We start from the raw sequence: 72,089 nt of genomic DNA, 5'->3' as shown, positions 1-72,089 counted from the left end.
ACAAGATATGGAGTCCTACGGTTCAAATCCACCACAAGCACACTCCAATGGCACTCTCCTGGTGCTACCAGGTTGCCACATGATCAAACAATCAAATACAAGAGGGGTGGTGCATGGAATCACACCACACCATCAACAATGCCCACACAAGCTTCAAAACAACTAAAACATGCAATCTGTTTTTAATAGCATCATAGCAGTTTGTCTACAACATTCAAACACACACCCAAGTGCACATGCACTCCAAACACACACATACATCACTAACACATACACTCACACACAATGTGTACCCAGCTTTAAGGCTCTAGTGCAAACACACACACTGATGCAACAAAAAAATATCAAAGCTACTTGCTGCACAAGAAAAAGGAATACAACAAAGAAAAAGAAAATAGTAAGGGAAACAAAAATATAGGGGGAGGCGCCTGGTTTCGAACCCACGGCCTCCTGGCTGCAAAACCAGCCTACTACCACTCTGCTACGCTTCGGTTACTTCCATAGGAGGGGGAGACAGCCAGGTGATGCCTCTCCGCACAAGCATCTACTAGCGAAAAACTCTGAAATAACAAAAAAGGGGGGCGCTGGGGCTTGAACCCGAGACTTGCCTGATGCACAAGAAACAACAAACCACTGCTCTACACGAATCAGAGTCTAACAAAGAGGGGGACGTTGCCCTTTTGAGCAGTCCCCATGACCTACCGCGCACGCACTGCCGGTACAGGGTCTACTCCGTTGAGCTTGTCCGATCTACACGAGGACGGCGACATGAACACATGGGAGAATAAGAGGGGGAAGAGGGACGCTCACCCTGGAGCCCTCGATGGAGCAGATCTCGCGGGAAGAGGAAGAAGAAGGGGTTGCTGCAGGGGTTCGGGTTCGCCGGGTGCTCGTTGGAGACGAGGTCATGGCCGTCGATGAAGACGTGCTCCGGCCTCACCAGCGATGGGAATGGAACGCGGGGAGACCCCCGAGTTCACGGACATCCTCGCCGGCGCCGGAGACGAAGGACGTGCGAAGAAGACGGCGGCGCTCTTCTCTGTTGCCCTGCACTCTCTCTCTCTCTCTCTGAACCTCTGTGAAACTCACCTGCAGAGGGGGAGGAAGAGGGAGATGGAGGAAGGAGAAGGAGGTGGCGGCGCGAGGAGGAACCCTAGACGGGTTCGGACGTCGAGGGGGGATAAATTGAGGGCGGGGGGACTCCTCGACGTCCGTGAAGCCACGGCATCGCCCCTCTCTCTCTCTCTCTATCGCACTGACGGAAAGCAGGCACGGGGGAAACGGCGTCACGAGGTGGAAGAAATAAAAACGAGCGGGCCTGGCGCTGGGAAAGAAGGAGGAGGGAGGAGGTCGGCACACCTGGACTCACTTAAGCCAGCTGAAACAGAAGAAAGAAAAGGTTTTTCCTTTTTTTAAAACAACACCACAACACAAAATGCCCAGAGCCAAACATGCCTTATAAAAACAAAATAAAATCACCGTGGGCATTAGGGAATTATGACCCAATTAAATAAAATACAAAGATGATTTTTGGAGCAAATAAATTAATTACAAACAGAATTATTTTAATCTGTTTTGTAGATAAAACCCCATTTAAGCAAAGTTTTGAAAATCCCTAGTCACATCTCCACATCCACAAGAAAAGGCACTAAATGATCTACATTTTTAAATCAGGTTTAAAACAACTCAAACATGAGCTCACAAAAATAGGGAGAAGGGCTTTTTTTGAAATCAAGTTTGAAAACACCCAAGTTTGAAACCAAGCTTTGCAAACACCACATCATCACACCACATACCACATGCACTCATGAAGGATGAAGCAACAACATCAACACAACACAAGGAGAAGACATGATGCAATGAATGGCATGATGCGAAGGTGATGACACCACATGAGAACACATGAAATGATAACTCTCATATAGCATGACCACATGGATCCAAACATGAAAGGTCTCCAAATATGGCAAGGTTACATCTGGGGCATTACACTGAGCTTCCTTCATCCACCGGAACTTGCTTTGTCTCCGCCCGGTCCTGGGAGAAAAACTTCTTCTTCTTCACGGGCGCGATGTCGTGGACGTCCCCCGGGTCCTCCGCGGCACGTGCCTCGCCCCTGAGGTTGGCATGCGCCACGACCGCGGCCTTGTGGGAGAGCTTGAGCACCCGTCACGCGTCCTTGATGTCCCCAACGACGGTGAGCACGCTGCCGCTCCCGGGCGTCTTGATGACGTTGTAGCCCGGGTGCGTCGCCACCATGAACTGCGCGAGGGCGGGGTAGCCGAGTATTGCATTGTACGATAGGTGGATGTGGGCGACGTCGAAGTTGGAGCGAGTGCCGAATGTGATGGGAAGGCGAATCCGTCCCACGGGGGTGACGGATCCTGCCACCACCCCAGAGAAGGGCTTTGAAGGCGCAAGCCGCTCTCGGGGGTAACCGCAACGCATCGAAAGCCTCTACTAAGATGACATTGAGGCCCGCTCCACCATCGATGAGGATTTTGGAGACGGCCACGCTGGATATGGTCGGCGTGCACAACATGGCAGGCGTCCCGGCGGCCGTCGTGGCCTTGGGGTGATCGTCGGGGCCGAAGGTCATGTTGACCGCTGGCCACACGCGGCGTTCCGGGGGCTCGAGCCTTGGGTGAGCCGCCCCCGCACTACAGGAAACGCTTGACGTGACGACCAGAAGGTGGTGCCTGCTATTCACCGAGAATGCAGGCGACCGCTGGGGCGGCCTTGCTCGCTCGAATGTCGTCCACTGCGGTGGACCGGCGGCCGTTGGTGGTTGCACTTGCCATGGAGTCGCCGAGTCGAGATCTCGCTCTTGTTGTTGGCGTGGAGGGTCTAACACACGCCCCCTACCTGGCGCGCAAAATATCAGATTTCGGGCTTCGCAAAACCCTAGATTCGAACTCAGGGGCGCGTGTGGAGACCACTTAACAGCTTTGGTTTACCTAACTCGCTACTCGATGGGCAAAGCAAAGAACTCACTCGATGGTGAGGCAGACACAGAACACGGCAGTTTACCCAGGTTCGGGCCGCTCAGAAGCGTAAAACCCTACTCCTGCTTTGATGGATTGCCTCTCGTAGAGGTTGGTGGATGAACTAGTACAGTGCTTGGGAACCTCTGGAGGTCAGGTGGCTTTGCACGGTGCTATTGGGTGAATGAATGGCTCGGATCGGGGTCCCGCTCTACGAAGCAACCTATCCTCTATATATAGTGGCGGCCCGGTCCTCTTCCCTTATCCCTTCGACGGGAAGGGATCCCACAGCGGCCAATTTTAAAAGTGGGACAAGGGAACATGCTCCCCCTGTATGAAAGGTGGTCTTCGCCTGCAAAGTGGCTGCCCGCGTTGCAGGGGTGGGATTAGGGATGACGTCGGCCCTGCTGGTGGGAGGCGACAGTCTGGTTGCACCTAAGTGGAAACCTTTAGAAGACGCCTTCAAGTCTCGCGTACGTCCTTGCCCCCTTTGCACCAAAGGGGAAACTACACTGCTATGTCGTCTGCGGTTCACCCGTCCTTCCTCTGCGTCATCCTTGACTCTGGAGGTCGGGCCTTGCCTCGGAATATCCGTTGTTCCGGAGGGGTCCTGAGGAGGCCCCCTGCGGGTCTTGATGTCGTTCCTCCTTGTGAGGCTTGGCCCCTCGCGAGGGCCTTGTCTTGAGTGATGTCGAGCCTGCGGGTGTTTGGTTGATGAAGTGGGCCAGCCCTGGGCCACAGGCAGGCAGGTCTGGGTACCCCCATTCCCAGAATGCCGACAGTCATGTTGTAAGAGGTTTAGACCCACTATTCGACCCTTTTTGCATTAGGGAAATGAGGTGTTCTTGAATATCAGTCAGATCAAGAAACTCAAAAATATTGTTAAGTTAAAGAAACTAGCTATGAAGAACAACAAGATGTTTGTCTGCACAATAAAGAAGACATCAGTCAACTATAGGATGGTACCATCTCTTTCACCTCGTCCTTTCCCCTTTGCGCCATTTTAAATTTTAGAAAACATGTTTATGCATATGTTTGTTTTTAGTCTTTTTCAAGGCAGTTCATCGATGATAACGTTTCAAACCACCTGTATGGTCAAGAGGCGAGGAAGGTATTCATAAAGCACCCATGTTATAATCTTGAAGTCTTCCTCAAGAGGACAATGGATGGGCATGCAATCATCCACATGCACTGTCCTAAGGTTGCGACGACCTTCAGCATCACTCAAGGCTCAGTATACGCCTTTCGCTTCAACAATTTTCTAGACGATACTCATTTGTCTATTTACCGTCTATGATGATATTTGATTTCCAAAGGTTTTAGATGTTGCATTTGAAACTTTGTCATGTTGTGCAATTAGGTAGCTAGGTAGTATATGCCTATATGATGTTGTACCCTGATGTAATTCAATTATGAAATCACGTTGCCGTAATATGAATAAGAAATATACTATGTGCTTGATATGAAATGATAATTTTATTACTAAATGGCTTATAAATAATTAAGCAATTAGGCTGATAATTGTGGTTTCGATTGCAGACAGTTCCTAAGACATCACCATGGGCGATGACCTCAACAAACCCACACGGTTTCTAGAAAGCTAGCGTGTTGGATCACTAAACAATCACACACGACTTTTGGTCGACAACTGTGTGTGTTAGGCCACCCTATCAGAGATGTTTTCACATAACAAGTGTGTGTGATGGACAACCCGATGCCAAACAGTTTCTTCTAGGAACCACGGGTGATGTATTGAATAACACAATCGACAGAATTATGACTACCGTGTGTGATGACCAGCCCTATCACAAACGATATGATGCAAAAAAATGTGTGCGATGTGCAATACAAACAGAGACGTATCTTTGGGATTCCCTGTGAGGGATGCAAAGCACATCTCACACGACTTCTTTAATATGTCTGTTTGTGATGGTCCTCCCAATCGAACACGCCCTATTTTTGCCTGGCGTGTGTGACCGGACGGAGGCATCACCGATGATTTATCTATGTTTTGTGAGATAGCCCCCCTATCACCCACATATGCAAGGTGACGGTTTAGAACTACATCGCAAAAAGGGGTTAAAAACCGTTTGTATAGCACTTGGCTGCACTAATGTGTGTTCTCTATCCAAGAGTCTCCACAGTAGTTTGAAACATTAAAAGGATGTGCCCGAACCTGCGAAGTGAGTGAACGTCCCAACCAGTACCGGCTTGGGGACCTGCACACAAGCTTCATACCATGTTGAAAACTTCGCCCCGACATCCAGTGTAGGTCCCCACTCAAATAGGCTACTTCCTTGTAGAGTCGTTGTGAGCTAGCGGTCTTGGTAATGTCCTCGCCCATATCCGCTTGATGGACTCCATCCCAAGACTATAACCGACAGATTATGTGTGTAGACGTACACCCCCGTAGGGTTGAAACCTATTCATATAGTCGTGCCCGTGATTATGGACTACTTGGGACTTATCATTGATCATAGACAACTTTAAAAGTTACACTTATACCACCATTTTGGTTCACATGTGAAAGAGTTTCGAAAGGCACCGACTTCTAGTGACAAGGTTGTGGGAGAGAAATACAAGTGTTATGCTACTAAGTCAAGCGGTTGCCTTGAAGTTATTTTCAAGTACAAGAAAATGATTTTCTAGAGCCAAAGATCATAGTTCTCGAGCGAGCACTAGAAAAGATTTTGGAGGATCCTCATGATGAAGTATGTTTTCCCCTAGATTGTATCCTAGATAAGTGTGAGTGCTTTGGATTAATTCCTCGTGGGGAAGTCGAGGAAGGATCCATAATGGTGTATTGATTTGTTGACTAGAAAAATAATGGACTCATGTTGCTATGTTATCTTGACCAAACTATTGGTAAGTCAGAGTTCAGGTTAGACAAAGGTCAAAGTTGGCATTTTTTCTTAATAGTCCACAACCCCTTTACTAACACCTCATGTATGATTACATAGTTCTAATATAAGTTTTGTTAAGTGCCTTTGTACTCATCATTGCTTAAATAAACTTTTTGCAGAGGAGACCACTAAACCCAATGGTGGTTTATACATGGAGTTGGACGTTGACATCACCGAGTAGCTTCGAGATCCCAGATGGCAATCTGTGTTGGAAATATGCCCTAGAGGCAATAATAAATTAGTTATTATTATATTTCTTTGTTCATGATAATCGTTTATTATCCATGCTATAATTGTATTGAATGAAAACATAGATACATGTGTGGATACATAGACAAAACAATGTCCCTAGCAAGCCTCTAGTTGGCTAGCCAGTTGATCAAGGATAGTCAAGGTTTTCTGGCTATGTGCAAGTGTTGTCACTTGATAACTGGATCACATCATTAGGAGAATCATGTGATGGACTAGACCCAAACTATGAACGTAACATATTGATCGTGTCATTTTATTGCTATTGTTTTCTGCGTGTCAAGTATTTATTCCTATGACCATGAGATCATATAACTCACTGGCACCGGAGGAATATCTTGTGTGTATCAAACGTCGCACCGTAATTGGGTGACTATAAAGGTACTCTACAGGTATCTCCGAAGGTGTCCGTTGAGTTACGATGGATCAAGACTGGGATTTGTCACTCCGTGTGACGGAGAGGTATCTGGGGCCCATTCGGTAATACAACATCAAACACAAGCCTTGCAAGCAATGTGACTAAGTGTAAGTCACGGGATCTTGTATTACGAAACGAGTAAAGAGACTTGTCGGTAACAAGATTGAAATAGGTATGCGGATACCGACGATCGAATCTCGGGCAAGTAACATACCGAAGGACAAAGGGAATGACATACGGGATTATATGAAACCTTGGCACTCAGGTTCAACCGATAAGATCTTCGAAGAATATGTAGGATCCAATATGGGCATCCAGGTCCCGCTATTGGATATTGACCGAGGAGTGCCTCGGGGCATGTCTACATAGTTCTCAAACCCGCAGGGTCTGCACACTTAAGGCTCGATGATGTTTTAGTATAGTTGAGTTATATGTGTGGTTACTGAATGTTGTTCAGAGTCCTGGATGAGATCATGGACGTCACGAGGGTTTCTAGAATGGTCCGGAAATGAAGTTTGATATATAGGATGGTTTCATTTGGTCACCGGAAAGTTTCGGGCAATTCCGGTAGTGTACCGGGAGTGACGAATGGGTACCGGGAGTTCACCGGGAGGGGCGCACCCACCCGGGAGTGAGCCCAAGGCACTAGGGTGGCGCCACAAGTCCTTAGTGGGCTGGTGGAGTCAGCCCAAGGGGCCCATGGCACAATATAAGAAAATACCAAAAGAAAATAAAAGAAAAAGGGAAAGAGGGAGGTGGGAAGGAAGAGGAGGACTCCTCCTTCCCAAACCGAATTGGAGGAGGAGTCATCCTCCTCCCTTGGCCGGCGCACCCTTGAGGCCTTGTGCCTCAAGGCTAGCCCTCCCCTACCTCCTATATATATTGGTGGTTTAGGGCATATTTGAGACACAACTTTGCCACGTGCAACTCAAACCTATACCACGTACATTTACCTCTAGATCGGATTTCTGCGGAGCTCGGGCGGAGCCCTGCAGGAGTAGATCATCACCACTACCGGAGCGCCGTCATGCTACCGGAGAACTCATATACTTCTCTGTCTTGCTTGCTGGATCAAGAAGGCCGAGATCATCATCGCGTTGTACGTGTGCTGAATGCGGAGGTGCCGTCCGTTCGGTGCTAGATCGGAATGGATTGTGGGACGGATCGCGGGACGGTTCGAGGGACGTGAAGACGTTCCACTACATCAACTGCGTTTCTTAACTCTTCCTGTTGTGCGATCTACAAGGGTACATAGATCCAAATCTCCACTCGTAGATGGACATCACCATGATAGGTCTTCGTGTGTGTAGGAAAATTATTGTTTCCCATGCAACGTTCCCCAAAAGTGGCATCATGAGCTAGGTTCATGCGTAGATGTTATCTCGAGTAGAACACAAAAAGTTTTGTGGGCGTTGATGTTTGATTTGCTGCCCTCCATAGTCTTTTCTCGATTCAGCGATATTGTTGGATTGAAGCGGCCCGGACCGACATTACTCGTACGCTTACGAGAGACTGGTTTCATCGACTAACATCCAACTCGTTGCATAAAGATGACTGATGGGTGCCTGTTTCTTCAACTTTAGTTGAATTGGTTTTGACCGAGGCGGTCCTTGGAGAGAGGTTAAATAGCAATTTGCACATCTCCATTGTGGTTTTTACGTAAGTAAGATGCGATCATACTAGATACCCATAGCAGCCACGTAAAACATGCAACAACAAATTAGAGGACGTCTAACTTGTTTTTGCAGGGTATGCTTGTGATATGATATGGCCAATGACGTGATTTGATATATTGGATGTATGAGATGATCATGTTGTAATAGTTAATATCGACTTGCACGTCGATGCTACGACAACCGGCAGGAGCCATAGGGTTGTCTTTAAACTAACGTTTGTGTTTGCAGATGTGTTTACTATATTGCTAGGTCATAGCTTTAGTAGTAACAACATAGATAGCAGGACAACCTCGATGGTGGCATGATGATGGAGATCATGGTGTGGCGCCGGTGACAAGAAGATCATGTCGGTGCTTTGGTGATGGAGATCAAGAAGCACAAGATGATGACCATATCATGTCACTTATGAATTGCATGTGATGTTAATACTTTTGTGCACCTTATTTTGCTTAGAACGACGGTAGCATTATAAGGTGATCTCTCACTAAAATTTCAAGATGAAATTGTGTTCTCCCCGACTGTGCACCGTTCCGACAGTTCGTCGTTTTGAGACACCACGTGATGATCGGGTGTGATAGACTCAACGTTCACATACAAAGGGTGCAAAACAGTTGCACACGCGGAACACTCGGGTTAAACTTGACGAGCCTAGCATGTGCAGACATGGCCTCTGAACACATGAGACCAAAAGGTCGAGCATGAATCGTATAGTTGATATGATTAGCATAGAGATGCTTACCACTGAAACTTTTCTCAACTCACGTGATGATCGGACTTGAGTTAGTGGATTTGGATCATGTACCACTCAAATGACTAGAGAGATGTACTTTTTGAGTGGGAGTTTGTTAAGTAATTTGATTAGTTAAACTCTAATTATCATGAACATAGTCAAAAGGTCTTTGCGAATTATGATGTAGCTTGCGCTATAGCTCTACTCTTTTTTATATGTTCCTAGAGAAAATTTAGTTGAAAGATAATAGTAGCAACTTTGCGGACTGAGTCCATAAAACCGAGGAATGTCCTCATTGCTGCGCAGAAGGCTTATGTCCTTAATGCACCACTCGGTGTGCCGCACCTCGAGCGTCGTCTGTGGATGTTGCGAACATCTGACATACACGTTTTTGATGACTACTTGATAGTTCAGTGCGTAATACTTAATGGCTTAGAAGCAAGGCGTCGAAGACGTTTTGAAACATCATGGAACATAAGATATGTTCTAAGAGATGAAATTGAGATTTCATGCTCGTGCCCTTGTTAAGAGGTATGAGACCTCCGACAAGATTCTTTGTCTACAAAGTAAAGGAGAAAAGCTCAATCGTTGAGCATGTGCTCAGATTGTCTAAGTACAACAATCGCTTGAATCAAGTGGGAGTTAATCTTCCAGATGAGATAGTGCTGGTTCTCCAAAGTCACTGCCACCAAGCTGCTAGAGCTTAGTGATGAACTATAACATATCAAGGATAGATATGATGATCCTTGAGCGATTCACAATGTTTGACACTGCGAAAGTAGAAATCAAGAAGGAGCATCAATTGTTGATGGTTAGTAAAACCACTAGTTTCAAAAAGGGAAAGGGCTAGAAGGGATACTTCATGAAACGACAAACCAGTTGATGCTCTAATGAAGAAACCTAAGATTGAACCCAAACCCGAGACTAAGTGCTTCTGTTATAAGGGGAACGGTCACTGAGGCGGAGCTACCCTAGATACTTGGTAGATGAGAAGGCTGGCAAAGTCGACAGAAGTATATTTGATATACATGATATTGATGTGTACTTTACTAGTACTCCTAGTAGCACGGGGGTATTAGATACCGGTTCGGTTGCTAATGATTAGTAACTCAAAATGAAGCTACGGAATAAACGGAGACTAGCTAAAGGCGAGGTGACGATAAGTGTTGGAAGTGTTTCCAAGGTTGATGTGATCAAACATCGCACGCTCCCTCTACCATTGGGATTGGTGTTAAACCTAAATAATTGTTATTTGGTGTTTGCGTTGAGCATGAACATGATTGGATTGTGTTTATTGCAATACGATTATTCATTTAAAGAGAATAATGGATATTCTATTTGCTTGAATAATTACCTTCAATGGTTTATTGAATCTCGATCGTAGTGTTACACATGTTCATAATATTGATGGCAAAAGATACAAAGTAGTAATGATAGTACCACTTACTTGTGGCACTGCCGCTTGAGTCATGTCGGTATAAAGTGCATGAAGAAGCTCCATAGTGATGGATCTTTGTACTCACTCATTTTTGAAACATCTGAGACCTGCAAACCATACCTATTGGTATAAACGCATGAAGAAACTCCATGCAGATGGATCGTTTGGACTCACTTGATTTTGAATCACTTGAGACATGCAAATCATACCACATGAAACAAGAAAGTAACTTGTTGGAAGTAATATATTTTTTGATGTGTGCAATCCAATGAGTGCTGAGGCACGCAGTAGATATCATTATGTTCTTACTTCGCTGACGATTTCAGTAGATACATGAGTATTTACTTGATGAATCACAAGTATGAAATGTTGAAAAGTTCAAAGCTATTTCAGAGTGAAGATCATCGTGACAAGAGGATAAACTATCTACGATATGATCATAGAGATGAATATCTGAGTTGCGAGTTTTTGGTACACAGTTAAGACAATGTGGAAATTGTTTCACAATTCATGCCACCTAGAACACCACATTGTGATGATGTGTCCGAACGTCATAGCCACACCCTATTTGATATGGTGCATACTATGATGTCTCTTATCGAATTGCCACTATCGTTTATGGGTTATGCATTAGAGACAACCGCATTCACTTTAAATAGGGCACCGTGTATTTCCGTTGAGATGACACAGTATAGATTATGGTTTGGAGAAACCTAAACTGTCGTTTCTTGAAAGTTTGGGGTTGCGACGCTTATGTGAAAAAGTTTGAGTCTAATAAGCTCGAACCCAAAGCGGATGAATGCATCTTCATAGGATATCCAAAATAGTTGGATACATCTCCTATCTCAGATCCGGAAGCAAAGTGTTTGTTTCTCAAAACGGGTCCTTTCTCGAGGAAAGGTTTCTCTTGAAAGAATTGAGTGGGAGGGTGGTGGCACTTGATGAGGTTAGTGAACCATCACTTCAACCAGTGTGTAGCAGGGCGCATGAAGATGTTCCTGTGGCGCCTACACCAATTGAAGTGGAAACTGATGATGGTGATCATTGAGCTTCGGATCAAGTTACTACAAACCTCGTAGGTCGACAAGGTCGCGTACTACTACAGAGTGGTACGGTAACCTTGTCTTGGAGGTCATGTTGTTGAACAACAATGAACCTACGAGCTATGGAGAAGCGATGGTGGGCCCGGATTCCGACAAATGGCTGGAGGCCATGAAATCAGAGAGAGGATCCATGTAGACTTTGGAAGAATTACTTGATGGTCATAGGACTATTGAGTAAATATGGATCTTTAAATATGTGATGGTGAAAAGTCACCATTAAGAAAAGCTCGACTTGTCGCAAAGATGTTTCCGACAAGATCAAAGAGTTGACTATGATGAGACTTTCTCACTCATAGCGATGCTAGAAGTCTGTTGGAATTATGTTAGCAGTTGCTGCACTATTTATGAAATATTGCACATAGGATGTCAAACCATTGTTTCCTCGACGGTTTCCTTGAGGAAAAGGTTGTATGTGATACAACGAGAAGGTTTTGTCGATCCTAAAGATGCTAACAAGTATGCAAGCGGTGCAAGCATCTCGGAGTTGGAATATACGCTTTGATGAGATGATCAAAGCTTTTGGGTTTATACAAGGTTTATGAGAAACTTGTATTTCCAAAGAAGTGAGTGGGAGCACTATAGAATTTCTGATAAGTATATGTGGTTGACATATTGTTGATCGGAAGTAATGTAGAAGTTCTGTAAAGCATTAAGGGTTTTTTTGAAAGGAGTTTTTCAAAGGAATACCTGGGTAGAGCTGCTTGAACATTGAGCATCAAGATCTATGGAGATAGATCAAAATGCTAAACAAAACTTTCAAATGAAATTCATGCCTTGACAAGTTTTGAGGGAGTTCAAAATAGATCAGCAAAGAAGGAGTTCTTGGCTGTGTTGTAAGGTGTGAATTTGAGTAAAGACTCAAAGCCGGACCACAACAGAAGAAAGAGAAAGGACGAAGGTCGTCTCCTATGCCTTAGCCATAGACTCTAAAAGTATGCCATGCTGTGTGCCACACCTGATGTGTGCCTTGCCATAAGTCTATTAAGAGGTACAAAGAGTGATACAGGATTGAATCACTAAACAACGGTCAAAGTTATCCTTAGTAACTAATGGACTAAGGAATTTTTCTCGATTATGGAGGTGGTTAAAGAGTTCGTCGTAAAGGGTTACGTTGATGCAAGCTTTAACACTAATCCAAATAACTCTGAGTAGTGAAACGGATTCATATAGTAGAGTAGATATTTGGAGTATTTCCGAATAGCATGTAGTAGCAGCATCTATAAGGTGACATAAAGATTTGTAAAACACACACGGATCTGAAAGGTTCAGAACCATTGACTAAAACCTCTCTCACGAGCAAGACGTGATCAAACCCCAGAATTATATGGGTGTTGGATTCGTTAAAATCACATGGTGATGTGAACTAGATTATTGACTCTAGTGCAAGTGGGAGACTGTTGGAAATATGCCCTAGAGGCAATAATAAATTAGTTATTATTATATTTCTTTGTTCATGATAATCGTTTATTACCCATGCTATAATTGTATTGAATGAAAACATAGATACATGTGTGGATACATAGACAAAACAATGTCCCTAGCAAGCCTCTAGTTGGCTAGCCAGTTGATCAAGGATAGTCAAGGTTTTCTGGCTATGTGCAAGTGTTGTCACTTGATAACTGGATCACATCATTAGGAGAATCATGTGATGGACTAGACCCAAACTATGAACGTAGCATATTGATCGTGTCATTTTATTGCTATTGTTTTCTGCGTATCAAGTATTTATTCCTATGACCATGAGATCATATAACTCTCTGGCACCGGAGGAATACCTTATGTGTATCAAACATCACAACGTAACTGGGTGACTATAAAGGTATTCTACAGGTATCTCCAAAGGTGTCCGTTGAGTTAGGATGGATCAAGACTAGGATTTGTCACTCCGTGTGACGGAGAAGTATCTCGGGGCCCACTCGGTAATACAACATCACACACAAGCCTTGCAAGCAATGTGACTAAGTGTAAGTCACGGGATCTTGTATTACGAAACGAGTAAAGAGACTTGTCGGTAACAAGATTGAAATAGGTATGCGGATACCGACGATCGAATCTCGGGCAAGTAACATACCGAAGGACAAAGGGAATGACATACGGGATTATATGAAACCTTGGCACTCAGGTTCAACCGATAAGATCTTCGAAGAATATGTAGGATCCAATATGGGCATCCAGGTCCCGCTATTGGATATTGACCGAGGAGTGCCTCGGGGCATGTCTACATAGTTCTCGAACCCGCATGGTCTGCACACTTAAGGTTCGACGATGTTTTAGTATAGTTGAGTTATATGTGTGGTTACAGAATGTTGTTCGGAGTCCCGGATGAGATCACGGACGTCACAAGGGTTTCCGTAATGGTCCGAAAACGAAGATTGATATATAGGATGGTTTCATTTGGTCACCGGAAAGTTTCGGGCAATTCCGGTAGTGTACCGGGAGTGACGAATGGGTTCTAGGAGTTCACCGGGAGGGGCCCACCCACCCGGGAGTGAGCCCAATGCACTAGGGTGACACCACAAGTCCTTAGTGGGCTGGTGGAGTCAGCCCAATGGGCCCATGGCGCCACATAAGAAAATACCAAAAGAAAATAAAAGAAAAAGGGAAAGAGGGAGGTGGGAAGGAAGAGGAGGACTCCTCCTTCCCAAACCGAATTGGAGGAGGAGTCCTCCTCCTCCCTTGGCCGGCGCACCCTTGAGGCCTTGTCCCTCAAGGCTAGCCCTCCTCCTCCCTTATATATATTGGTGGTTTAGGGCTGATTTGAGACACAACTTTGCCACGTGCAACTCAAACCTACACCACATAGTTTTACCTCTAGACCGGATTTCCGCAGAGCTCGGGCGGAGCCCTGCACGAGTAGATCATCACCACCACCGGAGCGTCGTCACGCTGCCGGAGAACTCATCTACTTCTCCGTCTTGCTTGCTGGATCAAGAAGGCCGAGATCATCGTCGAGCTGTACGTGTGGTGAACGCGGAGGTGCCGTCCGTTCGGCGCTAGATCGGAACGAATCGTGAGATGGATCGCGGGACGGTTCATGGCACGGTTCAAGGGACGTGAAGACGTTCCACCACATCAATCGTGTTTCTTAACGCTTCCTGCTGTGCGAGCTACAAGGGTACGTAGATCCAAATCTCCACTCGTAGATGGACATCACCATGATAGGTCTTCGTGTGCGTAGGAATTTTTTTGTTTCCCATGCAACGTTCCCCAACAATCTGGTGCCTCAAAAGGGTCATTTATTAAACTTGTTCTTTAATAAGACATAAATTACTTTCATTGTTGCTTGTAGTTTGCGTGTTGGGTCACCTGATCCCTGCCTATAATAATTGTGCTATATTTTGGTCAATAGAGCCTTTGAATATTTGTTTTGAGTCATAGAGTTTGTGTGTGATGCATGTTGTTTCACAGCATGGCGTGCATGATGAATGTATGATTATAAAGTGCATGTCGTGTGTGGGGTTCGACTTATTAGCTGTTAACCCACTAACAATCTCTCTTATAAAGGAATGTCTGAGTGTGTTCTCGAAGCTTGTGAATTTATCACACCCGTCACGTGCTGACGCTTCGACACAAAACACAATATTTGAGCGACACACATTGCAACTGCATTTCGTGAAGCATTATACAATTGGGCCGTTCGAGTTATATGACTAAAAATGTCGACCTCAGAATTTTGTTGTGTGATTACTATCAGTGATCGAGTATAGTCCCAAGATAATATTAATGGACCAACACAAATAAGATGGCATATGTTGCTCCGGCGTGAGTCTTGTACTCTTATATGACCCACTATAACTAGAATTATTGTTGTTTTTTTGGACATGGTACACACACAAACACTCATATATACGAGCATACACTCATTCTATGAACTCACACACACCCCTTACCCCTATGAGCACCTTTGAAAAATTGAGCTGTCATATCGTCTTGAGATTACTAAGTTACCGTAGGCGGCTCGTTGATGGAAACATAACTAGAAGTAATGTTTATACCCAGGACAATATGTTTTTTTCGGAGGTGATTTTTTTTCATAAGAACCCGGTACAATAGTTAAGTAAGGATTTTGTTTTCGGGATAAAAAAATTGTAAAGCTTATTGGATCGGCCCATATAGCAGCCTTGTGTGGTGTAGGTAGTAGAATTTATCGATTCGGGCCATCCCAAGCTTTCTCATCAAAATCTTCCTTTGCGGCTCCTCTCCATCCGTCGCCTCCCATCATCGCCGCCCCTCCGACATCGCCGTCCTCGACTCCTACTCCGGTAATAACACATCGTCTTCTTCCCTCCCGTTAAAACAAAACAAAACACACACACACATCGTCTTCCTCCCAGATCCGATTTCACCAGAAATTAACCTAATCCCCTGTAATCGACCCGTCTTTACCAAATTCGTTTCATTGGAAGCTAATCGTCCTCGGTTTCTGCAGTTGGAAGCGGGATAGTTCTTGGGTCATCGGAAGCGTCACGCATGTGAGTAATCCGATCCAACCGATTATATTGCCGTATTATCTCGCTGATCTGTAGCGCAGGCGTCGCGCGTGGGCTGAGCAGGTCGCTGCATTGGGGTGGGTGGGGATCCGTATGCTGCTGATCGTGTGATTCTGTTGCCGTGCTCGAATTAAACATTGATTGTAGGACATTTAGATTTGCGAATGTCTGCCTATGTTCAGTCTGTTCTGGGGCACGATGCTTGTTACGATTTTGTTGCAATTCAACCGCTGATGGATAGGCGTCCGTACTCAGGCATCAGTTCATATGGCCAGCCTTTATTGTCAGAATCTGAAAGATAAGGCCTGGAGCAATCAAACAAGTGAGTGGTTGAGGTCCATTGCTGCTTGTTTAATCAGGGCCGGTTGTGACATGTTGGCCCTAGGGCAAGACATCGATGAGGGTAAGATATTTTTTTTTCGAAATAAAGGTTCTTTTCTTGTGGGGAACGATGCACAATTTTTTTGGAATCCAGAGAATTTCGCAAAAAAATAGTACAAGAGAAAATGCAGATCACATTACAGCGAAACCTAATGATACACGAGCTCAAAAGATTTTTTTTTCTGTGGGATTACAAAAATATCATTTAGTCGCAACAAATAGGCACATAATGTATGAATGCGTCGTTACCCGACAAAGCCATGCACCTAGTAGGCTAGTACAAATTAATAATCATGAGCTAGTATTAGTAGTATGTAATGGAGTAAATAACCAAATAAATAAGTAGTACAACCAGGTATGCAATGATCACCTATATACAAGAGTTTCTGAGGTTGTTTGCACATAATAGCTAGGCAGATGTGCCATCGTGATGCATCAAGATGGGGCCCCTCCGTACCTGGGGCCCTGGCTGGTCAACCCTTTCGCCATGCCTCAGAGCCGGGCCTGTGTTTAACTGATTTCTGATGTTCGTATTTATGTGATTGTTCTCTGCCGTAGGCATCAAGCTGTGCAGGTTCTAGCTGTACTGCACTTGTCTCAGATTCTTGTGTTAGCGTGTGTTGAGGTGCACTCGAGGGTTACTTATGCAAATTTCTTCCCAAAACTTAGTTTGTGGAAGAAAGCCTGCGCATATACGAAGCGATAGCATCCTCTTCAACAACTGAAGTTTAGGTGTTTTTCTCACTTGATGTGTCATAGACATAGTTAAGATGAAAGTTGGTTATTGGCTGGTTCTAATGTCCGTGACCTTCCTCATTCCGCGCAAGTATGTGAGCCACTATAAGTATAACCAATATTGATAAATGAATCGACGTTAAACATTTTCATTTTGTATCTTTGGTGGGGGAGGTTGACAAGGCGTGCAGACCAGGCTTTTTTGGGGAGCAAAAGACAGTAGACAGGGCCCCCACCGTTGCTCTGATTTTCATTAAAATATGGAACTGTGCAAACAGAAGTAGAGGGGGTCAGAAGGAGTTAGAGAGAAAAAGAAATAAATTACAATAAATCGAACCAGGTGAAGTTTGTCTTGGTTAGCATTTTTCTAGTGTTGAGCCTGTTCTGTATGAGCAGCCAGAAGATAAACTTCTGTTTTGACAAGCAGTATGATTGCCATATCCATTTGAATGATGCATAGGCAGGGGGAGGATTGCCAATAAGCTCAATAAATATTCTCGTAGTTGAATATTTAGTGCCATCCCATACAAACTTTCACTGATCTATGTCCTCAGTAGCATCCAGAGTAATAACCAATTCTTGGCATTGTTGCACATCAATACTATACATGGGCAGGGAAATATTCCATGGCCTGAACAGATATGTCTTTGTGCTTGGCAAATGAATCGCCACGTGGATACAATGTATGTAGTTTGGTATCCATTCATCATAGCACAAAAGAGTAGTAATACCATTCTTAACATTAATACGGAGTATTAGTCATCTTTTTGCGGTGATAGTGCCTGTTCCTACTGCGGTGAACCAAAGTCCAATTTTGGCCACCAGATCCCCAAAGATGGAAATGGCACTTAAACATATTGCAATATAGAGCTTTTTCTTGACAATAAAGTATCCCACTGCCTTGGAATGAACCGAGAAACGGTAGACAGACCCCTTGATATGGATAACATTGAATGGATCATAAGAGACTACTAAACAAGCCGAGAGAGCCAAACTAACATTGTGTTCATCCAACAGAAAGCATGACCGTGCAAAAAGTGGCCACAAGATGGAAGGGGTGGGAAGGGGGTGGGGGTGGGGTTGCACCGGAGTAGAGAAAAGTTCACAAACCTTGTCCTGGATCATATGCCTCGGGGAGACCCAGGGAGTGGGCATTGGAGGGGGGATCTCCATAGTGATCCATTGATGTAGATACCTAGATCAATCTTCAGTGGAGAACTCATGGGTGGAGGTAGTGCAGACCAGCTAGGGACTGTAGATTGTGGTCCAATGTATGAGAATATATTGCTGTTGAGTTCTGTTGAGGTGTCTGTATTAAAAGAAGTTCCTGGTAATTTCACTTTGGAACGTGTAGTGTTTCTATTGAACTGGGAGGTACTCACCTCCAGCCTCTCCTTCTATGGCACTGGCGGCTGGGTTGTGGTTTGTGACTTACGCTCACACTCACTCGAGCAGCCCCTCTCCTCTCTTTTAGGTTTGCACATAGGCTGGGCCTTATGGGCTAAGTGGAGATGGGCCAGACCCATACCGGTTCAACGTCCCCCCTCAAGATGGGTGGTAGATTGCTATCAACCCCATCTTGTTACATGCCAAGTTACAATCCTTGGTTCGCAGTCCCTTTGTCAAGCAATTTACAATCCTCCCCAGAGCTGACATGAGTAAGGTTGATGCATCATCAAGTTTCTCCTTAATGAAGAAACCAATCAATTTCCACATGTTTTGTCCTATCGTGTCGAACTGGGTTATTGGCAATGCTTATGGTTATGGGCAGTGCTTATGGCTAATTGGTAGTCACACCATCTCAAGGGTTCCTTCCTCAAATGTTTCAACTCGCCCAGTAGGTTCTTCACACAGATCATCTCACTCAACCTTTTAGATAATGCTCTATATACCCAGTTTCTGCCGTTGATCTAGGCACAATGGTCCGTTTCTTGCTTCTCCTTGACACCAAATTTCTCCCCACAAACACATAATTGCCTGAAGTTGATCTTCTACCATCTTGACAACTCGCCCGATCAGAATCACTATAGCCATCCACCTCAAGATTTCTAGTCTTCACAAACACAACCCTTTTCTCACGGTGCCATTAGGAATCTGTGTACTATATCAAGATGCCCACTGCTTGGTTCACGCATGTATCTGCTCACCACACCCATGACATAAGCAATGTCAGGCCTGGCATTACACAAGTACAATAACCTCCCAACCAGTCACTGATAATCTACCTTTTCACTAGCTCACCTAATTGTGCTGTCACTTGATGATTTTGTTCAATCGGAGTAGGGGATGCATGACATCCTATCATGCCCACGTCATTCAAGAGATGCAAGGTGTATTTTCGTGGCACAAGGATATTCTCTTCTTTGTCCGGGCCACTTATGCCAAGGAAGTAGTTTAGGTTGCCCAAATCCTTTACCTCAAATTCCTTGCCCAGACATCCCTTCAATGTCCCTATTTCCTCCTTATCATCTCCAGTGATGATAATATCATCCACATAAACTGCAAGAATGGCGATCTTTTGATCAGAATGTCTGTAGAACACCATGTGGTCATCGTTACATTGACCATATCCCATACCATAAACAACACGTCTGGACCTATCAAACCATGCCTTCAGAGATTGCTTCAGTCCATACAAGGATTTCTTTAGCCTGCATACCTTCCCCGTGGTCTCTGAAGAATCAAAACCTGGTGGCATCTCCATGTACACTTCTTCCAGCTCATCGTGTAAGAAGGCATTCTTGACATCTAATTGATGCAACTTCGGCCCAAAGTTTTCAGCATAGGAAACCAATATCCTTATCGTGCTCATCTTCGGTGCTGGAGCAAATGTCTCATCATAGTCAATTCCATAAGTTTGACTATATCCTCCGGCAACCAATTTGGCCTTATACCATTCCGCCAATCCTTCCAGGATTCTGCTTCACCGTATAGATTCACTTACAACTCACTGCTTTCTTTTCTCCCCGTCAATGTGGTTAGCACCCACTTGTTTTTCTTCAGTGCTTTCAAGTACTCTATCGTCGCTTCATGCCACTTCAGATCTTACTTTGTGGCCTTCCAATCCTTTGGGATTGACACTGTTTATAGAGAGGCAACAAACGCCCTACAGGAAGGAGACAAGGCCTCGAAAGGCACAAAATTGCAAATGTCATGGTCGTCAAAACCATCTTGTGGTAGAGACTTTCTTGCCACTTCACCCTTCCTTGCCGCTTCAGGTGTCCCCTTTTGCAACACAATAAGAAGTTCGATTGTGTCAGATGAGTTTGCATCACTTCCTTGCTGCTCCCCTTGCACTTGTGGATGCCATCGATTCTCAACAGGAAGCTGGAGAGTACCAATTTGAATTGTACCTACTGTTGGCCTGAACCCGCACATCATCATTAGTGAACCAATCTGAATTGTACCTACTGTTGGCCTGAACCTGCACATCATCATTAGTGAAAGTACCGACCGGGGTTATACCCACTATGGGCTAATCCTGAACCTGCACATCGTCATTAGTGTTAGTGTCCACATAATCACCTTGGGTATGAGACACAACCTTCTCCCCCTCTTGACCATCCTTCATAGAGTGTAAGTGGTCAAGCTCTTCAAACAATAGAGATATTATGGCTCACCATAGAAGGGCTCAGACTCCCTGAAGGTGACATCCATACTGACAAACCTGCGTTTCTTAGAGGTACACCAACATTTATACTCACTGACTAGAAGAATAGCCTAGAAATACACGCTTCACTACACGTAGATCTAGCTTCCCATTTGAAGGCCGGTGATCTCGAACAAAACAGGTACTGCGAAACAACTTCAGGAGAACAACAAACTTAGTTTCTCCAAACAACAACTAACACGGAGATTTTGTGCGTAGTATTCGTGAAGGTGTCTGGTTGATTAGGTATGTGTCTGTCATAGCTGCTCCACTCCACAAGACCTTGGGCACATTCATCGTGTACATCAACGATCGAGCAACCTTAAGAATATGTCGATTCTTCCTTTTTGTCACTCCATTCTTTGGTGTGTGTGTGTGTGTGTGTGTAGTTTGATGAAGAATACCTTGGTTAGAAAAGAAGGCCCCAAAGGTGTTGTTCACGTACTCTATGCCATTGTCAGTCCTGATGACCCACAACTGATACTTCACAAAGGCATGGAATTTTTGAAAACAGCTAAACACCTCATCCTTGCGACGCCTCAAATAAATTCAAGTCATACGAGAATACAACAACAAAGCCTTTAGTCCCAAACAAGTTGGGGTAGTCTATGTTAGAGTACAATATATAGTCATGTAGCCTTTTGTATTTACCCCATTGTATAAGGGGTCTTCTGCATATTTCCTGCACTTGTACATGTATATATACTGGCCTATGGCCTCATGGGAATACAAGTTGCATATTTCCTAACATGGTATTAGAGCCTTAGGGTTTTCTTTTCGCACACGCAACTCGTGCTCTCTGATCCAATCTCATCTCACACGCTGCTGCCTTCTCCCACTGACCGTCGCTGTCTACCCCGACTTCTTTTGACATTATCAGCACACTTTAGCCGTCCGCTATGTACCGGAGCTTCTGGAGGCCTGTGTTGAATATGCCCAAACCATCTCAGACGATATTGGACAAGCTTCTCTTCAATCGGTGTTACCCCAACTCTACCTCATATATCATCATCCTGGACTCGGTCGATAAAGGTAAGGAAATACTTCATTTCATTCATTGACACCGCTTGACGCCATTGGGAAGTCCATACATCCGAATGAATAAGTATAAAAGAGGAGATATGCTTCTAAGCCCCTTACTCACATAAGATGCTCTTGTGTGTTTTGCATATCCGCAAGCATCACATGTCAACTTGCCCTTGCCTATTCCCACATAACATACAAAAATATTCTACTCATCTTATCAAAATGTACATGCCCCATCCTACAGTGATGGATCATCGCCTGCTACTCCTTTTCCTCCTGGTTGCAACACACACCAAGTTTGTCTACATCCCCTTGGTCCACATACGAGAGCCCCCGATGCCTAGTGTCAGTCCCAACCGCCTGCCTCGCCCGTCGTTCCTGAATCAAGCAACAAAACTTGTCAAAAGTCACGCGACAGTATGTTTGATCAATTAGAGCACTTACAGAGACCAAATTGATAGGAAACGCTGGTACACATGACAAAGAAATGGTTGAAGTGCACTTTATTATGCCAACCCCTTCGACAGGTTTTGTACCATCGGCAGTTTGAATAGTGCCCTTGTGAGTAGGAGGAAGCTTATTGTAAGACTCAAACACACTGCGTTTACTCGCAACATGCTTAGATGTACCAGTCTAGAACCCACTCGTGTTCACCATGTGAGCCACCCTTGCCCGCGCAACATCAATGGACGCTTTGGCCTTTGGCAGAGGGCAGACATGCACACAGCACAACTTCCTTCTTGATGGCGGCGAGCAGGGCATCCTTCGAGTCTTTACTTGTTGAGGCAGGCAGCCCCCAACGCCTGCACCCAGCTACATCTCCGCTTCCTCTGAGCACTTCATCTCCTACGTGCCTTCCTCTTCCTTCCTCTGTGTCACATGAATCTGGCCGCACTGAATCCATGACCTGGTCTCCTCCTCTAAGGCGTTGAACATATCCACAGCCTCACCACCTGCCATCCTCCTCCCAGGCAGCAATAAGCAGCAGCTAGCCTCCCTTTCTCCCCTCTGACGAGCAGCTACACGCAGCAGCAATCACTTCGAGCAGAAGTAGCAGCAATCCAGCCCTCAGCAGTTCCAGCTGCCTCCTCTTCCCTTTCTAATCAACAGCAGCAGCAGAAGCAGAAGCACAGCCACACAGCACCAGGAGACAAAACAGTAGCACATGCAGTAGCAGCTCCTCCTTCCTCTCCAAGCAGCAGCAGCAAACTCAGCAGTACCGCACCCAGCAGCTTCCTCTTTTTCCTCCCGTGCAGCAACTCCAGCAGCCGCATTTCCTCTTCTTCCTCCCGCTCTGCAACAGCAGCTGCAGCTCGCGCAGAGCCAGTGCACGAGCGAGCTGCCGCCGCGGCGGCAGCCTGGAATCGCCTTGCCACCCCAAGGACTCGCCGTCGCTTTCCCGCCAAGCTCGCCGTCGCTGGCCTCTGATACCATATTGAACTGGGAGAAACTGGGTTCAACAGCTTTGAATTGTTCTGTGTTTAAAGCATTGCTATTTGTGCTAGTTACGATTGTAATTCCAAGTCGTTTTGTTCTTAATCTATGATGTCGTATTGTATTTCAGGGCGGATGAGGAGGTATCTGACCCAAAGGCACTCCTAGAGGATCGTACGAAGCCTAAGTGTGTCTACCTGTGGTATGAATATCAGGTAATAAGCTGTTCGATTTGTTGTATATGCACAAAAATGTTATTATGCCTCCTATAAATTCTCTATGCAAATGCCAAAGTTCAAAAAAGCACTGGGCGTTGATAATGCGTCCGGTCACCTACTTGCGCTTTTCTAGCTTAGGCGTGATTAGGCGCAATTATGCGTTTCCTACACAATTGTATGAATACGGGCAACAAAGAACAGTTTGCCATAAAAAATAATGCTAGAATGTAAACTGGAGGTATAATTATAAGTTTATAACCTTGTTCTCTCTCCAATATGTTGCCCCTCCCTCTTTGTGTGTTGTCCCCTGATCCTCCTCTCCCTGCAATGCATCGAGTAGCAGCTACATGCTTGATACATCATAGAGAAGATTTTAGTAGCAGGAAGCAAAACATTATATATGTAAAGTAAATTGTAAACTGAAGCTTATCTCATAGGCTATGAGCTTCTCCCTTTACTAGCTTCTCCAAACTGAATGAGCAATCAAATCAAACTAGCAAACACGCAATGCAATAGGCAGATCATATCACAACCTCACAAGCAATCATGCATATTACATAACAAATAAAAATCTTAAAACTTGCTTAGTTCTACCAAACCAAAGTACCACGAGTCCACGACGGCGACCATGATCCACAATAGTCTCACCACACCATAGTCTTACACATAACAAATAAGAAACAAAAGACAAATGCATGATGACTTGATCACTTGATGGTATGATGCCAACCAACATGCAATGATCACTTGCTTAATGCCTCTCAATCATCCTCATACATGTCTTCATCATCCACGATCTCATCATCACCATCAGATTCAGACTCCTCCTCAAGGTCTCTCACTCTTGCACTCCTACGAAGTTGGAGTTGCTCTTGTGCTCCCATTGCTTCACCAAGTATATCCCATGATATCCCCGTACCCGGATGGACATCCCCATCCTCCTCATCAAGATAAACAACATTTGCATGATCATCCCCTCCTTCAAATAGAAATCCTTGAGCTTCAGTAGCATCGGTGTTGATGAGCACATCCCATTTCTTCTCCAAGAGCTTTTGTTTCCTAGACAACATTCTATTATTGAACCTTATGAAGACCAAGTTGTTGCATTGCTCCGTTGTGAGCCTATTTCTTCTCTTGGTATGTATCTACATATTAAACATCACATGAGCATATTAGAAAAAAAAAATGAGAGTAGACAAATGAGAGGAGACAAAAATGAGGAGAGGTATACCGATCCAAATGCACTCCAGTTTCCTTCACAGCCAGAAGAACTAGAGGTCAGGGAGAGGATTCTCATAGCCATTTCTTTCAAATTTGGTGTTTCTCCTCCATAATGCTTCCACCAACCAACTAGAAATTGGACAGTAGCAGCAGAAAGTTATCATCATCATCATCGTCATCATCATCATCATCATCATCGTCGTCGTCGTCATCATCATCATCATCATCATCATCATCATCATCATCATCATCATCAGCAGCAGCATCAGCAGCAGCATCAGCAGCAGCATCAGCATCAGCATCAGCATCAGCATCAGCATCAAGGTAACAGTAACATAGCAGCAGCATGGTAGCAGTAGCATAGCAGCAGCAAGGTAGCAGTGGCGTAGCAGCAGCAAGGCAGCAAGCAACATCAAGTAGGGGGCAGGAGTTAGCATGTATACCCGGGCTGTAGCTTTCATTTTCACATGCTTTTGCAAGCCTCTTTCCAAAAGGTTCTTCTTTGTTTTCATACTTCAGAACCTCATCATTGACAAGCAACATGCAAGTATCAAGATCGTTTGGAAAGTATTTTTCAGCACACTCCTGGAATCCTTCATTTGCAGTGGTAAAGATGGAGCTATCCACATAACTGTAGTGTGGGTTCAACACATATGTGGCCATGTGCAGTGGAGAATCAAGCCTTCCATTCATCTTCTTGTCAACAATGGCCATAGTATCTTTGTAGTTCCTCTCCAAGTTGTTAAATTCCTCCTTCATCTTCCTCTTTGCATTCACCAACTCTCCATACAGCCAAGCCATCGATGGCTTGATATCCCCATCAACCAAACGAAGAACTCTCACTAATGGCTCGAACACCTTTATGCATAGAGCACACCTTTCCAAAAGTTAGCATCAGTCACCATTGCCGTTGCATCCTTGCCTTCCTTTGTTTTCACATGACTCGTATCTTCCCAAGCTCTTTCAACCACCATACAGCTTAAAGCATCTTTCTTCTCCAACAAACTTTGCTAACTGAGAAAAGCGGAAGCAAATCTGTCACCCCCGGCCTTATGATATCTCTTCTTTTTGTAGAAATCCTCATCAATGCCAAAGTCTTGTGATGCGCATAGATGAAGATGGTGAGGTTCTTTGCTTGATCAATTATTGTCTTGAATCTTTTGAGGTTGCCAATTCCTTGGAGCATCAAGTTGATAGTGTGAGTTGCATAAGAGCTCCAAAAGATCTTTGGCCTCTTCTCAAACAACATTTTCTTGGCTCCCATGTTATTGGAAGCATTGTCCGTCGCCACTTGCATCACATGCTCCACCCCTGCCTCCTCAATTGCATTGTCCACTAGCTGAAAGATCACCTCACTTGTATGTGACACACATTCGATGTTTCCTTTGATTTGAGAAAACCTGTCTCCCCACTACAATGCATGCACAAACTCTTGGTCCTTGCATATTCATCACTCAATAACTTCTCCCTAAGCTCATATTGAGTAGGAGGCTCATATCCAGGACCAAATTTGCCTATGGCCTCACACGTTTAACAAAACTCATCGTTGTCAAGAGCATTAAATGGAGTATGCCTACAAGCAAAGCAACAAAACAATGCAAAGCAATAAAACAATACACCCATCTAGCAATGCAAAGCAATGCAAAGCAACAAAACAATACACCCATCTAGCAACATATGGTGAACATTGAGCTATTCTTCTGTCCTTGAATAGCGCTTCATTCATACTTAGCTGCCTCAAGGCTTCCTCTTTGCTTGATTTACCATCAATAGGACACACAAACTTGTCCATTGGTCCTAATTTGTTGGGCTCCGATGATTTGCTTCCAACACAAACAGATTCTCTAACCTCCCTTGCTTCATTTAGGGTTGTAACATGCACATCAACCCTCACTTCTGCCTTATGTTTTTTCTTCGCCACCTTCCTTGCCTCATATGCATCAAGAGCTCTCTAGCATATTGCTTTAGCCTTGAACTTAAATATGAAATAACGTTTGAGGTGGTGCCTGTGACATGTAGCTTGAAATGGTTAATTTGTGCAAAGCAGCCCAGGTGTCCCGTAATTACGTGCAGATCCAGGGACCTTGACCATGACCAACGGCCCAGCTTCCCGGGAAGCACTGGAGCATGTGATTTCCGGAGCACCTGATATTTTGCAATTAGACTGTAGCAATTGGCCAAGCTTAAGGCTGTACCTAGTGTCTACAGTTTAAAGGCGTCATAACTTATGAATCCACACATGTTTGTGCATCCCTGCATCGTCTCATCGTCAGCCGTTCGATGGAAATCGCGTGCCCACTCTGCATCGGTCCACTTTTTTGCAGGAAAATGCCCGCCTCCACCCTAGGTTAGGCTGTGAATTTTTCAAACACCCCCCTCCCCAAGTAGAGGGCAGCTCCTCTAATCCCTGACCTCGCCGAATCTCTGGGGTGGTCATGACGGAATGCACATGTACACGTCCGGTTGCGATGACGAGGACTGCAGTCTACAACTAATATCAGTGATAGGCCGTGTGGCCGTAGCAACGGCAGCCTCGGATGGACATCGATTTAGATTATCGCCGCATCGGCAGACTCGGACGGAGATCCATGTCGATGGCGGTCGCATCGGCAGCGTGCGACGGGGCACACGGCGGAGGTCCGCGTAGGGGGCGGCCACGACCTGTGATGGATACAACAATAGGTGATCAGCACACTCGTATTATGGCCATGACCATCAGCACTGGACAGTCAGAAAAAAGATAAAGGCAAAGGGGCGGAGATTGTGCATGAGATGAACTAAATGGTGTTCCATGATGGCCCTCGTGATTTTTTAGATGAACTGAAATATTGTAAACTGTCTTTCTCTTATTTTCCTTGATCTATTGCATGTTGAATGTATTATACCAAGTAGCTAATTATATTCTCATAACCCTGGACATGATCTGCGGCTTAGTAGTAAAAGTAGCATGTACCGGATGCAAAAGTGTGCTGGCAGCATATGGGACTTGTTAAACAAACTGCAGTATGGATCACGCAAAGAACAAATAAACTTATTAATCCACATCAACCTCAACAATGCCATTCAACCAAAGACAGTAAATACTATTTCTTGAGAGTAAGCAAGAGTTTTGATTCAATCACAGCAAACACGTTTACATTGTCATTTTCAGCACAACATCATGAACTTGGGGTGTAGGCCTAGCCAAGATTCGCTTCTCCTGTGAGTTTTAGCAAGGTAGCCAGCACATGTGCTGCCCAGTTGCTGTCTTTCCTAAATTTCTGAAAAACAATTCCAAAGAAATGAAATTAACATTTTCTGAATTTTGCCACATCCAAACGACATCAACTGATATTGCAATTGGCGGGAGGAGTTAAATCTAATTAGAAGTAGCTACATGGTTGCAGTGTGGTCATGTCGCCGCCTTTGTCGGCATGTGGTAGTCGTGGCCGTAGTCGGAGTGTGGTGGTTGACTACAGTTGTCTCCATCACAAGCTGTAGCCGTCAGGATGCGGCCGACCCCTACGCAGACCTCCGTCGTGTGCTCCATCACAGGTCTTGGCAGGATGTCGTCTCCATCACAGGTCGTGGCCGCCGCCTACGCGAACCTCCGCCGTGTGCTCCATCGCAGGCTGCCGATGCGACAACCATCGACATGGATCTCTGTCCGAGGCTGCCGATGCGGCGACCATCTACAACGATCTTTCGTCCGAGGTTGCCTTTGCGACGGCCACACACACGGCCTATCATTGATATTGGTTGGAGACTGCTGTCCTCGTCGTCGCAATCGGCCATGTAGATGCGCATTCCGTCGTGGCCGCCGCGGAGTTTAGGCAGGATTGGGAATTAGAGGAGGTGCCCTCTGCTCGGGGGGAGGGGGTGATTGGAAAATTCACAGCCTAACTTAGGATGGAGGCGGGCGTTTTCCTGCAAAAAGAGAACTGATGCACAGTAGGCACAAGATTTTGATCGGACGACTGACGATGACAGGATGCAGGGATGCACAAACATGTGTGGATTCATAGGATTCATAGGATATGACGCCCAGTTTAAATACCAAACAGTTATTCAGCAACTGTTCGGGGTGTTCCTTTTTTATATTTGAACTTCACAATCCAAGTGCTTTGTATGGGCTATCTAATTGTCAGTTGATCTGAGCATTTATGATAAACTTTTCTTGACTGTTGTAGACTATTCTTTTCCTGAATACCTTTTGTTTTGTTACCACTGGAACATGATCTTATGTCACCTATGCTATGTAAAGAAATGCGTCAAGAGAATTGAAGGTGATGAGACCGGGCAAAAGCATTGCACTGGCCAGTACTTCGATTACTGGAAATGCATCGACAAGCATGTGAGTGCTCTCTTCCTGGTTTTACTCAAATTTATTTGTGTTCCTTGCAGATCCAAGAAGCCAACTGTTCCTGTGTTCTTTTGTTCGTTGCAGTTCTTGAACTGATCTAACTTGTTTATGCTTATTACTTCTATCCTACAGGTTGCTGAGAAACTCTTTGATAGCTTAAAATGAAAAGGGAATTGTTCTCTCTAGCTACTTTTTGCTCAACAGTGGCAATAATCATATCACTTGCACTCCTTATTGACAATTCAGGTGCTTATCGTATATGTAAAAGAAGGTTTTGCCTGTCGAGTAACACGACAGTTTTTCTGCAGCCAGTTTACATTTTGTTGCTGTCAGAGATGTTGCTGGCTCATGATATAATTTTGTTCTGAATTGAGATATTCCCAGGACTGTGACTGAGTACTAGATGTTGCAATTTTTTCCTATTGCATTTTGGTGCAATTTTGTGTGTGCATAATTGTCGGAATTTGTGAATTAGATGGAAACTGAATCGCCAATCTCAACTGCCACTAGCCGCGCCAGTAGCAACATCTTGATCAGAAGACTAATCTGAGCATGTGATTTCCTTGAAGGAAATTCCATAGACAACAACTATCGGTCAGTTTTGCAGGCTATCTATTCCAGGGGGTGAGAACACCACGTATTGGTGTAATCCGTTGCAGTTAGCTGCAAACCATTATTTAGCTCAGTTATATCATGATTTCTGACAGGTGGTGCATATGTGGGAGAAAAAAAAGCGGCCACATTAGAAAGTTCTATTCAATTTCAAATATTTGGTTCAAAATTCATTTCTATATCAAATAAATCATACATGCATCTAGTACTGATCTGGAAAATTTCAGCTCATTTGGACGGACCATAGGTTTTGGACTGAATGCCTTTTTACTTGGTTTTTGGTTCAGGATTCAGAAATTTCAAAAATGTACTTTGTCTGGAAATACTTGTCTTAAAAATGGATAAATGTAGACTTATTTTAGTTATAGATATATTTTATTTATTTATTTTTAGGACAAGTATTTCTGGACAGAGGGAGTAAAAATTACAAAGAAGATAAAAATCATGTCAGCCGAGCTAAATGATGTAGAGCTACCTGCAACTGGTTACACCAATACTACGATAAACACATGTTACCTCTGCCCCCAAATTACTTGTCTTGGAATTTTTTAGATACAGTTGTATTTAAGACTGAAACGTGTCTAGATACTCCCTTCGGGAAGGGGAATTTTTGGAACCTGGGCCTATAAGCCAAAAAAAAAGTAATTTAACAAAAAGTAAAAAAAACCTGAAAATATTTTTGAAATAAACTTGACCATTTAATGTACTTGTAAGAAAAATTTCATAAAAAGAAATTATACTTTGACTTCTTTTCAGAAAAGATATTTTTTTGGTTAGAATAGTGTGAATAGTGACCTACTTCCTCAGTTCGAGAATAAGTGTACATCTAGCTTTTGTTCTAAGTTAAAATTATAAAATTTTGACCGACTTTATAGAAAAAAGTAGCAGCATTTATGACACTAAATTAGTATTACAATATTGGTTTTGAAATGTAGTTTCATAATGTATCAATTTGATCTTATATATACTACTCTTCTTTTCTAGAAAATGGGTCAAAATTTTAAAACTTTAACTTTCAACAAAAGCTAGATGTACACTTATTCACGGACTGAGTGAGTATAATAGCAAATAAATTGTCTTTTTTGTCTAGAAGTTGATGTTGACTTTTTTCATGAAAATTTATATACTAGTGTTGTGGGGACCCCGACTTACTAGTCGAGAATCGCCATGCTCAGTGATCCCAGAGATCAATGCTCACCGAACACAGATACTGAAGAAAGAGTCTTACATCTAAGTACGGATTATTACAACACGTGACCGAAGGGTCAAGTTCGCAAGTTCACAAGGCAGGGCCTAAGGCCAAATCACACGAGTACACTAATAGCGGAAAACAAAGGGGCTAAGCGGTGCCCACGCCATCAAGCCTACACCGACAGACATTCTGACTCGGAAGCGTCTTAGTTCACAGGGGTGTCTTCGAAGACGTACTCATCTCCAAACTCTGATCCTTCCAGATCTGGTCAATAACATAACCAGTGGCAAGCCAATGAGTACTTTGAATGTACTCGCAAACAGTCCATGATATAATCAATGAAAGTGAAGGATAACAATATCATGCATCTCTAGTGTAACTCATCTGGGTGGAATGATCATGAATATGCATCAAGTTAAAGAATTACTCTTGAAGAACAGGTTATAGATATCAATATATCTACCAAGGGCTGAACCATCTGGGTTCGCCTTATATGCCAAGTTACCGAACTTGGTCATATCATTGCTATCATAGCAACACCTTTCTCATCACCACACACACACACACACACACACACACACACACACTCACGCACACTTGGTTTATGCGGAAATATTAGGACGTAGTTTAAGCAGGATTACCCAACTGTTCTTGACCGTGGACACGACTATTCGAATAGTTTACACTCTCCAGAGGTAGTACGCTGGACCCACGAGATCCGGAAAACTTTCGTGTCATCCACGACTCGCGGTATATCACATACCTGAGGTAAGTACCCGATCAATGCCTTTCCCCTGACGATACTAGACAAAGAGGTCCACTCGATTGGTACCCAGCCCACATGTCGTACGTCTTACGAGCACCAACTCTGGACAGTACCAACCATGCGGGGACCAACGGTGTGACTGGAACTCATAAAAATGGCATAGTCGTCCTACCCGGCACGACCCCATCACGAGAGTGACCACACATCACTCCCGCCACTCATAATGTGGCTCTTTGCTAGCACCGACCAGAGTAATTAACATAGCCCGTTCCCGTACGGGGTAACGTAGTCGTACCGGTAAGGTTGGGACGGTCGACACATCATAAATCTAATCCCATTTTCGAAACCTTACTCACACAAATACCGGGTGCATCACTTCACCAAAAGTGACCACCTATCTCATCATCACGCTCGGGCATTAGTGGCACCCGACGGGGTTTAAGTAAACTCTTGCTTTATGTGAACAACATGCTCATGATAATACTACTTCTATCTTTAGTTGTCAACATGGTATTAGCATGACCCTCAAGGGGTAGAGTCAAGCTCAATGCAAATGCTCCGGAGGAGCCTTCGGTAAAATCATATCAAATGATTACCGGCACTTATGATCATATGCAACGGGTATACTTGCTATTTTAACATGCAAAGTAACATATGCTCAGTCATGGTCAAAGGGCTGCTTGCCCTGGTCAGCTAAGTATCCGGGGTCTTCGAGGTCTTCCGCTCCGATTCCCTCGTCACACGGATTTTCTATCGTCGATAAAGCAATAAATAAGAAATAGCTCACACATAAATAGTCCACAAAGTTATTTTAAAAATGTTCTCTATTACTGATAAATCTAAGATATCATTTAAAAAGTATCTGCCTTAGTTTTCCTTGAAGGAATATTTTTGAAAACAACCAAACAGAAGCAAAACTATTCCATTTTAGTCCTTTTTATTAATATAAAATAGAATAGTTGTTGGCAAAATTCACCAAAACATACCATTAAATATTACACATTTTTAGAAGAATATCAGTGGAAGAGTTATATTTTTACACTGGTTAAATGTTTTTATAAAAATCTTAGAAACCAGGGTTTAAAATAAAAAGAAAAACAGGCTAACTCCCGGCTTGGCTCGGCCCAGAGTTGGGCTGGCCCATGGCCAGCCGACAGCCTGCCCAAGCGCGTGCGCCGTCAGGTTTGAACCTGACGCGCGAGGCCCTACGATCAGTGGCCGAGGCCAGTGCGGGGGAGGAGGCTGGGCCACCGACAGGTGGGGCACACATGTCGGGGTCGTCTCCTACCTCCGGCCAGAGAGGAGGAGGAAGACGCCGACGAGGTTGCCGACGCGCTCATGCCCCAACAAACACGGGAATGGGTTTGCCTGACCGGCACCTACCTGCTGGTGGTCGAAACAACGACAGGGAGGCAGGGGTTCGCCGACGACGAGGAGGCCGTGGCGGAGGAGTTTTGGGAGGTGGTCGAGGGGGTGGTTAGAGACACGGGAAAGCTCGTGCGAGTTGGGGGAAAGCTTCCTGGGATCGAGGGGGTCGGTTTGGTGGGTCGAGGGGCGCAGGAGCCGTCGTGTAGCCGGAGATCGACCGGAGCTCCGAGGCGGAGGGGCCTCGGTCGATCTCGAGCACCAGGGCTCTGCTGGTTTGCTGGGGTGGCTAGGGAGGTACTAGTGATCGTGGTGAGGCTATCTGAGGGATGCTGGAGCGAGGGGGAGGGCTATTTATAGGGCCGCGACGGTGAGCAGATTCGGGAGCGCCGGTGACTCACCGTGGCGCGCATGGGGGCGCACAGAGAGGTTGGGGTTGAAACTACGGTCTCAGGACGTGGTTTTGGACCGCCCGAACCATCTGCAGCGTGAAGTCGAGCATTCGTGGCCGCGCAGCCTTGGCCGGTTCTGGTGCGCGCGGGCACGCGTCGCGCGAGCTCTAGCGCGGGAGAAGAGGGGCCCTGAGGCTTGCTCGACGCAGAAGGGTTGTCGGGGAAGAGGTTGGACATCTCGGGGGAGGCTGGAACTGGCCGAGGGCGTCGCCCCCACCTTGGTGACTCCCTGTAGCACGTCCAGAGCGCAGTTTTGGCATGCCACGACATGCTGGTGCGCTCTGAGGCACTTTGTCCAACATGTCCTGGCACTGGCTGGGGGTGTGGCTAGCCGTTTGGTTCTTGTGGGAGCTTCGGCTGGTCAAGGGAGGGAAGAAATACTGGTGTTGTCAGTCATGAACTGAGATCTAAATTGGGGTTTTTGGCCTTTCCACTTTGACAAGTGAGGGGCCAGTTGACTGGGGTTAGACATAGGTGCTGGCCACTTAATCTAAGAGTTTGAAGCAAAGGAGTTTGGTTTAGCTGTGGCTAAGGTGGCTTTTTCCTATCTGTCAGAAGGTGTTCGACAGTGGGTTTGGGGGGTTGCACTCCACCACTCATGTTGCAACTTAAGAGGTTTGGGTTTGGTGGTAAACCATGGAGTTTCACCAAATTTGAGCTCCAAAGGACAAGTTTAGTTTTGTAAACTTGAAAACACTACAATATGACCAGATCTGTTCCTTCCAAAGGGAGTGTGGGCAAACTAAGTACCACAAATCCCATTTTTGGTGTGGAACCCTCATTTGAGGTATTAGGCACTCCTGCAAAGTTTTAGCGTCATTGGACAAACTTTGCTATGTAGAGTTGTTCTAACTTGATTTTGGACAGACAGGGTTTTAGGGTTATTTGGGGTCCTTATCCTCTTTTGATCAAGGTGAAACTTTGTGTGGACACCAAACAAGGCTTAGAGATATCACTGGAATTTTCTAGGAATTTATTGAGAATATTTCTTTTGGAAATATTTCAAAATGCCAAAACAGACAAGAATAGCTTTATAGTTTTAATCAATAAATATAATATAAAATGGGGTTTAAAATCCAATGTATGGAAAATATATGTCCTTCTGATCATCTCTTAATTTAATCAGATTTTTCCAAAGCAGAAAAGTATTTTTCCCTGTTGGAATACCAATTCTGACCTTAGAAATGGACAGGTTATTTAATTAGGAAAATAATCACAAAAATAATTATTATAGTGGTTTTGAATTATAAAGATAGGTAAAAATCAGATTACCAAATATGAGTAGAAGCACTGCTTGCTATGAAGGACATGTAGTGCAACTCAAGGTGGTTTTACTTTGGTCAGCAATAAGCAAAGGTTTTTGGAAATCAGTATAATACCAAAGGAATTTAGGGTTTTAAATCCTCACATGATCAAGCATACAAGCATACAATGTCAATCATGGCACTCACAACATTAGTTTTGAAAAAGTTTTAACAAGCTCAGAATTTTACAATACAGACAAGTGATAGCAAAAAGAGGGTGTGACAGACCTACCCCCCTTACAAGAATCTCGTCCCCGTGATTCCTAAGCTAGGTGCTAAAAAGGTCTGGAAACTCAGATCGGAGATAGTCTTCACGCTCCCATGTAGCTTCGGCTTCGGTGTGGTTGCTCCATTGAACCTTGAAATACTTGATGGTGCGACTTCGGGTGCATCTCTCTGCTTCATCCAGAATGCAGATTGGCCTCTCGCGGTAGGTGAGATCAGGCTGAAGGTCAATGGCTTGGTGGTCAATGCCCTTGTAAGGATAAGAACGACTTCACATTTGGAGATACTTTCGAAGCTGCGATACGTGGAAAACGTTGTGCACATCCGAAAGTTCCGGAGGTAACTCCAACTGATAAGCAACCTCTCCACGCCTTGCCGTGATCTTAAGTGGCCCAATGAACCTTGGAGCGAGTTTCCCCTTAACGTGGAAACGCTTGGCTCCCTTGAGAGGTGAGACACGGAGGTACACCAGATCTCCGGGAATGAACTCCACATTCCTGCGGCGAGAGTCCGCATAACTCTTTTGTCGCGACTTGGCTGCTTTCAGATTTTCTTGGACTAGTTGCACCTTCTCTTCTGCCCTGTGCAAAACTTCTGGTCCGAAAATCAGCCCGTCTCCGGTTTCTGACCAGTTGAGCGGGGTGCGGCATTTCCGTCGATACAACACTTCGAACGAGGCCATCTGGAGACTGGACTGGTAGCTGTTGTTGTATGAAAACCCAGCGAACGGCAAACAGTCTTCCCATTTGGCTTCATGCGCTAGGACGCATGCGCGGAGCATATCTTCGAGTATCTGATTCACCCTTTTCGTTGTCCTCCCGTCTACGGGTGGAAGGCGGTGCTAAAAGAGAGCTTGGTACCGAGGGCCTCTTGAAATTTCCTCCAAAACCTTGAGGTGAACTGCGTGCCTCGGTCAGATACAATCTCCTTGGGAACTCCATGAAGGCTTACTATGTGCTCGATATAGAGACTAGCCAACTTGCTCCCGTCATAAGTGGTGTTGACACGGATGATATGGGACACTTTGGTCAAATGGTCGACAACAACCCATATCGAGTTATGGCCCTTGCTAGACCTTGGTAGGCCGGTAATAAAATCCATCCCTACCTTGTCCCACTTCCACTTCGGCACCTGGAGAGGTTGTAGCAGCCCTGCGGGTCGCTGATGCTTAGCCTTAACTTGCTGACACGCAATGCACTTGGCCACATACGACGCGATTTCCCTCTTCATGCCGTGCCACCAGAATCTTTCTCGGAGATCTTGATACATCTTGGTACCACCGGGGTGAATGGAGTAGGGTGTAGCATGAGCTTCCCGTAGGATTAGTTCCTTGAGTTCAGCCTTGTTGGGTACGCATAAACGTTTCCCAAACCACACCACTCCTTGATCATCCTCCAAGAATCCTGGGGCCTTGCCTTCTGGAATCTTCTTCTTGATACCTTCAATGCTCTTGTGACCCTTCTGGGCTCCCTTGATGTCGTCTTCCAGCGTTGGTTTGACTTCGAGGTTGTCTAGGAATCCAGGTTCCACTAGTTCCAATCCGAAGTTCTCCAATTCTTCATATAAGGTGGGCTGCCTTTCCTTAAGCATGACGTTTAAGGTGCTGGTCTTCCGACTCAAGGCATGAGCCACTACGTTTGCCTTACCGGGGTGATATTGAATGCTGAGGTCGTAGTCCTTGATTAACTCCAACCATCTCCGTTGCCTCATATTCAATTTCCCTTGGGTGAAGATATACTTTAGACTCTTGTGGTCGGTGTATATTTCACATCGCTTCCCTAGAAGGTAATGTCGCCATGTCTTCAGGGCATGCACTATTGCTGCCAACTCGAGATCATGGGTGGCATAATTCTCCTCATGCGGGCGCAGTTGCTGTGACAGGTATGCCACGACCCTGCCATCCTGCATTAGAACCCCACCTAGCCCGGTCCTTGAGGCATCGCAATATATCACGAACTCCTTGCTGATATCTGGAGTGGCCAATACCGGGGCGATGGTTAACCTCTTCTTCAACTCTTGGAAGCTTGCCTCACATTCCGGCGTCCATTCGAACTTCTTGCCTTTCTTCAAGACTTGAGTCATAGGTCGCGCGATGCGGGAGAATCCTTCTACGAACTTGCGGTAATATCCTGCGAGTCCGAGGAAGCTCCTGACTTCCTTCACGTCGATTGGCGATTCCCAGTTGGTTCCCGTGGTAATCTTAGAGGGATCAACTGCCAATCCACTTGCCGTCATGGTATGACCCAGGAATCCAACTTCGTTCAGCCAAAACTGGCATTTGATGAACTTGGCATACAGTTGGTGCTCTCGAAGCTTTTCTAATACTAACCTCAAGTGTTGCTCATGCTCTTCTTCAGACTTCGAAAAGACTAATATGTCGTCAATGAATACGACGACAAAGTTGTCCAGGTATTCCATGAAGACCTTATTCATGAGGTACATGAAGTAAGCTGGGGCATTCGTCAATCCAAAGGACATGACAGTGCATTCGTACAGACCGTACCGGTCACAAATGCCGTCTTCGGAATGTTTCGGGTCGAATCTTTAGTTGGTAATATCCAGATCGGAGGTCGATCTTGGAGAATACCTTAGCTCCATTTAGCTAGTCGAACAAGTCTTCGATCTTGGGGAGTGGATACTTGTTCTTGATCGTGACCTCATTGAGAGAACGGTAATCGACGCAAAGTCGGATTGTCCCATCCTTCTTGGACACGAAGAGAACAGGTGATCCCCAAGGTGACACACTTGGACGAATAAACCCTTTCCTGAGTTGCTCATCCAGTTGCTTCTTTAACTCCGCTAGCTCTTAGGATCCCATCCTGTAAGGCTTCTTATAGATAGGTCTTGATCCGGGCATGAGTTTGATGATGAACTCGATGTCTCGGTCAGGAGGCATCCCTGGTAGCTCATCAGGAAAGATGTCCGGGTATTCACAGACTATTGGCACTCGGTCAAGTCCTTCCTCTGATAGGCTGTTAACTCGTGGCACTCGAGTGGGTACTGGCTCAGAGACATACTTGACTTTGACCCCTTGGTCACTTGTCATGGTAATGGCCCTGTTAGCACAGTCCAAGATACTCTGATGCTTGGCCAACCAGTCCATACCGAGAATTACTTGTAGGCCTTGTGACTTAAGCACAATGAGATCCGCTGAGAAGCTCGTCCCATTGATAACTATCCCGACCTTCCTACACCCTAGGTTGGTCCTCCAAACTGCTCCCGGGGTTTGAATCGGCATATGCCCACGAAGCAAGGTAGGTTCTAGACCACACTTTTCCGCAAATTTTTGCGTAACAAAGGAATGCGAAGCACCACAATCAAACAATACTGTTGCTAGGGTAGAGTTGACGAGGAACGTACCCAGAATGCAGTCCGGGTCTTCCTGTGCCTTCTCTGCGGAAATGTGATTAATCCGCCCTTTGCTGTGATACTACTGATTGCAGGGAGCCTGGTTCCTGCCTGGTGCTCCTTGGCTTGGATTTGGGGCATTGGGGCGCGGAGCATCGGGTTTCTTGTTGGGGCACTGCCTGGAATAGTGCCCTGGTTGTCCACACCCGAAACAGGTAATTTGCGCTGGAAGGTTGGTCTTGCTCCCACCGTTGTTCGACGGAGTGCTTACTAGCTTGGCGTTGACTTGCTGCTGAGGTTGGTAATTCTGGCGAAATGTTGGATGCTTGTACTGCTGCTGCTGATAGTTGGGTCTTGCCGGGGCTGACTGCCATGGTCGTGGTTTCGAGCTAATCGGTCCTCCACTACCCATTAGCTTGCGCTTACGGGTGTCATCCATTGCACGACGCTTGTCTTCCAACATAAGAGCCTTATTAACCAGGTCACTGAAGGTTCGACATTCACAAACAACCAGCTGATACTGGAGTGACTGCTGCAGTCCTTCCTAAAGCGTTCCACTTTGGCAGCCTCAGTGCCGACGTCTTCAGGTGCATATCTTGATAGGAGGTTGAACTTCTGCAAATACTCCTTGACACATCCACTGCCTTGCTTTAAGGCTCGGAATTCTCGCTTCTTAATGGTCATCATTCCCGGAGGAATGTGAGCGGCGCGGAATCCATCCTTGAACACGGCCCAAGTGATGACTTGCCCGGCTCGCATGATCTGAAATCCATCCCACTAGGCTCTGGCTATGCCTCCGAGACAGTGGTTTGCATAGAGGACTTCCTCGTTGTCGTCAGTGCACTTGACCAGCGCGAGAAGGTCTTCAATAGTGCGGATCCAGTCATCGGCATTCAAGGGCTCAGTCGTCTCCGTGAATATGGGCGGCGTAGTCCGCATAAACTCAGAGAGAGTTGAGCGACCGTTGCCATTCCCGTTCTGCGACGGGTGGTTCACCAAGGTTTGAGCCAGCTGCCGGATAGCGACATTGTTGGCTTGACGCTCCTCCCGAAGAGCTTGAAAGAACTAAGCCATGGTCAAGCTTTCAGGGGGAGGCGGCGGCAGTGGAACATCGTCTTGCTGTGCGTGGTGATCTCCAGCTTGAGCTTCCCCTCCGGTTCCCCGCTGCTGTCCTGAAGAGGCAGCGCCGGGGTTGCCGAAGGTGCTATTGCGAGTTGCATTCACCATCCTGTCAGGGGAGTAGACATGTCATTTTTTCCGAACTGGTTGCACTCGAAAGGGATGACGTTCTAGTAAAAGGGGGTCTGGTGTTGTGCTAGTGTGCAAGATTTTTATGACAAAGGTTTTTAAAAGAACTACTACATTAATTTAAAACAAGTGATGTAGTCGCTCACAAGCTGCTTAAGGCAGAATGCGACTTGCATCCAACATGTTCACACAACATCCGGGTCATAAAATCCTGATACAAGAACTCCTATGTTCGGTACATCCTACGCTGCTAAGCGATCGACCGTGCGGTCTCATAAGCCGGCTCTATGGGATCTTCGTCTTCATCTTCCTCTCTGTCTTCATCTTCATTAGTGCTTCCCTTCCTCGAGGGAGTAGGGGAAGGAAGTAGACCATCTCGACGTCTCTTGGTGGGTGAGGTAGCAAAGAGTTCGGTGTACTCTTATGCGGTTAAACGACGACTCTGAAGAGGAACAACCTGAAGCGGGGGTATTCCTCCTCAGAAAGCAAAGCCAGGTGATATTACGGGCGCTCCTTCTTTCTTCACCTTGCGGTTCTTCATCTTCTCCATACGAAGTAGGTCCTTGACTTGGTGCAGCTCTTGGCGGATCCTAGTCGATTCCTTGATCAAAAGATGCGTCAAGGTGTCTGAGGAGAGGCTGAAGTAGGTCTGAAACCTCAATGGCGTCCCGTCCTCGGATGAGGGGTTGAGTGTCCAACTCCCGTCTACCTTATCCTTAACAAAAGGTAGGTGACGAGTAGCGGGCTCGTCCGCCATCTCAGGAAGGATGTCGTGGAGTCGCACGAGTGCCTCTCGTGCTGCAGTCTCCACGGCCAACATCAGATCCTCCATCTGTGGCCCTTCAAAGAACCAGCTAGTTGGGGAGTCGTTAGCCTTCACTATCACGTCCACGTGATACTCCTTGGTGTCGGCGTTGACCCAGTGTTCGTGGTAGAGAAAGACGGGCATGCGACACACTTGACACTTCTCGAGGCTATCACTCAAAAGCAGAGGAAAGCCCGTTTCCAGAAGCATCTCGGGTACGGCGGCCATCTACAAGGTGTAGAGGAGAGGGTTAGAAATATTTAGTGGGTGCAGTTCTCGGGTCAATCTATGTGCACTAATTGTTTCGGCTATCGCCCATGCTACCTAAGGCTTCCTATAGTGAGGATGGCTCTGATACCAGCTCTCTGGGGACCCTGACTTACTAGTCGAGAATCGCCGTGCTTAGTGATTCCAGAGATCAATGCTCACCGAACACAGATACTGAATAAAGAGTCTTACATCCAAGTACCGATTATTACAACACGTGATCGAAGGGTCAAGTTCACAAGACAGGCCTAAGGCCAAATCACATGAGTACACTAATAGCGGAAAACAAAGGGGCTAAGCGGTGCCCATGCCATCAAGCCTACACCGACATGCTTTCTGACTCGGAAGCGTCCTAGTTCGTAGGGGTGTCTCCGAAGACGTACTCATCTCCAAACTCCGGTCCTTCCATGTCTGGTCAATAACCTAACCAATGGCAAGCCAATGAGTACTTTGAATGTACTCGCAAACAACCCATGATATAATCAACGGAAGTGAAGGATAACAATATCATGCATCTCTAGTGTAACTCATCTGGGTGGAATGATCATGAATATGCATCAAGTTAAAGAATTACTCTTGAAGAACAGGTTACAGATATCAATATATCTGCCGAGGGCTGAACCATCCGGGTTCACCTTATATGCCAAGTCACCGAACTTGGTCATATCATGCTATCATGGCAACACCTTCCTCATCACCACACACACACACACACTCACGCACACTTGGTTTATGCGGAAATATCAGGACGTAGTTTAAGCAGGATTACCCAACTGTCCTTGATCGTGGACACGGCTATTCGAATAGTTTACACTCTCTAGAGGTAGTACACTCGACCCACGAGATCCGGGAAACTTCCGTGTCATCTACGACTCGCGGTATATCACATACCCGAGGTAAGTACCCGATCAATGCCTTTCCCCTGACGATACTAGACAAAGAGGTCCACTTGATTGGTACCCAGCCCACATGTTGTACGTCTTACGAGCACCAACTCTGGACAGTACCAACCATGCGGGACCAATGGTGTGACCGGAACTCACAAAAATGGCATAGTCATCCTACCCGGCACGACCCCATCACGAGAGTGACCACACATCACTCCTCCCACTGGTAATGTGGCTCTTTGCTAGCACCGACCAGAATAATTAACATAGCCCCGTCCCATACGGGGTAACTTGGTCGTACTGGTAAGGTTGGGACGGTCGACACATCATAAATTTAATCCCATTTCCGAAACCTTACTCACACAAATACCGGGTGCATCACTTCACCAAAAGTGACCACCTATCTCATCATCACCCTCGGGCATTAGTGGCACCCGACGGGGTTTTAGTAAACTCTTGCTTTATGTGAACAACATGCTCATGATAATACTACTTCTATCTTTAGTTGTCAACATGGTATTAGCATGACCCTCAAGGGGTAGTGTCAAGCTCAATGCAAATGCTCCGCAGGAGCCTTCGGTAAAATCATATCAAATGATTACCGGCACTTATGATCATATGCAACGGGTATACTTGCTATTTTAACATTCAAAGTAACATATGCTCAGTCATGGTCAAAGGGCTTGCCTTGGTCAGCTAAGTATCCGGGGTCTTCGAGGTCTTCCGCTCCGATTCCCTCGTCACACGGATTTTCTATCATCGATAAAACAATAAATACGAAATAGCTCACACAGAAACAGTCCACAAAGTTATTTTAAAAATGTTCTCTATTACTGATAAATCTAAGATATCATTTTAAAAATATCCGCCTTAGTTTTCCTTGAAGGAATATTTTTAAAAACAACCAAACGGAAGCAAAATTATTTCATTTTAGTCCTTTTTATTAATATAAAATAGAATAGTTGTTGGCAAAATTCACCTAAGCATGCCATTAAATACTACACATTTTTAGAAGAATAACAGTGGAAGAGTTATATTTTTACACTGGTTAAATATTTTTATAAAAATCTCAGAAACCAGGGTTTAAAATAAAAAGAAAAACAGGCTAACTCCCGGTCTGGCTCGGCCAAGAGTTGGGCTGGCCCATGGCCAGCCGACAGCCTGCCCAAGCGCGCGCGCTGTCAGGTTTGAACCTGACGCGCGGGGCCCTGCGGTCAGTGGCCGAGGCCAGCGCGGGGGAGGAGGCTGGGCCACCGATAGGTGGGGCACACCTGTCGGGGTTGTCTCCTACCTCCGGCAAGAGAGGAGGAGGAGGACGCCGACGAGGTTGCCGACGCGCTCATGCCCCAACGAACACGGGAATGGGTTTGCCTAACCGTCGCCTACCTGCTGGTGGTCGAAACAACGACGGGGAGGCAGGCGTTCGCCGGCGACGAGGAGGCCGTGGCGGAGGAGTTTCGGGAGGTGGTCGAGGGGGTGGTTAGAGACACGGGAAAGCTCGGGCGAGTTGGGGGAAAGATTCCTGGGATCGAGGGGGTCAGTTTGGTGGGTCGAGGGGCGCACGAGCCATCGTGTAGCCGGAGATCGACCGGAGCTCCGAGGCGACGGGGCCTCGGTCGATCTCGAGCACCGGGGCTCTGCTGGTTTGCTGGGGTGGCTAGGGAGGTACTAGTGATCGTGGTGAGGCTATCTGAGGTGTGCTGGAGCGAGGGGGAGGGCTATTTATAGGGCCGCGACGGTGAGCAGATTCGGGAGCGCTGGTGACTCACCGTGGCGCGTATGGGGGCGCAGAGAGAGGTTGGGGTTGAAACCACGGTCTAAGGACGTGGTTTTCGACCTCCCGAACCATCTGCACGAGAGAGAGAGAGAGAGAGAGAGAGAGAGAGAGAGAGAGAGAGATAGAGAGAGAGAGAGAGAGAGAGAGAGAGAGAGAGAAGTCGAGCATTCGTGGCCGCGCAACCTTGGCCGGTTCTGGTGCGCGCGGGCACGCGTCGCGCGAGCTCTAGCGCGGGAGGAGGAGGGGCCCTGAGGCTTGATCGACGCAGAAGGGTTGTCGGGGAAGAGGTTGGACATCTCGGGGGAGGCTGGAACTGGCCGAGGGCATCGCCCCCACCTTGGTGACTCCCTGTAGCGCGTCCAGAGCACAGTTTTGGCATTCCACGGTATGCTGGTGCGCTCCGAGGGACTTTGGACGTGTCCAGCATGTCCTGGCACTTGCTGGGGGTGTGGCTAGCCGTTTGTTTCTTGTGGGAGCTTCGGCTGGTCAAGGGAGGGAAGAAATACTGGTGCTGTCAGTCATGAATTGAGATCTAAATTGAGTTTTTTTGGCCTTTCCACTTTGAACCAGTGAGGGGCCAGTTGACTGGGGTTAGACACAGGTGTTGGCCACTTAAGCTAAGAGTTTGAAGCAAAGGAGTTTGGTTTAGCTGTGGCTAAGGTGGCTTTTTCCTATCTGTCAAAAGGTGTTCGACAGTGGGTTTGGGAGGTTGCACTCCACCACTGGTGTTGCAACTTAACATGTTTGGGTTTGATGGTAAACCATGGAGTTTCACCAAATTTGAGCTTCAAAGGACAAGTTTAGCTTTGTAAACTTGAAAACACTACAATATGACCAGATCTGTTCCTTCCAAAGGGAGTGTGGGCAAACTAAGTCCCACAAATCCCATTTTTGGTGTGGAACCCTTATTTGAGGTATTAGGCACTCCTGCAAAGTTTTAGCATCATTGGACAAACTTTGCTATGTAGAGTTGTTCTAACTTGATTTTGGACACACAAGGTTTTAGGGTTATTTGGGGGGTCGTTATCCTCCTTTGATCAAGGTAAAACTTTATGTGGACACCAAACAAGGCTTAGGGATATCATTGGAATTTTCTAGGAATTTATTGAGAATATTTCCTTTGAAAATATTTCAAAATGCCAAAACAGACAAAAATAGCTTTATAGTTTTAATAAATAAATATAATATAAAATGGGATTTAAAATCCTATGTATGGAAAATATATGTCCTTCTGATCATCTTTAAATTTAATCAGATTTTTCCAAAGCAGAAAAGTATTTTTCCATGTTGGAATACCAATTCTGACCTTAGAAATGAACATGTTATTTAATTAGGAAAATAATCACAAAAATAATTATTTTTGTGGTTTTGAAATATAAATATAGGTAAAAATCAGATTACCAAATATGAGTAGAAGCACTGCTTGATATCAAGGACATGTAGTGCAACTCAAGGTGGTTTTACTTTGGTCAGCAATAAGCAAAGATTTTTGGAAATCAGTATAATACCAAAGGAATTTAGGGATTCAAATCCTCACATGATCAAGCATACAAGCATACAATGTCAATCATGGCACTCACAACATTAGTTTTGAAAAAGTTTTAACAAACTCAGAATTTTACAATACAGACAAGTGATAGCAAAAACAGGGTGTGACAAGTGTAAAACAAAGTTAAATTTAATCTAAAAATACTTTAAAACTATTTTGAGATTTTAATTAACTATTAAAAAAATTCCTCATAGTCTGCATAACAGTTTTGTCCGAAGTGAAAGTATCTTAACTTTGACCAAACTTTTACAAAGAATATCAACATTCACAATATCAAAGCAATATTGTTAGATTCATTATGAGAGGTAGTTTTATGGTATATATATTTGGTATTATAAATGTTGATACTAGCTCCCTTCTAAAATTCTTGTTTTAGATTTGTCTAGATATGAATGTATCTAGTCACGTTTTAATATTTAGATACATCAATTTCTAGACAACCTAATACAAATTTTTTGGAGCAGAGAAAGTATTTTTAATATAATTTTGATCAATTTTTATAAAGTTTGACTTGACACAAAGCTTTATACGCAATGTAAAAAGGACCGGAGGGAGTATATCCGTATCAAGACAAATTTAAGACAATTAATTTGGAATTGAGGTAGTAGATTACCCCCTTCGTCTTAGTTTACAAGTCCGGTACATGTACCTAGGTCGTCAATTTTAAATATATCATAAAAAGATTTAAATGTTTTATTTTCTAATGATATAATTTTTATGTTAAATAATATATTTTATATAAGTCAAATTGACGACCTAGATACACATGCATGCCTTCTAAACTCTGACAGACGAAGTATGTAGTTTGTGTGAAATAGACCCCTAAAACTTGTAGGGTTGTTATGCTCGCCTGCCTTTTAGCTGCAATTTCATGACAGCAGTGCAACAACGTCTAGCCAGTGTTGTTTTAGGTGTGGCCAGGTAAATTCCTTCAACATATGATAAGGCAAACTCCGATGAATGACGCAAATAAACGCCCGTCCATTTAAGATGCGATTGACATGGCGTACAGGGGCAGACGATCGTTTGGCACATCTACACTCAACGCGCAAGAGGCGTCCAGACCCCAAGAAATCGGCGTTGGCTTGCACGCCCCGAGCTCGGTCGCTGTCGCGCGTTGCCTTGCACGCCCGCCAACATGCCTAGGTCGCCCACCGCTGCCTCGCTGTTGTGCTGCTTGCCCGCACGCTGCCATGCATGCCCGTCAACACGTCATGTGCTTGCGGTTGCCTAGCTAGATAGCACGTGGACGAGAGAGGGCGAGGAGAGCGTCCATCTCTCCGTGTCCGGATTACTTCATCCATGATCCAAATTTGCTTCAGGTTTGAAATTGGACTCGACAAAAACAAACACTAACAAACAAACTTGTTCGTTTAGATACATCTATTGATTGAGTTTTATTTTAAACGGACAAAATCTGACGACTTTGGTACTAGCGTTGGAGTTGTCTAAGAGCCATCAAATATAGCCGCCGCAGTTCCTCCAAATGCTCCCCCTCATTCATTCTCTCCACCAAATCTTTGGTTATCCGAGTTAATGACCATTTTGTTACACCCCGTTATTTACGCTGAGTTTAGACAATACTACCTCCGTACAAGTGTATAGGGCATGCACGTACTTCTAAGTTGTCAATTTAACTAGTTAAATATATATTATATCACGGACTCATCACGCGTCGTTGTCGTCACGCACATTCATGTCCACCGCGCTCGTCACGAACTCACTGCACGCCACCTTCGTGTCCGTCATGACAGCCACAACGTCGCACACTTCCATAGATCGACACACGTCCCGGAGCTTCGAGCAGCCGTCAACGAACACAACCATCGCCAACACGTCTCCGACAAGGGAAACACATCTAAGAAAATCAAGCTCATGATATCAAATGTTGGGACAAGTTCCGGACCAATCCTCCTTGACGACAGACACCGAACAGTCAGCCTGGGCATTCGGGTATTTTGGTTATTTCGGTTCGGATAGTTCGGTTTATGGGTAATTCGGGTATTCGAAAATGAGAATCAAAATTGTTTCTGTCAAAAAAATACCTGAATCCAAATTACCCAAAATTTCGGTTCGGGTAATTCGGGTATCCAAAATACTCAAAATATTCGAAGCATACATCAACTTTTGATATGAATAACCCGGATAGTATGTGTATTTTTGGTAATATGGGTATTTTGGTAAGTATGGGTAACAAGTTAGTGTAATAATAGCATGAAATTTTTGAACAATATGAATAATTTGGATAGTATGGATATTTTGGGTTTTCTACACTAGAACCCAAACCCCAACCCGAAAACCGAATAGTCAAGAAATGAGAACCGAACCCTTACCTGATACCCGAATTACCCGACAATTCGGGTAACTTGGTTCGGTTTGGGTTCGGGTACCCAAACACTCGGGATGACCAAGCAGCCTTTCGACGACACAAACGCCGAACTAAGGTAAACGAAGGAGACACCATGATTTTCCCGACGATGAACGCCGTGGAGCACGAACGCTTGTATCTTGGTTTACTTCCCACAACGATTCACACATATATACATAAAGGTACACATGCACACGCACAATGCAATTCAGAAAAACTCTTATGTTGACCAGGCACACACCATAGTCCCGATGAAAACTGGATCTTTCTGAGGTCCCTTTCACTTGGCTCGACTCATACCGAAGCTCGGCAACTCACGACGCTTCAAATACTTTTAAATAGCCCCTGGCCATACGAACTGCTAGCTACATGCATGTTCCTTCAGAGCAAGTACAATAAGATACAGTCAGCAGGCTGTAGGGATTAAAATACTATATTTCTGCTGAGTTGGATGAGAGAGAGAAGGGAAGCGGGCTCTTCGTGAAGAGCCAGCTCTAGCACGTGCTCCTAGGTGCTTTATGAGAATGAAAGGTGGACCATATAAGATAAAAGTAGTACTCTTTTATAGCTAACTATTGTACAAGCTAGCTATAAGATGAGCTATAAGATAGCTTATAGCCAGCAGTTGGCTATACTATTAACCCGAGGGAGCCTCCTCGACCTGGCCTCCCCATGCGCCAAAGATGCCTGCACATCCGGCTGCGAAGTCACCAACAGGCCAGGGTCAGTCCTGATATTTCGGGGGCCTGGGGAGGTGAAACCCGGGACCCTTTAACTAAACATAAAAATTATAATTTATGTTTTGACTTCGGTTCTTGAAAGTCCAAAACATTTATGGATATTTAGGTAAATACACAAGCATATAGTTTCGATCATGTCCTTTATTTAAACTCCAAAGCAGGTCAAATACAAATTTATAGGCTATAAATTCCGAGCCACTTTACCAAATCAAGAAAACAATCAAATAAGAATATTTGAAAAGTTATATATGTCTTTCATGTTGTAATCGAAAACTAGTAATGCCTGAAAATGGACTAGTTCTTGCTAAATAGAAATCTGCTAATTTTTTTTAAAAGAAAAGTCTGCTCAACTTTGAAAATGCTTGTACAACAACAATGAATCAAAACTAAGAAAATTAGGTTCGACTCGAGTGCAATCCATAACCATTACAAAATTGATTTTTGTGTCATATCAAAATTAAGCACGGACAGTGCTGTTTTCAAAACACTAATCTCATCCAATGATTGGATTATCATGAAAAAAGTCCTCATCGACTTGAATTAACAAAGGACAAATTTAGGAACTAGGGACTACTAAAAAAGTTACCTTTGAGTTGTAGAACAAGGTTTAAAAAAAATCACATGATTGATTTTCTGGGCTAATGCAAGCAACCCTCGTCCGCTCTTGTCGCTTATTTTTTTTAGAGAAAAGGCATGAGTCCGTCTTTATAAATAAAGCCACCAGCGAGAGTCAGAAACAACACATAACACCAGTCCGAACCGCCAACCGCCAACCAAGGCGAGACACGAAGCAGAGAGTCAGATACATGGCGTGCGAGCCAAATCCGCGGCACGCAGACCGGACTACCAAATAAATCCACAACAAGGACAACCTGCCTCCAAGCCCACAGCCACTCCGAGATTAGACATGAGGCTCCTGCCGCGAAATGGAAGAAGCCGAGGCCCGAAGCTTAAACAACAGCAGGTCGAAGTTGTGTCTGTCTTCAAGCTTAGTCAATAATCTCCACTACCGTTGTAGGAACAAACAAGCTTTAAATAAGCAATCAACACGTTTAGCAGGAAAGATATGTTCAATGGTAAACTCATTCCTGATAGTCCACAAAGGACAACACACCGTCGCCAGCCCAATCCAGAACAAACACTTCGTATCCCCTACCAGGGGACTGGCGAGATTACGGAGCTCAGAGGAAGACGAAGGGGCCCAAGTGTAATGCCCCAAGAGTGTAACTTGCCATATGTGGAACCTTCTTGTATGTGGGTCCACCTTGTCATTGCAATGAGAGCCTATGCATGTGTTATTTCATGTGATGCTTCCCTTGTTTTGTTTTCCTTTGCATGCATGCATCCATTCCATCCCATTCATCCATGCCTTTGTATTGTTGTCCTTGTGTTCCATGTTGTGGTGTGTCATGTGATGGTGTGATGGTGTTATGTGAAATGATGTGAGTGCATTTGAGAGTAGGAGTAACCATGTTGGTTTGCACTAGGGTTTCAAAAGCCTCCCTTTCTCTATTTATCTCAAGCCAACATTTACTTGTTCCATTCCTATTTCTAAAATGCCCATGTTTTAGAATGTTTTGTGGTGGGTGAGATGCTAGGGTTTTGCTTTTTTTGTAACTATTGTTTGAAGGTGCAAATATTCACAAAACAGCTCAACTTAATGTTGTTTTGTAAATATTTACTTGCCCCAAAAACCCCTTTTCTATTTTTGTTAAATAGGTCATAATTCCTTATGACCAGGGGTATGTTTGTTTTATTTTTAGCATCATCAGATTTGCCTAGGTTTTAATTCCTTTCTCTGTTTGTTTTAAAATAGAAAACCCCCAGGGTTTCTCTTCCTCTAACAGGCGCCGGCATGGGCCTCTCGCTCCCTCCCGAGGCTCATTCCTCCTCTCTGTCCCCGCGGCAGCCCAGCGTGCGTCCCTTTCTTCTTTCTTCAGACGGCATCTACCCCGTGCGTCGCTTTCCGTCAGGCTGCAGAGAGAGACCGAGAGGCTTGACGCCGTCCATCCCATCCGCGCCCCCCATAAAGCCTTGGCATCCGTGCCCCCTTGGCCCAGGGTTCTTCTTTCCCCTCCTTGCACCGCCACCATCTCCCTCCATCTCCTCCTTTCCCCACATAATATCTCTATAGTTCAGGGAGCAAAGAGAGAGAGGTAGCACACCGCCGACGTCCACCGTGCTTCCCTTGTCTCCGGCGCCGGCCACCATGTCCGGGAGCTCAGGGAAGGTGCCCGTGCTCCATTCCCACCGTTGTTGACGCCGGGGAGGGACCACATCGACGGGCAGGAGCTCGTCAATGGTGTGTTCCATTTGGAGTCCTGTAGATATTGATTTGGGTGCTGTCAAAATGCTCCAGAGCATAAACAGCTAGTGAGAATCTGAGATTTTCACTAAGTCCCTGAAAAGTGATACTTTTGTCCAAGTTAGCAGCTGTGTAACTTTTCGTGTGTAACTCCTTTGAATTAGCTTGTTGCTCATGCTTGTAGTACTTTTGAATAGCTTCTGCCACATATCCTATTTAGCATATTTGGGTGGCTGTAGGTGCTTTGCATGTAGCTCTCAAACTGCTATGATGCTGTTTATGGCAGATTGTATAGTTTTGATGTTTTGATGCTTGTGAGTGCATAGTTGATGCTGTGGTGATATTCCTTGCACCACCCCATCCATACTTGTTTGTTTCGTGATTTGGCAACCTGGGAATACCAGAAGTATGCCATTGGAGCGTGTTGTGATGGATTTGATCCGTAAGACACCATTTCTTGTTTCGTTGTTTCCGGTTTACCCGTAGCTCCGTTTGTAACGTTCTTTATATGTTTTTGCATCGTTTTCGCATGACGCATCTTGTCATGTCATCCTCATGCATGTAAAGATAGCTTAGAGTGCAGTTATTTCCAGGAACTTGTATTATCTTCTCATGCTTGTGCTAGTAGCTAGAATAGAGTTGCATGTTCATTTCATCTCATGCATCATGTGCTTGTTGCATCTTGTTGTGCTGTTGTTCATTGGATGCTATTTTTATGTCGGGTAGCACCGGGATCGAAGAACGAGTACGTGGATCCGGGAGAGTACGTGCAGGACGAACAAGAGCAGTTCCAAGCTGAGGACATCACATGCAAGCTGATATGACCTTGATTCCATCTCTAGACTTGTTATGCTAGATTCACGTTTCTTTCGTCATATGCTCGCTGCCTACCACTAAAATAATTGCCTCCTGATTTTGCCATGAAACCCAAACACTTATCTCTTCCTAGAAAATCTTGAATGGCTAAGTAGGCTTTGCTCAGGTACTAATGTCAGCGTTTCTAGTTGCAGGTGCTTTGTCTCATGTGGTAACACGAGTTTGTTATCATTATGTTAAATCTGTTATTTAATTAACGCAGCTATATACTCCCTCCGTTCCTAAATATAAGACCTTTTAGAGATTCCACTATGAATTACATACGGATGTATGTAGTCATATTTTAGGATGTAGATTCACTCATTTTGCTCCGTATCTAGTCTATAGTGAAATCTCTAAATGGTCTTATATTAAGGAACGGAGGGAGTACTTGGTAAATAAGGAAGGCCTAGCCTTTTGTCGGGTGTTTTGTTCCGTTATTGCCGCCATAGTTTCCGGCTACCGGTGTTTGATTCCATAACTGATCGCTCCTAACACGTTGGGGGTTGTTATGGGGACCCCCTTGATAAATCGCGTAGTGTTAAGACTTGTCCGGCAGGACCCAACATTGGTGTTAATTTTCTAATCACTTAATAATATTCTGCATAGGGAATAGCTACCACGAGGAATTAATCAACAACCCAGGCCAGTGCTCCTCATGAGTGTTGGTCCAAACTAGAGCACCGTGCGGGGCCATCCCGGGGCAACTCGGGAGATTTCTCTGGCCACTGTACGCTTCGCTTATCCGGCGTGTCCTGAGACTGAGATACGCGGCTCTTATCAGGGTCATCGACACGTCGGGAGGTCCTGCTAGTCTTGTCTTACCTTAGCGATATATCTTGCGTATAGGAATCCCGGTGAAGCTTTGGTTCTCCCCAGAGTTGAGGTTTTCCTCTAAGGAATCCGAGGAGAGCACGAGATTCGTGATAGAGGATTACTTTGCGGCCCGTGACCGTTTGTGATGGACTAGTTGGAGCACCCCTGGAGGGTTTAATCTTTCGGAAAGCCGTGCCCGCGGTTATGTGGCAACTTGGAATATTTGTTAACATCCGGTTATAGATAACTTGAACCTAATCTATTAAAATTGTCAACTGTGTGCGTAACCGTGACTGTCCCCTTCGAAGACCTCTCTTCGACCGGGAACACGGTGGGGTTATGATTGACGTAAGTAGGTGTTCAGGATCACTTATTGATCAGTTAATCACCGACCGCTAGAATAGAACACCTTCAATACTTGTTCTACGTAAGCTAGCCACCATAACTGCTTAGGATGCTGCTGTTGGAAATATGCCCTAGAGGCAATAATAAATTAGTTATTATTATATTTCTTAGTTCATGATAATCGTTTATTATCCATGCTATAATTTTATTGATTGGAAACACAATACTTGTGTGGATACATAGACAAAACACTGTCCCTAGTAAGCCTCTAGTTGACTAGCTCGTTGATCAAAGATGGCCAAGGTTTCCTGGCCATAGGCAAGTGTTGTTACTTGATAACGGGATCACATAATTATGAGAATCATGTGATGGACTAGACCCAAACTAATAGACGTAGCATGTTGATCGTATCATTTTGTTGCTACTGTTTTCTGCGTGTCAAGTATTTGTTCCTATGACCATGAGATCATATAACTCACTGACACCGGAGGAATGCTTTTTGTGTATCAAACGTCGCAACGTAACTGGGTGACTATAAAGATGCTCTACAGGTATCTCCGAAGGTGTTAGTTGAGTTAGTATGGATCGAGACTGGAATTTGTCACTCCGTGTGACGGAGAGGTATCCCGGGGCCCACTCGGTAATACAACATCACACACAAGCCTTGCAAGCAATGTGACTTAGTGTAAGTTGCGGGATCTTGTATTACGGAACGAGTAAAGAGACTTGCTGGTAAACGAGATTGAAATAGGTATGCGGAAACTGACGATCGAATCTCGGGCAAGTAACATACCGAAGGACAAAGGGAATGACATACGGGATTATATGAATCCTTGGCACTGAGGTTCAAACGGTAAGATCTTCGTAGAATATGTAGGACCAATATGGGCATCCAGGTCCCGCTATTGGATATTGACCGAGGAGTCTCTTGGGTCATGTCTACATAGTTCTCGAACCCGCACGGTCCGCACACTTAAGGTTCGACGTTGTTTTATGCGTATTTGAGTTATATGGTTGGTTACCGAATGTTGTTCGGAGTCCCGGATGAGATCACAGACGTCACGAGGGTTTCTGAAATGGTCCGGAAACGAAGATTGATATATAGGATGACCTCATTTGATTACCGGAAGGTTTTCGGAGTTACCGGGAATGTACCGGGAATGACGAATGGGTTCCGGGTGTTCACCGGGGGGGGGGGGGCAACCCACCCCGGGGAAGCCCATAGGCCTTGGGGGTGGCGCACCAGCCGTTAGTGGGCTGGTGGGATAGCCCAAGAAGGCCCTATGCGCCATAGGAAGAAAATCAAAGAGAAAAGAAAAAAAAGGAGGAGGTGGGAAAGGGAAGAAGGGCTCCACCTTCCAAACCAAGTTGGATTCGGTTTGGAAGGGGAGACCTTCCCCCCTTGGGCTCGGCCGACCCCCTTGGGGCTCCTTGAGCCCCAAGGCAAGGCCCCCCCTCTCCCACCTATATATACGGAGGTTTTAGGGCTGATTTGTGACAACTTTGCCACGGCAGCCCGACCACATATCTCCACGGTTTTACCTCTAGATCGCGTTTCTGCGGAGCTCGGGCGGAGCCCTGCTGAGATAAGATCACCACCAACCTCCGGAGCGCCGTCACGCTGCCGGAGAACTCATCTACCTCTCCGTCTCTCTTGCTGGATCGAGAAGGCCGAGATCATCGTCGAGCTGTACGTGTGCTGAACGCGGAGGTGCCGTCTGTTCGGCACTAGATCGTGGGACTAATCGCGGGACGGTTCGCGGGGCGGATCGAGGGACGTGAGGACGTTCCACTACATCAACCGCGTTCACTAACGCTTCTGCTGTACGGTCTACAAGGGTACATAGATCACACATCCCCTCTCGTAGATGGACATCACCATGATAGGTCTTCGTGCGCGTAGGAAAATTTTTGTTTCCCATGCGACGTTCCCCAACAGTGGTATCAGAGCTAGGTTCATGCGTAGATGTCTTCTCGAGTAGAACACAAAAGTTTTTGTGGGCGGTGATGTGCGTTTTGCTGCCCTCCTTAGTCTTTTCTTGATTCCGCGGTATTGTTGGATCGAAGCGGCTCGGACCGACATTACTCGTACGCTTACGAGAGACTGGTTTCATCGCTACGAGTAACTCCGTTGCTCAAAGATGACTGGCGGGTGTCAGTTTCTCCAACTTTAGTTGAATCGGAATTGACCGAGGAGGTCCTTGGATGAGGTTAAATAGCAATTCATATATCTCCGTTGTGGTGTTTATGATCCTACTAGATACCCATGTTCACCACGTAAAACATGCAACAATAAAATTAGAGGACGTCTAACTTGTTTTTGCAGGGTATGCTTGTGATGTGATATGGCCAACGATGTGATGTGATATATTGGATGTATGAGATGATCATGTTGTAATAGTTAATATTGACTTGCACGTCGATGGTACGGCAACCGGCACGAGCCATAGGGTTGTCTTTAAAGTAACGTTTGTGCTTGCAGATGCGTTTACTATATTGCTAGGACGTAGCTTTAGTAGTAATAGCATGAGTAGAACGACAACCCCGATGGTGACACGTTGATGAAGATCATGATGATGGAGATCATGGTGTGACGCCGGTGACAAGAAGATCATGCCGGTGCTTTGGTGATGGAGATCAAGAAGCGCATGATGATGGCCATATCATGTCACTTATGAATTGCATGTGATGTTAATACTTTTTGCACCTTATTTTGCTTAGAACGACGGTAGCATTATGAGGTGATCTCTCACTAAAATTTCAAGACGAAATTGTGTTCTCCCCGACTGTGCACCATTGCTACAGTTCGTCGTTTTGAGACACCATGTGATGATCGGGTGTGATAGACTCAACGTTCACATACAACGGGTGCAAAATAGTTGCACACGCGGAACACTCGGGTTAAGCTTGACGAGCCTAGCATGTGCAAACATGGCCTCGGAACACATTAGACCGAAAGGTCGAGCATGAATCGTATAGTTGATATGATTAGCATAGAGATGCTTACCACTGAAACTATTCTCGACTCACGTGATGATCGGACTTGAGATAGTGGATTTGGATCATGTACCACTCAAATGACTAGAGAGATGTACTTTTTGAGTGGGAGTTCTTAAGTAATATGATTAATTGAACTAATTGTACTGAACATAGTCTAATGGTCTTTGCGAATTACGATGTAGCTTGCGCTATAGCTCTACTGTTTTTATATGTTCCTAGAGAAAATTTAGTTGAAAGTTGATAGTAGCAAACTTTGAAGAGGATTGTCCTCGTTGCTGCGCAGAAGGCTTATGTCCTTAATGCACCACTCGGTGTGCTGCACCTCGAGCGTCGTCTGTGGATGTTGTGAACATCCGACATACACGTTTCTGATGACTACACGATAGTTCAGTGCAAAATACTTAATGGCTTAGAAGCAAGGCGCCGAAGACGTTTTGAAACGTCGCGAAACATAAGTGATGTTCTAAAGAGATGAAATTGTGATTTCATGCTCGTGCCCTTGTTGAGAGGTACGAGACCTCCGACAAGATTATTTGTCCACAAAGTAAAGGAGAAAAGCTCAACCGTTGAGCGTGTGCTCAGATTGTCTGAGTACGACAATCACTTGAATCAAGTGGGAGTTAATCTTCCAGATGAGATAGTGATGGTTCTCCAAAGTCACTGCCACCAAGCTGTGAGAGCTTCGTGATGAACTATAACATATCAAGGATAGATACAATGATCCTTGAGCGATTCGCGATGTTTGACACTGTGAAAGTAGAAATCAAGAAGGAGCATCAATAGTTGATGGTTTGTAAAACCACTAAGTTTCAAGAAAGGCAAGGGCTAGAAGGGATACTTCGTGAAACGGCAAAACAGTTGCTGCACTAATGAAGAGACCCAAGATTAAACCCAAACCCTAGACTAAGTGCTTCTGTAATGAGGAGAACAGTCACTGAGGCGGAGCAACTCTAGATACTTGGTAGATAAGAAGGCTGGCAAAAGTCGAAAGAAGTATATTTGATATACATGATGTTGATGTGTACTTTACTAGTACTCCAAGTAGCATGAGGGTATTGGATACCGGTTCGGTTACTAAGTGATTAGTAACACGAAATGAAAGCTACGACATAAACGGAGACTAGCTAAAGGCGAGGTGACAATACGTGTTGGAAGTGTTTCCAAGGTTGATATGATCAAACGTCGCACGCTCCCTCTACCATCGGGATTGGTGTTAAACCTAAATAATTGTTATTTGGTGCTTGCGTTAAAACATGAACATGATTGGATCGTGTTTATTGCAATACTATTATTCATTTAAAGAGAATAATGGCTACTCTATTTTCTTGAATAATCACCTTCAATGGTTTATTGAATCTCGATCGTAGTGTTACACATGTTCATGATATTGGTGCCAAAAGATACGAGGTAATGATGATAGTACCACTTACTTGTGGCACTGCCGCTTGAGTCATGTTGGTATAAATTGCATGAACAGGCTCCATGCTGATGGATCTTTATACTCACTTGATTTTGAATCACTAGTGACATGCAAATCATACCACATGAGCGAGGCCTTGTTTTCATTGAGATGAAATAAGATAGTAACTTGTTGGAAGTGATACATTTTGATGTATGCAGTCCAATGGGTGCTGAGGCACGCAGTGGATATCATTATGTTCTTACTTCAATGACGATTTGAGTAGATACTAGAGTATTTTCTTAATAAATCAGAAGTCTGAAATATTGAAAAGTTCAATTCTGTTTCGGAGTGAAGTTCGTCGTAACAAGAGGATAAACTGTCCACGATATGATCATAGAAATGAATACCTGAGTTACGAGTTTTGGTACGCAGTTAAGACACTGTGGAAATTGTTTACGGTTCATGCCACCTAGAACATCATAGTGTGATGATGTATCTGAACGTCATAGCCACACACTATTTGGTATGGTGCATGCTATGATGTCTCTTATCGAATTACCACTATCGTTTATGGGTTAAGCATTAGAGACAACCACATTCACTTTAAATAGGGCACCACGTATTTCCGTTGAGATGACACTGTATAGACTGAGGTTTAGAGAAATCTAAACTGTCGTTTCTTGAAAGTTTGGGGTTTCGACACTTATGTGAAAAAGTTTCAGTCTGATAAGCTCGAACCCAAAGCGGATAAATGCATCTTCATAGGATATCCAAAACAGCTGGGTACATCTCCTATCTCAGATCTGAAAGCAAAGTGTTTGTTTCTAGAGACGGATCCTTTCTCGAGGAAAGGTTTCTCTCGAAAGAATTGAGTGGGAGGGTGGTAAAACTTGATGAGGTTATTGAACCATCACTTCGATCAGTGTGTAGCAGGGCACAGGAAGTTGTTCCTGTGGCGCCTACACCAATTGAAGTGAAAGCTGATGATGGTGATCATCGAGCATCGAATAAAGTTACTACAAGCCTCGTAGGTTGACAAGGTCACGTACTACTATAGAGTGGTACGGTAACCCTGTCTTGGAGGTCATGTTGTTGAGCAACAGTGAACCTACGAGTTATGGAGAAAGAAATGGTGGGCCCGGATTCCGACAAATGGCTGGAAGCCATGAAATCCGAGAGAGGATCCATGTACGAAAACAAAGTGTAGACTTTGGAAGAACTACTTGATGGTCATAAGACTATTGAGTAAAGATGGATCTTTGAAAGGAAGACAGACGATGATGGTGATAAGTCACGATTAAGAAAAGCTCGACTTGTCGCAAAGATGTTTCCGACAAGATCAAACAGTTGACTATGATGAGACTTTCTCACTCGTAGCGATGCTAAAAGTCTGTTAGAATTATGTTGGTAGTTGCTGCATTATTTATGAAATATTGCATGTAGGATGTCAAAACATTGTTTCCTCGACGGTTTCCTTGAGCAAACATTGTATGAGATACAACCATGAGGTTTTGTCGATCCTAAAGATACTAGCAAGTATGCAAGCTCCAGTGATCCTTTAATGGACTGGTGCAAGCATCTCGGAGTTGGAATATACACTTTGATGAGATGATCAAAGATTTTCGGTTTGTACAAAGTTTGTGAGAAACTTGTATTTCCAAAGAAGTGAGTGGGAGCACTATAGAATTTCTGATAAGTATATGTGGTTGACATATTGTGGATCAGAAGTAATGTAGAATTTCTGTAAAACATACAAGGTTGTTTGAAAGGAGTTTTCAAAGGAATACCTGGATTGAGCTGCTTGAACGTTGAGCATCAAAGATCTATGGAGATGGATCAAAAGCGCTTAATGGAAGTTTCAACAAGATGCATGCCTTGACAAGTTTTTGAAGGAGTTCAAAATAGATCAGCAAAGAAGGAGTTCTTGGTTGCATTGTAAGGTGTGAATTTGAGTAAGACTCAAAACCCGACCATGGCAGAATAAAGAGAATAGACGAAGGTCGTCTTCTATGCCTTAGCCGTAGACTCTAAAGTATGCCATGCTGAGTACCGCACCTGATGTGTGACTTGCAACAAGTCTGTTAAGAGGTACACAGAGTGATCCAGGATTGAATCACTGATCATCGGTCAAAGTTATCCTTAGTAACTAAATAGACTAAGGAATTTTTCTCGATTATGGAGGTGGTTAAAGAGTTTGTCGTAAAGGGTTACGTCGATGCAAGCTTTGACACTAATCCGAATAACTAAGAGTAGTGAAACGGATTCGTATAGTAGAGTAGATATTTGGAGCATTTCCGAATAGCACGTAGTAGCAGCATCTATAAGATGACATAAAGATTTGTAAAGAACGCACGGATCTGAAAGTTTCAGAACCGTTGACTAAAACCTCTCTCACGAGCAAGACGTGATCAGACCCCAGAACTATATGGGTGTTGGATTCGTTGAAATCACATGGTGATGTGAACTAGATTATAGACTCTAGTGCAAGTGGGAGACTATTGGAAATATGCCCTAGAGGCAATAGTAAATTAGTTATTATTATATTTCTTAGTTCATGATAATCGTTTATTATCCATGCTATAATTGTATTGATTGGAAACACAATACTTGTGTGGATACATAGACAAAACACTGTCCCTAGTAAGCCTCTAGTTGACTAGCTCGTTGATCAAAGATGGCCAAGGTTTCCTGGCCATAGGCAAGTGTTCTTACTTGATAACGGGATCACATCATTATGAGAATCATGTGATGGACTAGACCCAAACTAATAGACGTAGCATGTTGATCGTGTCATTTTGTTGCTACTGTTTTCTGCGTGTCAAGTATTTGTTCCTATGACCATGAGATCATATAACTCACTGACACCGGAGGAATGCTTTGTGTGTATCAAACGTCGCAACGTAACTGGGTGACTATAAAGATGCTCTACAAGTATCTCCGAAGGTGTTAGTTGAGTTAGTATGGATCGAGACTGGGATTTGTCACTCCGTGTGACGGAGAGGTATCTCGGGGCCACTCGGTAATACAACATCACACACAAGCCTTGCAAGCAATGTGACTTAGTGTAAGTTGCGGGATCTTGTATTACGAAACGAGTAAAGAGACTTGCCGGTAAACGAGATTGAAATAGGTATGCGGATACTGACGATCGAATCTCGGGCAAGTAACATACCGAAGGACAAAGGGAATGACATACGGGATTATATGAATCCTTGGCACTGAGGTTCAAACGATAAGATCTTCGTAGAATATGTAGGATCCAATATGGGCATCCAGGTCCCGCTATTGGATATTGACCGAGGAGTCTCTCGGGTCATGTCTACATAGTTCTCGAACCCGCAGGGTCCGCACACTTAAGGTTCGACGTTGTTTTATGCGTATTTGAGTTATATGGTTGGTTACCGAATGTTGTTCGGAGTCCCGGATGAGATCACGGACGTCACGAGGGTTTCCGAAATGGTCCGGAAACGAAGATTGATATATAGGATGACCTCATTTGTTTACCGGAAGGTTTTCGGAGTTACCGGGAATGTACCGGGAATGACGAATGGGTTCCGGGTGTTCACCGGGGGGGCAACCCACCCCGGGGAATCCCATAGGCCTTGGGGGTGGCGCACCAGCCCTTAGTGGGCTGGTGGGACAGCCCAAGAAGGCCCTATGCGCCATAGTAAGAAAATCAAAGAGAAAAGAAAAAAAAGGAGGAGGTGGGAAAGGGAAGAAGGACTCCACCTTCCAAACCAAGTTGGATTCGGTTTGGAAGGGGAGACCTTCCCCCCTTTGGCTCGGCCGACCCCCTTGGGGCTCCTTGAGCCCCAAGGCAAGGCCCCCCTCTCCCACCTATATATACGGAGGTTTTAGGGCTGATTTGTGACAACTTTGCCACGGCAGCCCGACCACATATCTCCACGGTTTTACCTCTAGATCGCGTTTCTGCGGAGCTCGGGCGGAGCCCTGCTGAGATAAGATCACCACCAACCTCCGGAGCACCGTCACGCTGCCGAAGAACTCATATACCTCTCCGACTCTCTTGCTGGATCAAGAAGGCCGAGATCATCGCCGAGCTGTACGTGTGCTGAACGCGGAGGTGCCGTCCGTTCGGCACTAGATTGTGGGACTGATCGCGGGACGGTTCGCAGGGCGTATCGAGGGACGTGAGGACGTTCCACTACATCAACCGCATTCACTAACACTTCTGCTGTACGGTCTACAAGGGTACGTAGATCACACATCCCCTCTCGTAGATGGACATCACCATGATAGGTCTTCGTGCGCGTAGGAAATTTTTTGTTTCCCATGCGACGTTCCCCAACAGCTGCAACCTAAACACTATACCTTCCTTACCTAATAACTTGACTAGTTCTGGTACCGAGGTCATAGGTTGTTGAGTCCCTGTGGCTCACAGATTACTTCAACACCCCAACATGTGCAAGTACGCCCGAAACAGGTGATCCCGACGGCACGCAGCTGGCGTGGCAGTACGATGAGGAGACCGTTCGCTTGTACATAAACTATCCACAAGACTGAGGCGTGGTCGTGATCGTGGGCAAGCATGCATGGTAGCATAGTCATTTCTCATGTTAGGTAGTCCGTAGCGGAACTACCTTGTCTGAAATAATGCGTGATGTAACTCTGATATTATGTATGAGATGGCAGTTGAATCCCTAATTGTCATTCTATTATTATGTATGTGCTATGTTACCGTGCTTGCGAAACGCTTAGATGCGCTTCTTTCCAATTCGGGGCCTCGTTCCCTAAATCGGAAAGGACTGCATCTTAGTCGTTACACCAAGTCACTTGCAACCAAGAGCCAAAGCAACACCAGATCAATTTAGCCAAGACACAGTTAAAGAAAATATGATTAGTGTCCTCCGAAGCATCACATAGGGCACAACGGTTCGAACCCGGGCCATTGCGTTTCCTAATCTGATCAGCCACCAGGAGGCATCCCCTGAAAGCTTGCGACATGAGTATTTTAATCTTAGGAGGAATACGCGAACACCAAATCTGACTGAACTTCGTCGAAGGAGTACCATCAATCAGCTTAGAATATAAGGATTTAATGGAGAAGCGACCCGAGGAAGAGTGAGGCCATACCACCGAGTCTTCCGCCTCCGAGAGCGACGGAAAAAGGGTACCAAGATGCTGCCACTGAACCAAGTCTTCAGGAGACAACGCACGCCAGAAGGCCAAGTCCGAGTTATCATCCGCAAGCTCCGCAGTGGAAATATCAGGTTTTGGACAGAAAGAGAATAGCGTAGGGAAGGTCACTGAGAGTGTAGAGTCCCCACACCACGGGTCCAACCAAAACTGGGCCGAGGCGCCATTACCCACCAGAAATTTGACATGGTCTTTGAATATCACACGCACCTTAACCAAATCCTCCCGGAACCGGGATCCACCCCTAGGGGAGGCGAACATAGGATTAGAGGAGGGAAAATATTTCGCCTTGAGAATAGATAACCAAAGGGAGTCTCGACGCCAGGACATAATTTGCCACCACCACTTGATCAAAAGGCATTTGTTCATTACCGCAATATTAATGATGCCCAAACCTCCCATGTTTTTGGGCCTACAAATGATGTTCCATTTGACCAACCGATACTTACGCTTATTCTCTGCAGAATTCCAATAAAAAGCACCTCGATGCTTGTCGAAACCATCATGTGTACCCGCAGAGAGAAGGTAAAAGCCCATAGTGAACATAGGAAGGGAGGAGAGACAAGAATTAGTCAAGGCCACCTTACCCGCATTCGTATTGTATCTACCCCTCCACGGCAGCATCCTATTGCCAACCTTGGTCACAGTAGGTGCAAACTCCTTGGCACAAAGCTTATCCGTGGCAATCGAGAGACCGAAGTATTTAAAAGGAAAGGAACCCAAGCTGCAATTAAGGAGGTGCGCCACGCGCATAGCCTCACCATCATCAACACCAGTGATAATGACCTCACTCTTCACGAAGTTAATTTTATGCCCCGACAGGGCTTCAAAGCAAAGCAGGATGAACTTGAGATGGGCAAGGCAGGAATCATTAAGCTCCACCATGATAATGGTATCGTCCGCATACTGAAGGTGGGAGACACCGTGGGGGATGAGGTGAGAAATCACTGGAGAAATATGGCCAGAGGCAGCAGTTCGAGACAGAATACGCGAGAAAGCATCGGCAACAAAGTTAAAAAGGATCGGGGAAGCCGGGTCCCCTTGCCTTAGGCCCCTGCCGTTGGCAAAAAAATAACTGGTATGCCCGTTCACCGAGATCGCCATGTGCCCATCGGAAACCAACTGCATAATCCTATGCACATAAGCCCCTTCCAAACCTTTGGCGATCAACACCTATCTGAGGAAAGACCAACTAACCGAGTCATATGCTTTCTCGAAGTCAAATTTAAGAATCACCGCTTTCACATTTCGAGATTTAAGATCATGGACAATCTCATGAAGGCAGAGAATCCCATCGAGGATGAATCTGCCTTTAACAAAGGCAGATTGGAAAGGGCTTAGCGTGCGATGCACAACAGGGGACAAGCGCGTGGCAAAACCCTTGGTAGGAATTTTCCCCATATGATTAATAAGGGCAATCAACCTAAATTGGAATATCAGCTCCACACCCTATACCTTAGGGATGAGGGAGATAACAACATAATTAAGGCGGGAGATATCCACCATCCCAAGACAAAACCCTTGAATGATCTTACAGACGAGGGCCTTAAGCTATGGCCAGATTTTTTTCAAGAAAGGAATGGAGAAACCATCTGGTCCCGAAGCAGCGTTTGGATTAGCACACTGGATAACGGCCCAAATCTCCTCATCAGGGAGAGGCAAGATTAAGGCACCATTCTCGGGAGGGGATATTCTAGAAGGAGCGTCCCAAAGAGAGAGAGAAATGGATAGCCGAGACTCCGGTCTAGCCGCATACAAGGAAGAGAAGAAGTGAACCACATGAACCATAAGCAGAGCCTGATCAGAAATCTTCACCCCGTTAATAATAAGGCTATTGAGAGAGCATCTCCTTCTTCTCCCATTAGCAACCGCTAAAAATAGGTTGTGGGGCGTCGCCTTTCAAAGTCCAATCCAAGGTGCCCCTTTGATGCCAATAGACCCCCGACCGCCGATGCAGCAACATAAGGGCCTCCTCGAGGTCATACCTCGAGCGCCACTCATTCTCAGACAGACCCTGCCCATCCGCCAGAGCGTCCAGACACGCAATTTGGGCCTCGAGAGAGCCCTTATGACGGCGTGCCTTCGCCACTCTGTTACGAGACCATCTACGCAGAAATTTACGGATTGCGTAGGAGCACTTGTGCCAGTCATTCATGGGCCCAAAGGACCGACGGAAAGAAGAAAGAAGCCCAGAGATTTTCGAAGCTAACAAGTCCGGGGAACCTACAACAAGAAGCCACAACGTGTCGAACTGGAAGTGTGAAGGGATAACAGGAGCCTCCAAACGCGCGCCGAGGATAAGAGGCGCATGGTCCGAACCCACGATGGACTTGACTTTGAGGTAAGCGCGAGGAAATAGAGAACCCCAGTAAGGACAGATAAAGACCCGGTCAAGCACGGATCGAATAGGGATAGCCTGGCGATTTGACCAGGTGAAGTGGGCTCCCACCCTTGGAAGTTATCAAAGAGTGCAATAGTGAATGAAAGAGTTGAAAGCATCGACCAGGGGCCAGGAAAAATTACTAGAACTCTTATCTGCACGGGAGCGAAGGAGGTTAAAGTCCCCCCAACTAGCAGAGGAAGAGCACAAGCATCAATTTTGTTAGTGATTTCATCTAGAAATAAGGAGGCCAGAGAGTGATCAGCAGGACCGTAGACAACCATGATTTCCAAAAAGCGATTAAGACTCCGATGATGCACCACCGTGCTGGCACAGAAAACACCATGATCAAAAGCCACACGATCAAACACATCGCGCTTGGTACCCAGTAACATCCCACCAGAATGACCCGAGGAGGGAAGGAAGTCCGAGTTAAATCTGTCCATCCCTGCAACTGCGGATAATTCATTAGGTGAGAAAGATACCTTGAAAGTTTCTACAAGCCCAATAACATCAATGTTCTGACGTCTAACAACATCCCTAATTTGGTCACGGCGCCCCCTAGCGCCGAAGCCTCTAATATTCCAAAAGAGGGCTCTCATTTGAAAGATAGGTTTTTGATATGGAGACTCGACCTGCAGGGGGCAACACAGGATTTGGCACGCTCAGAAGGAGCCCGCTTAGAAGGTAGAGGGGGGGGGGACTGGCCACTACTAGTAGCACCCTCCTCCACACTCGCCGAGCCTGCAATGATCCCATTCGCTACAGCCAGGTCTTTAGCCTTTGCAATGGCAGCCTGAGCCACCTCATTAGCCCGAATAATGGCAAGAACAGCATATGGATACCCAAAACCCGCATCAAAGGAAACCCCCACATCCTCGAGAACGTGCAGTAAATGACTATCGGACATAGAAGGTAGCACTAGCCTAATATGGGAGGGCGGAGAGGAGGGGTTGGAAGAGAGAATGTATACATGAAGGCGGAAGATCCCTGGTCGCAGCCCTCCGCTCCGCATGCGCCGCCACCGACTCCCCCGAGTCCCGCACCCGCTTACCCTTGCGGGCCGTGGAGGTGGGTGTGCGGATGAGAGGGGAAGAAGCCGAAGGGGAGCGCGGTGCCGCCCTCGAAGGAGACCTAAATGCAGCCCCCAAGTCGTCATCTAGCCGACGACACAGTCCCGCCAGTGAGGTCTTGGAGCCCGAAGCCGCCCTGCTTTTCGCCAAGAACTTTTTGATAGTGGACTTCTTCTTCCTTCTCACCGGAGCCAACACATATCGAGCAGGAGACACGGCCATATCCTCATTGCCTGACTTAGAGGGGGACACAAGCCGAACTGGCATGTTCGAGCAGACCCCCGAGATGGGGGTGCCCACCGGAGCCGACTTCTCATTAGTCGCCGCAGCCTGCACAACCTCCACCTGCTGGACATCATCTTTAGGAGCATTCTGCTTTGGCACATCTTGAACCTGAGGTCCCAATCTGTCCCATTCAGACTAGTTAAAACGAGGATCAGTGCCCCCACCCGAACCACCACTCGGGTTCATCCCACCACCAGCCGAACCATCACCGCGTTTCTCACAAGGGGATGGGGCAGGAGGAGGTGGAGGTGCCTGCTGCGGCAACAAAAGTCCTTCCCTGGCGCGTAGGAATTCTTCTTGTTACTTCTCTGGTTTGCGTCAGTTTTTCCCTTGAAGAGGAAAGGGTGATGCAGCACAGGAGCAGTAAATATTTCCCTCAGTTTGAGAACCAAGGTATCGAACCAAAAGGAGGGCCTCGTCAAGTCCAAAGTACCCGCGCAAAAACAAACAAGCTTGCACCCAATGCTTCAAAGGGTAATCTATCATAATTTCCATGGGTATTGTTGTAGGAGTTGCCAAAGTTATTAGAGGAGATACTAGGAAAAGGCCTAGGAACATAGTTTCCCCTAAAAGCGTTGTTGTTGCCAAAGTTATTCCTACCAACAAAATTTACGTCCAAGCTAGCGTTGCTACTCTCAATCAAAGAATACAAAGGCAAATCATTAGGATCCAAAGGGGCACTTCTACTAGCAACCAAATTCATTAACTCATCCATATTAACACTCAACGAGTTAATTTCTTCTATAGCGTGTACCTTCTTACTAGTAGGTGACCTTTCAGTGTGCCACTGAGAGTAGTTCGTCATGATGTTGTCTAAGAGCTTTGTGGCTTCTCCTAACGTGATTTCCATGGACGTTCCACCTGAGGCGGAGTCGAAGATATTTCTAGAAGCGAAATTCAAGCCAGCGTAAAAGATTTGAATAATCATCCAAAGGCTCAAGCCATGAGCGGGACAATTTCTAATCATTAATTTCATTCTCTCCCAAGCTTGTGCAACATGTTCATGATCAAGTTGCTTGAAATTGATGATATCATTACGGAGAGAGATGATCTTAGCCGGCGGAAAATACTTGGATATATAAGCATCTTTGCACTTATCCCAAGAATCAATACTATTTTTGGGCAAAGAAGAAAACCAAGTTTTTGCGCGATCTCGCAACGAGAAAGGAAAAAGCTTCAATTTAATCACATCATTACCCACATCTCTTTTCTTTTGCATATCGCAAAGCTCAATGAAGTTATTGAGATGGGATGCGACATCTTCACTAGGAAGGCCAGAGAATTGCTCTTTCATAACAAGATTCAGCAAAGCGGCATTGATTTCGTATGACTCCGCACTAGTGGCGGGAGCAATCGGAGTACTAATAAAATCATTACTATTAGTATTCGAGAAGTCACAAAGCTTGGTGTTTTCGTTCATGGTGACTTCAGCAAGTAGGCAAGCACACGAGCAAACAAAAAGCGGGCGAGAAAAGGGCGAACGAAAAGGCGAACGAAAAAGGAAAATTGTTGAAGTGGGGGAGAGGAAAACGAGAGGAAACTGGCAAACAAAGTAAATGCAAGAGATGAGTTTGCGACACTTACTAGGATGAGTTCTTGACTTGATCTTCCTCCCCAGCAACGGCGCCAGAAATTCTTCTGCTGCGGCAACAAAAGTCCTTCCCTGGAGCGTAGGAATTCTTCTTGTTACTTCTCTGGTTTGCGTTGGTTTTTCCCTTGAAGAGGAAAGGGTGATGCAACACAGGAGCAGTAAGTATTTCCCTCAGTTTGAGAACCAAGGTATCGAACCAAAAGGAGGGCCTCGTCAAGTCCAAAGTACCCGCGCAAAAACAAACAAGCTTGCACCCAACGCTTCAAAGGGGTTGTCCATCCCTTCAAGATTGTTTGCAAAGTGAGACATGAAGGCGGAAAGTGCAACGAAGTGAGAAGTGTAAGGCTGAAAATATGGTGTGGAGTAGACCCTGGGGGCCATAGTGTTCACTAGAGGCTTCTCTCAAAATAGAAAATATTATGGTGGGTGAACAAATTACTGTCGAGCAATTGATAGAACCGCGCAAAGTCATGACGATATCTAAGGCAATGATCTAGCATATAGGCATCACGTCCGAGACAAGTAGACCAATACTTTTTGCATCTACTACTATTACTACACACATCGACCGCTATCCAGCATGCATCTAGTGTATTGAGTTCATGACGAACAGAGTAACGCTTTAAGCAAGATGACATGATGTAGAGGGATAATCTCAAACCAATGATGAAAACCCCATCTTTTTACCCTTGATGGCAACAACACGATACGTGCCTCGCTACCCCTTCTGTCACTGGGTGAGGTCACCGCACGGTATGAACCCAAAACCAAGCACTTCTCCCATTGCAAGAATCATAGATCTAGTTGGCCAAACAAAACCCACAACTCGAAGAGAATTACAAGGATATGAAATCATGCATAAGAGAGATCAGAAGAAACTCAAATAAGATTCATAGATAATATGATCATAAATCCACAATTCATCGGATCTCGACAAACACACCGCAAAAGAAGATTACATCGGATAGATCTCCATGAAGATCATGGAGAACTTTGTATTGAAGATCCAAGAGAGAGAAGAAGCCATCTAGTTACTAGCTATGGACCCGTAGGTCTATGGTGAACTACTCACGCATCATCGGAGAGGTCATGGTGTTGACGGAGAAGCCTTCCGTGTCCGAATCCCCCCTCCGGCAGGGCACCAGGACGTGCCCCAGATGGGATCTTGCGGCGGAAAAGTGATTATGATGCTCCCTTTATTTTTTTGGGAAAATTTTGGGAATTTATACCCGCAAGATCTAGGTCAGGGGACCTCCAGGGAGCCCACAAGCCTGCATGGCGCGCCCCCTGGCCGTGGGGTGGGGGCTTGTGGGGCCCCTGGGGCTCTTCTGGCTTGGCCCCCAAGCTCTCCGATCTTCTTCCGTTCCAGAAAAAATCTTTTCGGGGGTTTTCTTCCGTTTGGACTCCGTTTCAAAATCTCCTGTGAAAGGGGTAAAAAACATGGAAAAAACAGGAACTGGCACTTGGCACTGAGTTAATAAGTTAGTCCCAGAAAATAAATAAAAGGCATGCAAAACATCCAAAGTTTGACAAGATAATAGCATGAAACCATCAAAAATTATAGATACGTTGGAGGCGGATCAAGGATCCCCAAGCTTAACTCCTGCTCGCCCTCGAGTAGGGAAGTGATAAAGAATGAATTTTTGATGTGGAATGCTACCTAGCATAGTTTTCCTTTGCAACTTCTTTCACGTGGCATGAATATTCAGATCCGTACGATTCGAAACAATAGTTTGCTATTGACATGAAAACAGTAATACTTCAAGCAAACTAGCAAAGTAATCATGAACTTTCAAAATAACAAGGCCGAAGAAAGTTATCCCTACAAAATCATATAGTCTGGCTATGCTCCATCATCCTCCCACAACTAATGTAAATCAGGCACAACCCCCGAATTGGCCAAGTGATTGTTTTCACACTCTTACTTTCTCAAACTTTTTATAACTATCACGCAATACATGAGCGCGAGCCATGGATATAGCACTATAGGTGGAATAGAGTGTGGTGGTGGTTGTGAGACAAAAAGGAGGAGATGGTCACATTGACTCGGCGTATCAATAGGCTATGGAGATGCCCATTAATAGATATCAACGTGAATGAGTAGGGATTGCCATACAAGAGATGCACTAGAGCTATAAGTATGTGAAAGCTCAAAAGGAAAACTAGTGGGTGTGCATCCAACTTTCTTGCTCACGAAGACCTAGGGCAATTTTGAGGAAGCCCATCATTGGAATATACAAGCCAAGTTATAAAACGAAGATTCACACTAGCATATGGTGGTGACAAAGCAAGAAGCTCTCAATCATGAAGAACATGGTGCTAACATGAAGCACAAGTGTGGAAAAAGATAGTAGCATTGTCCCTTCTCTCTTTCTCTCATTTCTCGTCTTTTTGATTTGGGCTCTTAGGCCTCTTTTTTTCTTTTTTTTTGTTTTTTTGGGCTCTTTGTCCTTTTTTTTATTTCCTCACATGGGACAATGCTCTAATAATGATGATCATCACATTTTAGTTACTCAAAGCTCAAAAATCACAATGATGATGACTCCATAGGAAATGCCTCCGGCAGTGTACCCGGATGTGCAACGATCTAGTATGATCATGCAATGGCAATATGAAAGTGACGGCACAAGTCATGAGACGAAACGGTGGTAGTTGCATGGAAATATATCTCGAAATGGCTATGAAAATGCCATAGTAGGTAGGTATGGTGGCTATTTTGAGGAAGGAATTTGGTGGGTTTGTGCACCGGCGAGAATTGCGCGACGCTAGAGAGGCTAGCAATGGTGGAAGGTGAAAGTGCATCTATACCATGGGATCAAAATTAGTCATAAAGAACTGACATACTTGTTGCAAAAGTGTTTATTAGTAATCGAAACAAAGTGCTAAACTCATACTCCGAGGGGAAGGGTTTGTAGGTGTAAACCATCGCGCGACCCCGACCTCAACACAAAGGATGACAATCAATAGATCAATTATGCTCCGACTTCCTAACATAGCGGTTCACCATACGTGCATGCTACGGGAATCACTAACTTCAACACAAGTATTTCTAGATTCACAACACCCTACTAACATAACTCTCAATATTACCGAATCCATCACTCAAAACTAATTGAGAGGAATCAAAACTTCTCTTTCTACTCAATGCACATGAAGATGGAGGTTTTTGCATCCTCTTTGGGTACCTAGCACATGGGACTACTTTCATAGCATAAGAAGACTACCAATTCACGCACCGTCGTGCTCTAAAGATATAAGTGAAGCACAAGAGCAAAAGTATCTAGCTCAAAAGATATAAGTGAAGCACTAGAGCAGAAGTATCTAGCTCAAAAGATATAAGTGAAGCACAATGAATATTCTAGCAAAATCACGATGAGTGCATGTCTCTCTCTGTCAAAAAGGTGTGCAGCAAGGATGATTGTGACACAACAAAAAGAAAAGACTCCTATGATACAAGACGCTCCAAGCAAAACACATATCATGTGGTGAATAAAAATATAGCTCCAAGTAATGTTACCGATGGATTGAAGACGAAAGAGGGGATGCCTTCCCGGGGCATCCCCAAGCTTAGGCTTTTTGGTGTCCTTGAATTTGGCTTGGGGTGCCTTGGGAAACCCCAAGCTTGTGCTCTTTCCACTCCTTATCTCTTTGTCCATGAGAACGTCACCCAAAACTTGAAAACTTCACAACACAAAACTTAAACAGAAACTTGTGATAACATTAGTACAAGAAAACAAACTACCACTTCTTTTGGTATTGTAGCAAACTTGAATTCCATCTATATTGATGATGGGCTACTGTACTCTCACTTTTCCATGGCTAGTATCCCCCGATACTAACCATAGTTTCATCAAAACAAGAAACGAACTCAACAAAAACAGAATCTGTCAAAAACAGACCAGTCTGTAGCAATCTGTATACTTCGTATACTTCTGGTATCTCAAAAAAATCTGAAAAATTACGAAGGTCTGGGGAAAAAGCATATCAATCAGAAGCAAAAAGAATCAACTCAAAATCTCTTTCTGAATAAAAATGAAAAATCATCTCGTGAGAGAAAAGTTTCTGTCTTTTTTCCAGCAAGATCAAACAACCATTACCAAGACTAGTCATAAAGGCTTTGCTTGGCTCAAACACAAAAAGAAACACAAAAAACACAATCACAACAGAATTATGAAAGTGTTGATGCAACAAAACAGAAAGAAAAAAGATAAATTCATTGGGTTGCCTCCCAACAAGCACTATTGTTTAACACCCTTAGCTAGGCATAGTAGCGATAGAATCACGTATCGTCGTCTTTGGTGCTCAAACCATAAGTGACCCTGATCATGGATTCATAAGGCAATCTTATTTTATTTCTAGGAAAGTGTTACATGCCCTTCCTAAAGGAAATTGAAATCTAATATTCCCTTCCTTCATATCGATGATAGCACTGATAGTCCTTAGGAAAGGTCTACCAAGAATAATAGGGCATGTAGGATTGTAATCAATGTCAAGCACAATGAAATCCATGGGTACATAGTTCCTATTTGCAATAATAAGAACATCATTGATCCTTCCCATGGGTTTCTTGATAGTAGAATCAGCAAGATGCAAATTAAGAGAACACTCTTTAATCTCATTAAAACCCAGAATATCACATAAAGACTTTGGAATCGCAGAAACACTAGCACCCAAATCACACAAAGCATCGCACTCATAGTTTTTGATTTTGATTTTGATGGTAGGTTCCCACTCATCATGACTCTTTCTAGGGATAAAGACTTCCAATTCAAGTTTCTCTTCAAGAGCTTTTATCATAGCTTCGACGATATGATCGGTAAAGGCTTTGTTTTGGCTATAAGCGTGCGGAGAGTTTAACATGGATTCAATCAAAGAAATGCATTCAATCAAGGAGCAACTATCATAATTGAATTCCTTGAAATCCACGGTAGTAACTTCATTACTACTCAAAGTTTTAACGTCTTCTACTCCACTTTTA

The 72,089-nt window shown here is 45.0% G+C and overlaps 1 protein-coding gene across 1 annotated transcript; it reads left to right on the top strand.

Moving 5' to 3' along the window:
* Positions 1–15,643: 15,643 nt before the first annotated feature.
* On the top strand, positions 15,644–29,399 carry LOC123402756 (cytochrome b-c1 complex subunit 6-like). The gene is made up of 5 exons (XM_045096708.1): positions 15,644–15,763; positions 15,931–15,973; positions 23,347–23,431; positions 28,899–28,988; positions 29,130–29,399. Coding segments are annotated over exons 2-5 (210 nt in total). The 5' UTR covers positions 15,644–15,763; positions 15,931–15,971; the 3' UTR covers positions 29,163–29,399.
* Positions 29,400–72,089: the final 42,690 nt, after the last annotated feature.

Source organism: Hordeum vulgare, chromosome 6H (assembly GCF_904849725.1).
Source record: "Hordeum vulgare subsp. vulgare chromosome 6H, MorexV3_pseudomolecules_assembly, whole genome shotgun sequence".
NCBI classification, from domain to species: Eukaryota; Viridiplantae; Streptophyta; class Magnoliopsida; order Poales; family Poaceae; genus Hordeum; species Hordeum vulgare.
Note: the sequence above shows the minus strand (reverse complement) of the source record. Positions and strands in the feature narration are given on the sequence as shown.

Bases quoted from the DNA above. Each gene is read 5' to 3' on its own strand.
- LOC123402756 (XM_045096708.1), top strand. The intron at 23,432-28,898 runs GTAATAAGCTGT...TGCTATGTAAAG, and splicing joins ACCTGTGGTATGAATATCAG to AAATGCGTCAAGAGAATTGA. The intron at 28,989-29,129 runs GTGAGTGCTCTC...TCTATCCTACAG, and splicing joins GGAAATGCATCGACAAGCAT to GTTGCTGAGAAACTCTTTGA.